The 71,760-nt window shown below is 42.8% G+C and overlaps 3 protein-coding genes and 1 pseudogene across 6 annotated transcripts; 1 reads left to right on the top strand and 3 right to left on the bottom strand.

Annotated features, from left to right (window-relative positions):
- Positions 1–243: 243 nt before the first annotated feature.
- Positions 244–4,821, bottom strand: LOC109895713 (GTP-binding protein Rheb-like). The gene is made up of 8 exons (XM_020489640.2): positions 4,392–4,821; positions 3,818–3,889; positions 3,313–3,380; positions 3,004–3,086; positions 2,624–2,680; positions 2,471–2,518; positions 2,164–2,245; positions 244–2,058 (listed from the first exon to the last, which is right to left on the bottom strand). Exons 1-8 carry the CDS (start codon positions 4,441–4,443, stop codon positions 1,966–1,968), a joined length of 555 nt encoding a protein of 184 aa, XP_020345229.1. The 5' UTR covers positions 4,444–4,821; the 3' UTR covers positions 244–1,965.
- An 837-nt stretch (positions 4,822–5,658) lies between these two features.
- On the bottom strand, positions 5,659–30,711 carry LOC109895705 (limb region 1 homolog-like protein). Its single transcript, XM_020489627.2, has 16 exons — positions 30,288–30,711; positions 24,362–24,446; positions 13,283–13,316; positions 12,971–13,110; positions 12,267–12,370; positions 11,516–11,639; positions 11,196–11,264; positions 11,023–11,087; positions 10,153–10,225; positions 9,911–9,994; positions 8,369–8,445; positions 8,206–8,283; positions 7,762–7,926; positions 7,607–7,673; positions 7,308–7,469; positions 5,659–7,202 (listed from the first exon to the last, which is right to left on the bottom strand). The coding sequence occupies exons 1-16, from the start codon at positions 30,351–30,353 to the stop codon at positions 7,117–7,119; spliced, it is 1,479 nt and encodes a 492-aa protein (XP_020345216.1). The 5' UTR covers positions 30,354–30,711; the 3' UTR covers positions 5,659–7,116.
- A 12,663-nt stretch (positions 30,712–43,374) lies between these two features.
- Positions 43,375–68,165, top strand: LOC109895687 (zinc finger protein Eos). Of its 4 annotated transcripts, none has more exons than XM_020489597.2 (8): positions 43,375–43,480; positions 59,346–59,397; positions 60,802–60,906; positions 61,090–61,356; positions 61,545–61,712; positions 61,851–62,000; positions 62,084–62,215; positions 62,405–68,165. In XM_020489597.2, the coding sequence occupies exons 2-8, from the start codon at positions 59,361–59,363 to the stop codon at positions 63,274–63,276; spliced, it is 1,731 nt and encodes a 576-aa protein (XP_020345186.1). In that variant the 5' UTR covers positions 43,375–43,480; positions 59,346–59,360; the 3' UTR covers positions 63,277–68,165. The 4 variants fall into 4 exon arrangements, with proteins under 4 accessions (XP_020345186.1, XP_031678227.1, XP_020345180.1 ...); XM_020489591.2 differs by having other exon boundaries at positions 43,385–43,480; positions 60,799–60,906; XM_031822367.1 differs by lacking the exon at positions 61,545–61,712.
- Positions 68,166–70,208: 2,043 nt separating this feature from the next.
- Positions 70,209–71,429, bottom strand: LOC109873728 (40S ribosomal protein S26-like; annotated as a pseudogene).
- Between the last annotated feature and the right edge of the window lie 331 nt (positions 71,430–71,760).

Here is a 71,760-nt window from a genome sequence, read left to right on the forward strand (position 1 = left end):
AATTTCCCCATAAGCTTTGACCAACAAGCCATGGTGGAGTTAGTGCCTACAAAAAGACGCCATTACTATTGCGCTTTATGATAGTTTAGGTTTAGTACAGGGACAATTACATAATTGTTAGTGTCATAATTAGTCTTTGCTCGATTTTGTCAAACAAATAATTACTAATTTCCTGAGAGACTTGTGGAATTCTTATTCTTAGTTATTGAGCATCTACAGCACAACTAATCAATAAAAAAATACTTTTAATGGAGTAAAGAATTTATTTATATATACAAAACTGTTTACAGCAAGATTTCTCAGTTAACATTGACCGTGGGGATATTGGTTGCACAACACCACCTGGTTTTTGCCCATTGGATCAAGGCAACAGAAAAAAAACTAGAGCACCTTGAGTCAGGTAGGGAAGCAGGTGGGTTGAATAAAGGGGGTATTAAAGGGTAAGGTAAGGCACAAGACACAGCATCACCAGCTTCTCTTTGACCATCAATCACCTATCAATCAATCAACCTACTACTTACTCAAAGAGAAGCACTCTATCCCCAAAAAACATCAAAATAACAAATAATAGATACTAGGGGGTGGATAAATGAAAGTAATGTCAGTAACAACCATTGGCTTCTAATTGATCTTCTGTTTGTAAGGCTAAAGTGGACACGCAAATCAGGTTATGGTGAGCACTGTGTGACCACTGCTATTCCCTGACTCAATAATAAATGTATAAGTCATAATGGGTCATACAGCATCCTTATTGAGCTTGAGCAAGCCTACATCACTTCTGGAATCAAAACCCCAAAACTAAACCAGCAGATCCTGTGGTCCCCATGAACTGGTTTGCAGTCCACAGTGGTAAGGAATTATCAGTGAATGCAACAACTGCAAGTCCATAATATTCTTAATTATAGTATAATTATATGCAGACATTTTATTACATATGCTGCTGAATAAACAAACTTGTATTATCTCAGGATATAACCAACAACACTATCGAACCTGTGTATAGGATTCTAGTTCTCTGGGATCAAAAGGCCACAACTTTTAAATATAACTGATCCCTTCCACTCTTCTAATCTGAAACTTCATTCAAGGGTGCCTCATCTACTGGATAATTACAGCTCAATTATTAAAGTCAGATGACAGATACATCACAGAGAGGAAGGGAGCGAGGACCAATCTGCCAACCAGAAGTGCTGAAGAACATCAAAATGTATTCTCGAAAATAAAAATGGTTGTTTTCTAAAAGACATGATTTACAGTTCAAGGATGAAGTGTAACCTGAAGTTGACTTGCTGAAAGTTTTACAGTGAAACAATGTTAGCCAAGACCAATGCAAGAGGAAATGTATTTCCGGAACACACGTATTGTGTGAAAGAAAACTCATTCCAAGATACTGTAACTAAGACATTAATCAGTTGTATATCATAGCAACTTTCCAATGTCGCTACAACAGCAATGTGAACTGTGGCTCTCTGCCATGGCCGGTGTATTCATTGAAGTATACAGATGACCTGAGAAAAGGAGTCGAGGTGTACAAGGTGAAGCTAGCCAGTGAGAGTCAGGGACACTGGCCAGTCACTGCTCCATCTGTTGATGCATGGCTAGCTAGTTGATTGCAATTATCAGATTATCAGGGAGAAGTTTTTTGTGTGTAAAGTTTGAGTTTGTGGCTCATACATTACATTTGGCATTTTCATATGTTTTGTTTTTCATGGGGTTTGGTTTAAGCCAACCAAACTTGACAGAGTTCAGTAAAACTGACAGTGAAACCCTTGTGTGACACCTCTCAGAGTTCTCCTTTGTCAGTCTTGAGTGTGATTGGCTGCCTTTGCAAAACACTATTGAATTATAAATGGCCACATTGCGACTGCAGCTCCTTGGTGCTGGGGAGGTCATGATTGGCAGGCTGGTGGTGATGTGTCTCCTGGTTTCGGCCAATGAGCTTACTGCTGTCCTGGTTAGACCCTCTTACATCACAGCACACTTCTTATCTTCTGAGGCAACGTTCCCATCCGCCCTTTCCATCTCCAGAATGATCCGCTTGAATAACTCTACAGCGGTCTGCAATGCAGAGATGAAAACAAATCAATAAATACCTTAATTATTTTGAATAAACACACAATTTTGGTGAGTAGCTCTGTCTACAGAAAATATATATTTGTCTACCTCGTTCTCCTTGGCAGAAGACTCCATGAACGCTGCTCCCCATGAGTCGGCCAGCTTCTTCCCTTCTTCTGGCTTGATCACCCTGAGGGGAAAAAGGACACACTGAGCATGATGTAATGAAATCACATACAGTATCTTCAGGGGGCACTTATGTACCTCTATAGTCACAAGGTCCAAGGCCTTGGCTGGATAACAAAGGTGAAACAATATATCAGATAGTGTCATGGTTCAACACATACTGTACCAGCCATGCATGTGAGTGGGAGCACCATTGCTCTCCACCTTCATTCAGCTCAAGTAAGTTTACCTTTCCATGTGGAGATCTTTTTTGTTCCCAACAAGAACAGTTGGCACCCTAAAAGAAAACATCCATTGATATTTCTTACATGAAAAACAAAAAAGTTAAGACACAAAATCATCAAAAGCAGCATTAAACCTTTCATAATTTTGGTTAACTTACTGTATTTTCCCAACCATATCTAGAAGCTTGTCGTGAAGAACCTGAACAACTTCAAAACTGCAAAAAGTGAAAGACAAAAAGAGACAGGTTACTAGGGTCCATGTGTGCATTGATGCACAGACAACCATTTATACACACAGTAGTCACAAGGGCAAAGATGTTCCCCCCTACTACTGTTATGATGTATATTGTGCTATTTCTATTGTTGTTTTTTTGATGACCATTTTCATTATTTTATTTCACTTCATCCTGCATGTCGGAGCTTGGACCATAAGATTTTCACTGTACCCTGCAATCACACCTGCAACCCTGTACAAGTGACTATTGAACACAATCTCTGATGGATAAACCCAGAATGAAATGTACCTGTGACTACTCACCTTTTCATGGAAGTCACTGCGTAGACCAAGACATAACCATGGATGTCCATTGAATGAGACTGAGGGAAAATAGAGTACTCGTCCTGTAGTGATAAGGGGAGAAATCGGTTAGATTGAAAACAAAAAACAACAGACAAGTGCTTCTGAAATAAATATCGATCATTGTTTTTTGTCAATATCCCAACAATTCTACATTTCATCTGCGCAAACTGCCACTGATCACTGGAACCCAGCAGGTATATAGTGTTTTTATTTCAGAAACTGAGGTAAATAAAATGAGTAATGTAGTACAATGTAAAGCATACATACCTGACCCGCAGTATCGACCAACTGAAGATTGAAGTCTTGACCGTTGACAGACACCATTTTGTTGAAGGCTGGAAACAGATGAAGAGACAAGTGGTCAAGCCCAAGCCACGGGTGTATTCATTAGTCAGATTCTGTTGCGAAATGTTTTGTAACAGAAGCCGTTTATCCTAAACGTACAACGTTCCGCAACGAAAACAAGTTTCTATTGGACAAATTGTGGTAGGTCCCTAGGGTAAACAATAAAAGGTTTCAGTTGCTAAATGTTTAGCAAGGGAATCTGACTATTGAATAGTCCTACATCACAGGCAACATACAGGAGAAAATGGTAATTGCTGGATATAACATGGTCATGAAATGAGAATACATTCTGGATACAACCACCTATAACTTATTTTCATCCATGCATATTATTTGATCCTCAACGGCACCTTACAATGGGTGCAATTAGATAAACAAAACTGATCCAATACATTTATATCAAATAAATAAATAAATAAATACTTACTGTTTTCAATGGTAGGGTCATATGAATCTACAAACTGTCCTTCCACGAACTGTATTGTGAGAGAAGACTTTCCTGTAGAAGTAAAGAAATAATGTATTAAATAATGTATTGTTGTGGTGGCCGATGAGCAACAATTTCCAAAATCATAGAAAATGACCATTTGTTAAGTAAGAAACTGAAAGTTATCGAACTCTGAACAACTGTTATAAATTGTAATTGCCTAACGTTAGCTGTGACAGGAGATATTTCACAATGCAAATAACTAACTGTAAGTAGAGTGTGAGGTAGACGCGAGACAGTGCCACATCGAGGAACTAGTTACTTGGCTGCCGTTGTGGCAAAGTTAGCACACAACTTTGGCATGGTGAATAGAAATAATGATATCAACGACAACGTTTCGTAATTGTCGACAACTTCTATACAAACATGTACACAATTAAGTTACACAACTATGGTATTGTGTTTTGGTATTAACTAGCTAACATTTGCTAGCTTAGCTAGCAATAGCGTAGCTATGCAAACAAAAACAAAAGCTGGCTAACGCGTTAGTTAGCTAGCTTCTTATATGACTCACCTACAGATCTGTACCCAATCACAGCAATCTTCCTGTATTTTGGTTGAGGCATTGTGTTAAAATGGTTACTTCAATAGATAGCCAATGTTTAAATGTATGGCAGTTTTAATAACGAAACAAAAACTTTATCGCCACATTCGTATCACGTCACGTGACAACAACAAACTTTACAGTGCCGCTAGAGCTAACACTCCGCAGGGGCCTCGAGTTGCAACTTCAGAACTGAAGCTGGTTGAACACGTATTTCGACTGATAATTGCAATATATCGGTTATCGGTAGTTATTTTTGTTGATAATTAGTTTGAAATTATCTAAAGATTCGTTTTTAGAATGTAAAACAGGAAACTAAAACAGCTTATTCACAGCGGTTACGCTTTGCGAGTCACACTGTCGGAAACTGGACAAGCACACCGTCGTAAAAAGACACACGTCAGAGCTTGACATGAGGGTGCCATTGGGTTTCCACTCGTTACAACAGCCACAAAGTAAAGATCTCGTCATTCATGAAAACAAAAAATGTGCATTTTGGTCCTAATTTAAGGTTAGGGAAGGCATATACTTAGCAGTGTTGTTAAGCGTAGGGTTAGGTTTAAAGTCATATTTTAAGAAGAGAAATTGTAGAAATAGGCGGGGTTTATGACTTTGTGGCTGTGGTAGCTAGGGACGACAGTGGTATTGAGGTATAAGGAGGGTGCCCCATTTTGTACAGCAGATGTCACTCTGAACCTGAATTAGTTATCTACAAATGTGAGAGACAGACACAAGCTAGGCCTTTTTAACACATATTGCAAAACACGTTAATCTGAGCATTTTATAATAAAAACAATGACAATACAAGATTATCATATACATACCTTTACAGAAACGTGCTTTAAAAAAAATCTGTTTTAAATAGGCCTATGTGAATGGTGGGCCCTGTTATATTTTTGGAAAGTGATCACTCCAAAATTTGTCTGTTAGACCACTTTAGGCAGCTATGAAATGTTTATGTTATGGCGTAAGTGCACTCAACCTCTTTGTGTAGATCCAGCAACACCTCAATGACGAAATTGAAGAAGGTAAAAATGATGACAGACTTATCTTTACCATACCATGTGGTACTAAGACACATAACAGATGGTGTGGGACATGGATTTGTCTCGACATAAAGATTAGCCAATTTGAGGCTCTAAAAACATCAGGCAATCTTCAAGATTGGAGTGAAACTGGGTTTCCAAATCAATATATTCTCTTAGTATGCTATGCAAAAAAAATAGAAACAATGGTATAAGAAATAGACTGAAAATATTTATTCCAGTAAAGAGTCCTTACAAAAACTATTTTCATATACTTTTAACCAGAGTTCAAATGTATAGCTAGCTAACAATCATACATCATAGTAAAGCATACAGTTTTACAAGACATACAGACAATTTAACATGTAGTAGCCTACTGTTCTGGCATTTTAATGACAATACATTTGGACAATTCAGGAGAGGTTTTACCCCTGTGAGACGAACACATGAACATTCACTTGATGTCAAAATAAATCTATTGACACAAACTCATAATTAAAAAACAAAAACGTGATTTAAAAAAATGAAAGGAACTTGAGATATTGGAGAAAAATCTCCATGCATTAATGCAACATTGCACAAAAAAATGAATGTACACCGACGGACACAAACACACACACAGGCACTCTTTTACTCAAACACAGGCACATAAACACACACACACACTGTAAACACATCACAGTTTAACTTGGTCTTAACTTCCAGGCCATTGTAAATTTCCTTTAGCGCCATGGTGCTAAGCATTGTATGTTGCTGTTCTCGTCACAAAAGGCAGCTGTCCAACTTTTTCAGTCCAACAATAAACTGTCCCTATTACACAAGGTTGTGATACAAATGTGTAAATGAGAATGAAATACTAAAAAGGAGTATAGTAGAATTGGCCATATGCATAGGAGTTACTGTACCCGTCCCTTACTTTCATTACTGTTAACCGATTTACTGTACTCTTTGACACCATGCAGACATCTTCTTCTTTCCAAAACATTCCATTAAAGGACAACAGAAAGAAGTGATATGATGTTCACAAGATGACACAGCAGAATAAATCATTTGAATAATAAATAAGGTCATAAGTGCTAGAGAGGAAAAGCCAGATCTAAAGAAGTACATAGAGCTGAAGTTCTTGTGGAGTTCCTTCCAGTCAAAGAGTCAGGGATCCAGATGTTTTGAGATTGGCAGACATTTCAGCAGAAGTCACTTTGGATGTCTTTGAAGTGTTCATATATTGGGAATGACCTTGGGACTCGAAGATGACCATCTCCATACTCTACGCATAGAAACCTAAATTCTTGCTCCCTTTCTGTTCATTTTGTTTTCTTCACCATTGTCTCCCTCTTCTTTTTTAATTTTATTTCTCACTTACTCCGTTATAGACCTGACAGAAAAGGAGACAAATTACATTGGTCCCCTTTGGCGCAGTACCTGTACCTATTCTCTGTATGTATGATCATGTCTGAGGTCCAAGTCCATTCCTGATCAGACGATAAGTTTAATCTAACCAAGTTTCCTCCTCTTCTCATATCAGTAGTGACAGGATCACCAGTCGTCCATCAGCAAACAGGTCAATCTCTTCTCTCTTTCAATGAGAGTTTACATCAGCTCAATATTTGGGGACACGGATTTTTGGTAAACTCACTTTGGTTAGCCAAGGTCATTGGCTTGTTCAAGTGTCACTGAATCTTTGAGAGTCCATTAGCCAATAGGAGCCTGAGTGGGATGGTGGAGCGGGACACAGTCGATGGCAGTTTATGCAGCCCTGTGACGAGATAGAGGACCAGATTAGGGAATCAGCCGATCACAACGTGTGTGAGCATGTGTACATGCATTCAGGATTGTGTATCTGTGTGTGACCCCAACATACCGAATGCTCTGATGAGTTCCCTCTGTACAGTCCATGTGAGAGTGTTGATCAGACAGGCAGAGGTCAGCCCGGCAAACAGTATGTTATACAGGAAGACGATGTGGAAGTTTCCCAGCCAGTTAAACCGACCAAAGTCTCCCAGCAGATCAAACCGGGTGATCCCTGAATCATCAAGACCAAAGGACCAAACCATTCAATGGTTAATGTTTAGAAAAAGCATCCATTTGTTTGGTATTTTATATGTATGCCAGTCTGTCATACAAGAGCACCCGACACCAAGTCCTCCTCTGCAGACTTACCCAAAGTCCTAGAAAATACAGGCAGAGCTGAGCTGAGCACCAATAGAGAAACACAGTTCCCAATAATCTGAGAAAAGAGAGGAAGAAAGTTGCGTTATTATGAGAATGCCCCACGGAAGAGAGAGCGAGCAGTGTGTGTGTGTGTGTGTGTGTACCTGTGTCAGTGTGGTGTCCTGTGCGCGGGGGCGTAGTCCAGTGAACAGTGGGGAGCTGTAGAAACCCACTACTGAGGAGATCATGAGATACAGGATGAGGATCACCTGCACTGCAGCCCCTAACGAACCAAACATGGAGAACGAGGCAGCGCCCAGGAGAGGGTCCTTCAAGAGGAGGAGAGAAAGAAAGTTAATACTATTTACATCCTGTGATAATACAATTAAAATGTCAATAGTACACACATTATATAAACTCTGTTCTGTTTAATTATATAAACTCTGTTTCATAGTGTATACAGGTCTACTATAGCTCTACTATGCTATACAGTGTCCCTTAAAAAGTTACAAGGCAAGAACTAGTAGCAACAACATATCTTCGTTTGAATTAAATTAGATATTTGCTGAATTATTAGTTATTGCTTGTAAAGGAAAGCATCCCCTCACCTCCATCCCTCGAGGCATAGCTGTATCGTCAAACAGCAACTCCACCACATGGTAACACACAATAAGCACACACACCACCTGGGAAAGAGAACAACACTCACATCAAAATACACAACATTTTGAATGAGGAGGCGAGATGAGTGGTGAGTCTGCCTCTCCTCACCGTTACAGCCAGCAGCAACAGCATGGCCAATGGGTATCCTAGGTTACGCTGCCATGGTGACGCTCTCTTCCGTATCTCTGAAGGCAAAAACAGAAATCCAGAGTTAGTGTCTGAGAATCCCAGTCTTTTTATCGTTTGGAGTTTTTCCTGACCAGGTGACAAACTCCAGGCCCTAATTATAGCCAGTCTTCCTGGCCAGGCCTCGTAGCATAGGACATGTTCTGTGTTTCTAGGAAAGTCAATGACCTCTTACTAGAGGTCGACCGATTAAATCGGAATGGCCGATTAATTAGGGCCGATTTCAAGTTGTTTTCATAACAATCGGTAATTGGCATTTTTGGACTCCGATTATGGCCGATTATATTGTAATCCACGAGGAGACTGCGTGGCAGGCTGACCACCTGTTATGCGAGTGCAGCTGCTAGCTAGCATTAAACTTATCTTATAAAAAACAATCCATTTTAACATAATCACTAGTTAACTACACATGGTTGATGATATTACTAGTTTAACTAGCTTGTCCTGCGTTGCATATAATCAATGCGGTGCCTGAAATTGTGTCACTTCTCTTGCGTTCAGTGTAAGCAGAATCAGGGTATATGCAGCAGTTTGGGTTGCCTGACTCGTTGCGAACTGTGTGAAGACCATTTCTTCCTAACAAAGACCATAATTCATTTGCCAGAATTTTACATAATTATGACATAACATTGAAGGTTGTGCAATGTAACAGCAATATTTAGACTTAGGGTTGCCACCCGTTCAATAAAATATGGAACGGTTCCGTATTTCACTGAAAGAATAAACTTTTTGTTTTCAAAATTATAGTTTCCGGATATGACCATATTAATGACCTAAGGCTCATATTTCTGTGTGTTATTATATTATAATTAAGTCTATGATTTGATAGAGCAGTCTGACTGAGCGGTGGTAGGCAGCAGCAGGCTCGTAAGCATTTATTCAAACCGAACTTTCCTCCGTTTGCCAGCAACTTTTCGCTATGCTTGAAGCACAGCGCTGTTTATGACTTCAAGCCTATCAACTCCCGAGATTAGGCTGGCAATACTACGGTGCCTATAAGAACATCCAATAGTCAAAGGTCTGTGAAATACAAATGTTATAGAGAGAAACTGTCCTATAATAACTACAACCTAAAACTTCTTAACTGGGAATATTCAAGACTCTTATTAAAAGGAACCACAAGCTTTCATATGTTCGGAGCAAGGAACTTAAACGTTAGCTTTTTTACATGGCTCATATTGCACTTTTACTTTCTTCTCCAACACTGGGTTTTTGCATTATTTAAACCAAATTGAACATGTTTCATTATATATTTGAGACTAAATAGATTTTATTTATGAACAATATTAAGTTAAAATAAAAGTGTTCATTGTGCATTCAGTATTGTTGTAATTGTCATTATTACAAATATATATAAAAACAAATATTTAAAAACATCCGATTAATGGGTATCTGCTTTTTTTGGTCCTCCAATAATCGGTATCGGAATTGAAAAATCATAATCGGTCGACCTCTAGTTCTTACCCAGAGCAATCCGCCGGGCCTGAATGTTGAGGAACCGGTTCCTCAGAACCTCTGCATTCACATTAATCCATAACGAGGTCCCACCTACAGAGGAAAGAAAGAGTTGTAGTTTTGTGATAAGCTTCTATTCATTCCCTTTAAAGATAAATAACATCACTTTAATTATGCATGAAAGGGACAAATTATGGCATAAAATTGGCATATGTTATATCATATACAGTACATTATGTCATGAGACTTACTAGTGAGGTTCCTGGATAGAGAGGCCTCTTCAAACTCAGCACAACTCATTGTCTCATCAAGGTCCTCCAGCAACTGATGATGGAAGACATTGACTTAGACCAGCACATACAGTACATACCAACACCACACACATACAGTACATACCAACACCACACACATACAATGGGGTACACCTATACACAAAGCGATATACAGCTCTGGAAAGAATTGAACTGCAAAATTAGCAGTTTCTTTTACCAAAACTTGCTTCCTTCTGCTCTGACAATGTTCCCCAACTCTGAGGATTGGTTTTTCCAGCAGGACAATGTTCCATGCCACACAGCCAGGTAAATCAAGGTGTGTTTGTAGGACCACCAGGTCAAGACCCTGTCATGACCAGCCCAATCTCCAGACCTGAACCCCGTTGAAAACCTCTGGAATATGATTAAGACTGATGGAGAGCATGCCAAGACGCATGAAATCTGTGATTGAAAATCAGGGTTATTCCATCAAATATTAATTTCTGAACTCTTCCTAAGTTAAAACATTAGTATTGTGTTGTTTAAAAATGAATATGAAGTTATTATCTTTGCATTATTCGAGGTCTGACAACACTGCATTGTTTTTGTTATTTTGACTAGTTGTCATTTCCTGCAAATAAATGCTCTAAATGACAATATTTTTATTTGGAATTTGGGAGAAATGCTGTAAGAAGTTTATAGAATAAAACAAAACTAAATAATTTTACACAAACACATACCTATAAATAGTAAAACCAGAGAAAGTGATCATTTTGCAGTGGTCTCTTAATCTTTTCCAGAGCTGTACAGACAGCACATAAACTAAAGGACAAAAACACACCAACATGAGTCTTACACAGGCACACTCACCCTGGGTTTGACCAGTAGCCTTCCTGTGACGCTGAACATGCGTGATAGTCCTAGAGGAGTGCATACTGTGGTAGACACAGGGGATACAATCATATAATATAGAAATACACTGTCATCCTCATATTTATGAAATGCCCCCGGCCCGGCGCTGGGTAAACATGTACTGTACTTACACAACAGCAGCAGGACTCCGAACAAGGATATGCAGGAGTACAGATAAGGCAGGTAATACTCCCACAGATCTGAGAGACAAATGATTTAACACATTACAGATACATTTAGGAATTAAACTTACGTTTCACATTTGCAGTTAACAATGGCAACAGACTAAATATGAGAAGAGGTGGCAGGTAAAAGATAAAAAGCACATAAAACAGTTAAGGATGTGAAAGTGAGAGAAAAGGGGGAGAGATCGAGAGAGAGAGAGAGAGAGAGAGAGAGAGAGAGAGAGAGAGAGAGAGAGAGGGGAGGATGAGAAGAGGGGTTGTTTTACCATAAAGACTTTGTCTGGCCATGTTGTCATCAAGGATGGCTGATGCCACCCACACCATCCCCAACACGAGCAGGGTCAGGAGGAAGAGGACTACTGCTGTCTCATACAGACGGGCCATCACACCCTGTGTACAGAGGGTATACAAACGTTATACCACATGTTATATACACTGAGTGTACAAAAACACTAGGAACACCTAATATTGAGTTGGACCCCCTTTTCCCTAAAAACAGCCTCAATTCGTCAGGGCATGGACTCTACAAGGTGTCGAAAGCGTTCCACAGGGATCCTGGCCCATGTTGATTCCAATGTTTCCCTACAGTTGTGTTAAGTTGGCTGGATGTCCTTTGAGTGGTAGACCATTCTTCATACACACAGCAAACTGTTGAGTGTGAAAAACCCAGCAGCGTTGCAGTTCTTGACACACTCAAACCAGTGCACCTGGCACCTACTGCCTATTCATGTGTCAATTGACTCGAGGTTTAAAAATCCTTCTTGAATCTGTCTCCTCCCCTTCATCTACACTGATTGAACTGGATTTAACAATATCAATAAGGGATTTTAGCTTTCACCTGGATTCACCTAGTCAGTCTGTGTCATGGAAAGAGCACGGTGTACATATACATGATGCTCTTTCATTAGCCTGGTCCAAGTCTGTTTGTGCTTCAGCCAACTCATCATGTCATCACAACACTCAGTGGATTTGGCTCGAGCACATCTGCTACCAGTCTGCTGTCACTGAAGCAGGTACCTTTTTGGATCCAGCGAAGCCCTCAGACTCAGTGAAGAAGTAGGCAAAGGGCAGGAGGAAGACCAGGGATAGGTTGGAGAAGAGGAAGACTATATTCCACAGTCCTGCATTGAGAGATGGAGACAGACAGTGTTACAGACAGTGAGAGGTCACTCTCTACATGCTATACACTCTTAGAGCCTTTTTTTCTATCAAGAATCTAAAAGGGTTCTTCGGCTATCCCCATAGGAGAACCCTTTGAAGAAACAGTTTTTGTTCCAACTAGAACCCTTTCCACATAGAGTCCTACATGGAACCCAAAAGGGTTCTACCTGGAACCAAAAAGGGTTCTCCTATGGGGACAGCCAAATAACCCTTATGGAACCTATTGTTCTAAGAGTGAGGTCTCTAGTGGAGTTTCATAAACGTTTGTTTTAAAAGTTCAAGGCTCTGAGGAGCTCGTATCTGTAGTCTTATCACCACTGAGTAAAGGTAATAGCTACACTGCAAAATCTCTGAACAAATGAAATGGAAAAGCAAATATGTGAAGCATATGCACTGAACCAACTACCTGCTGAGAAGATCTTTCATTAGCAAATGACTTTAAACTGTCATTCATCCTTCGCACAAACAAAATGTCTGTATGCATTAGGTGTGTCAGTCAGGTGTGTGTGTGTGTGTGTGTGTGTGTGTATGTTAATGTAGCTGCTTGTGTGTGTGTTTACCGTGTATAAGGGATCCGTTAAGCCACTGCATGTAGTAGCTCTGTGGGAAGGAGAGCAGGACCTCGTTGGACAAGATGGAGAGTGGTAGGAGTAGAACAGCGCCCACAGAGACAGAGAGAGTGAACGTACAGAGCCACAGCCTAGAGAAAGACAGAGAGAAAAATTGATTTTTTTTACCAAAGAAGCAGCAGTCCCACATGATACATAGAAATATCAAATATGTAGGTAGGTTCAGTATATTGGTTTTCTGACATTCTGTGGCAGAATAGATGATTGGTGGTAATAAAGCCTCTATTGTTCAAAGTTACTCACGCAATTTTGTTGACTGTTGCATCTTCACTGTTATCTACAATTTAAAGAACACAACGCAAATTGTTAGTATGGCTTACAGAAGAGGAAAAAGTGTGTGGGGTTGAGGGGATAGACAGGCTGGGCAAGAAGCTGAGAACCTGATCAAAGACAAGACCTCCTTCCCCTAAATTCCTGAAGGGCGACAAGCACACATTGCTCAATTCTCACCAGTGGTGTAGTGGAGGGTATACGCAGGTATACCTTTTTAGGCCCAGCAATGTACACAGGGCAGTAGGCCTACGCGTGACTGTTCCAAAATGCAATTTGTGTGAAAACACTGTTCCAAAATGCACATGCAAGCGGTTTCATGGACAGAGATGTAAAGATCTGTTAGAAAGAGGGGGGCTTGAAAGATGCAACAACTATCATGGGTTGCTAATAAGATTAGGATAATGCCTTTGGCTGCTAGACAATGAAAGAACTTTGAAAGAAAACCAATAGAACAGGAGAAGTCTTCATAAGAATAATTGCCTCCACATGTATATGGTGGGATTTTGGCCATAGGCTATTTTCAAGCAAGGTAAGACACGCCTCATAACATGAAGCAGAATGTCCAGGTTTCAAACAAATTAAGGAACAGGAAAATATAGTGATGCGAAAGACAGGCATAACTGTCTTCTAGTAGATGGAAAGCCTTTCCCAAAAACCTGCTCTATTAAATGTTACCTACAAAGTAGCACCTGTCAGAATGATATCATGATGATTATTTTAATCAAGCAATCTAGTGCCATTTCTTATGCATGTGCTACAGAAACACAGCTTATAAAACAATAGTGCTAGGTGCCTGCACACTTGAATTAAAGGTCAACTACTCTAAAAAAACTACATTTCTTAGATTTTTCCCAGACCTCAAGTGGTTTAAGTAAGCATTGTTAGACTTAGAACATACTTCTTTTTTTTTTTTTACAGAAATCAACAAAATTGTGTGACTGAGAACGAATACCAGATTTTTTTTTTAGGGGGGGGGGGGGGGGGGGGGGATCTGAAACCGGTGAATTACTGACTCAGTTGATCCGTTTCAATAGTAGGCCTACTATTAGCCTACTTGTCACGCCTTGGTCTTAGTATTTTGTGTTTTCTTTAATTATTTGTTCAGGCCAGGGTGTGACATGGGTTATTGTGTTGTCGTATTGTTTTTTTTTGTAGGCATTGGGATTGTGGTTGATTAGGGGTTCGTCGAGTGTAGGCTTGGCTGCCTGAGGCGGTTCTCGATCAGGGTCAGGTGCTTCTCGTTGCCTCTGATTGGGAACCGTATTTAGGTAGCCTGAGTTCGCTTTGTATTTCGTGGGTGATTGTTCCTGTCTCTGTGTTTGTTTGCACCAGATAGGCTCAGTCACTTTGGATTTTCTTTTTTCATTGTTTTGGAAGAGAAGAGAACGAGCGCCATTCTCCTTGCGGAGATGGTGCTAAATACATCAACACGGTCGGTCCCTGGGATTGGGCTGGCCAACACGATTCGGTTTGCTTGGAAGGAAAAGGAGTTGGAGCCTTTAGGACAGGAAACTTTTAGAAGGATAATATTGATGGGGATTCTAAAGCTGACGGTGAAGGACGTGTTTTGTTTCCAAGGCAACTCGTTGGAGGGAGCATACGACGTGGCACTATATACAGAGGAGAAACACGATGATATCCTGAGAAGGGCAAGAGCAGTGGGAGGCGAGAGGCCGATGAGCCACTATGAAATAACAAGCCTGGCGAAGAATAACTTTAGGGTTGTAACTGTCAACATTTACAACCCATACGTTAAGGATGAAGAGGTGAGGGCCTTTCTGGGGAGATACATGGATAACGTCTCCTCAGCAAGGCACCTCAAAGACTCCCTTGGGTTTTGGAATGGGAGGAGAGGCTTCCAGGCCCTCCTCAGAGAGGACCCAAAGGGACATGGTGGCTACCTCCATCCTCCTGCTATGTTCTCCCTAGGGGCTGACAGGGGGACGTTGTTTTATGCACGTCAGCCCCCGTTTTGCAGGCGCTGTATGGCCTATATTCGCCTCGTGCAGCACAAGAAAATGCAGATTTTGTGGATCTGAGGAACACGAGGCGAAGGATTGTGACAAGCCTAAGGCGTGCCACGGGTGTGGCTCGTCAGCACACCTGTGGCGGGGGTGCCCGGCTCGTCAGAGGTCATATGCGTCTGCGGCTGGGGGGGGAGCAGGAGCGGGGGATGGGGGAAGAAGAGGGGAAGGAAGCAAGCCTCATGACCAGAGTACAGGTCCAGAGGGGAAGGCCGCAAGGAAGGAGGAGGAGCAAGAAGCGGCGGATGGAAGAGAGAAGGAAACGGAAGGCACGGGAGTAGGAGAACCAGGAAAAGCGGCGGAAGAAGGCAACCGAGTGGAGGAGCATGAGAGAGAAGAAAGCGAGGGAGGAGTGTTGGAGAAGGAGACGGTGGAAGAGCAAGTGGACTGGGGGGAAAGTGCCCTGGTGGAAGAGATGAGGGGTATGGTGGAGGAGCTGGTGGGGGGGGGGGTGGTATCTCTCCACTGCCGCCATCACCAAAGAAGAGAATGAAGAGGAGGGTGCGATTGGCCGACAGTGAGAGGGAGGGGATGGCCAAGAGAGTGATGGGGGTGGGAGAAACCTCTGTGTTGCTGCTGGTTTCCCCAGGCCCTCAACTTCTGTTGGGTGGGGACACACCTAACAAGACTCAGGACTGGGTACAGGAGGAGGTGGGGAGTTTGTTTGGGGACTCAGCCTCCCCGATTTTTTTCCAATCCAGCTGCAGCACTGGGGAGGGGGAGGATTGTGGGGGTAGACCCAGGGTGCAGGGCACCCCGGAGCCAAACACTATTCCTGCATCCTGGGTTGGTGAGATGGAGGAAGTGGGGGGGGATGTCGGGAGTACGGATGGTGTTTTCACCGGTAGATATGGAGCAGGGGAGCATCGGGTGAGTCTCCTGTTTTTTTTTGTTTTTTTCTGTCTGGGTTTAGAATTTGAGTGTATTACATGTTTTTATTTGATTCTTTCATGGGGTCTAATTTTACTTTTGTTACTTTAAATGTAAGGGGTTTAAGGGATTTTGTTAAGAGGAGGGCGGTTTTTAGTTATTTGGAGGGTGTGGGGTTTGATTTTTGTTTTTTACAGGAGGTTCACCTGAGGGATGGAGGGGATGTTAGTAGGTTTAAGAGGGAGTGGGACAAGGGGGAGTCGGTTTGGGGTATTGGGGAGGTGCACTCATCGGGGGTAGGGATTTTGTGTGGGCACAGGGAGGTAAAAGTGGAGGATTCTTTTGTGGTAATGCAGGGGAGGGTTATAGGGGTGGATGTCACGATAAGGGATTGTAAATTTAGATTAGTGGTGGTGTATGGGCCACAGGTGGTGGCAGACAGGAGGGAGATGGTGGACTGTCTGACGCCCCTGTGTGTCACAAATAGGAAATTAGTGATAGGGGGGATTTTAATACAGATTTAGGAATAGGGGGGGATAGCAGTGCAGGCGCCATTACCAGGCTAATGGCTTGCCATGGTCTGGTTGATGGTGGTCTGCACACTACTCCGAAAATGGCCGGTCCTACATGGCGCAACTCCAGGGGGGGTTGAGCGGAGGCTCGACTATATTTTTGTACCCAGGTCTTTGGGTAAGTTGTCTGGGCGGCTGTTGCCTGTTTTCTTTTCGGATCACGACGGGGTGCTCCTGCAGGTGGGGTCGCCAGTCTGCCTCTTTGGTAGGGGGTACTGGAAGTTAGATCGGGATGTGCTGCAAGAGCAGGCTTTTGTTGACGGGTTTTATGATTTCTTTTGGAGGCTTGAAGGCCTCCGGTCCATGTGCGAGGGGGTGTTAGAGTGGTGGGAATTAGTTAAGGTGAGGATTAGGGCTTTTATAATAGGGTATTGCAAGAGGAAAAAAAGGGAGGAGAGGAGGGAGGTGGATCGTATCCAAAGGTTAATTGAACTCGAGTATGAGGCAGGCAACCTCGGCGGGTCGTTTGACTGGGAGAGATCCGCTACCCTAAAGGCGCAGCTCAGGGAGTTGCAGGAGCGGAAGGCTCGAGCTTTCCTGGAGCGTGCGCATAGTGGCTTTCTAGAACACAATGAGACTTGTTCCGCTATGTTCTTTAAGTCGGTTAGGGCCAGACAGAGTAGGAAGGTAATGCATGGCATTAGGGAAGAAAATGGTAGTATAGTTAGAGAACCAGAGGATATGGTCAGGGTGACAACTGATCATTTCCAAGGTTTATTTAAGGAAAGGGAAATAGATGTAGAGCAGGGAAATGTGTTTTTAGAACACTTGTCCAGGCGGTTGCCGGAGGACATTAGAGAAGTGATGGAGGCCCAGATTTCACTAGAAGAGGTTGAGAGCGCTCTTAGGAGGAGGGGAAAAGGGAAGGTGCCTGGGATGGATGGGCTGCCGGCTGAGTTTTATCTCAAGTTTTGGGGTATACTTGGACCAGTGGTCCTCGAAGTCTTGAAGGCCATCCTTGAGACGGGGGTCCCGGGGGGATCAATGGCTGTTGGTGTGCTGTCACTTTTATATAAGAAGGGGGAAGTAACAGACCTTGGCAACTGGCGGCCATTGACCATGCTGTGCGTAGATTACAAGCTACTTGCAAAGGTTTTAGCAGACCGGTTGCGCACAGCCCTTCCCTACGTCGTTCAAGAGGATCAGACGTGCGGGGTAGAGGGCCGCTCTATTAGATGGAACCTACAGTTAATCAGGGACTCCATCGCTTGGGTTGAAGATAGAGGACTGCCTTTAATGGTAGCAGCGCTAGATCAGGCGAAAGCCTTTGATCGCGTGAATAGATCCTTTTTATTCAGTGTTAGGGCAATTAGGATTTGGGGAGAATGTCATAGGATGGATTCGTACATTATATGTCGGAGCGGGGTGCCGAGTTAGTGTAAATAGTCACTTGGGTGACGTTTTTGACCTCTCGTCTGGGGTCAGGCAGGGGTGCCCACTCTCGGCTCTCCTCTTCGTTCTGTACATGGAGCCTCTGGGGGCTGCCATTAGGGCAGACACAGGGGTGGAAGGCTTGTTGATCCCTGGAAGTGGTGGGCTGCGTGTTAAGATGACGCAGCACGCCGACGACACTTCCTTGCTGCTGTGCAAGGACTCGTGCCTGACAAGGTCCCTTGCCATCTTTGGGGATTTCACCCGAGCGTCGGGAGCGGTTCTGAACCATGCAAAGTCTTCCGTCAAGTTTTTCGGTAGATGGCGCGGTAGAACGGATGTGCCCGGGGGGTTCTCTCTGTGAGGGGGCCCTGAGGATTCTCGGGGTCCATTTTGAGACCTCCGGCTCATCGACACTGAACTGGAACATGCGTATCGCAGTGGTACAGAGGAAGCTAGCAATGTGGAAGGCTAGGTATTTGTCTTTTATGGGCAAAGTCCTGGTCCTAAAGGTGGATGTGTTGCCGTCTCTTTTGTATTTGGCGTACATCTACCCATTGCCGGCTTGTCTGAGGAGGCCTCTGAGGCTTGTGTTTCAGTTCATGTGGAGTGGCAGGTGCGAGTGGGTCGCCAGGGCACGCATGATCTGTCCCATCAGGGAGGGAGGTAGGGGGGTACCACATTTCCCCCTCAAGCTGGACACAATTTTTGTTTCTTTCTTGTTAACGGAGCTTGCTCATCCAGTGATACACCCATCCGGTTACCTCCTGCGGGTGTTCTTCTCGTATCAGGCGAGAAGCGTAATGGTGTGGTCTAACACGGGTCCTCGGGCAGAACAGCTGCCGTGGCATTTTGGTCATGCGGCCAAGTGGCTGCGTGCGCACCCTGAGGTTGAAGTTTCCCGAGTAGGTTTAGATCACAGGCACCTGTACGAGGAGGCCAGAAAGGCAGGGAGTCCGGTGCCTGTAGTGGGCATCTCGGAAGTGGTCTGGGAGGGAGTGCAGGCGCGGGGTCTGGACAACAGGCTCAAGGACCTGAATTGGTTGAGCCTCCATAGGTGCTTGCCGGTACGTTCCATCATGTACCGGTATAGTTTGGTGCAATCCCCCACCTGTCCAAGATCCTCTTGTGGCAGGGAGGAGACTGTGCGCCATGTCTTTTGGGACTGTGCCTTTGCCGGAGTAGTATGGTCTAGGGCACGGGTGTTGTTAGGTTTGGTAAGGGGGGATTTTGTATTGACGTGGGCCAGGTTAGAGAGAGGTGTAGGGAGAGCGAGAGGGACGGATAGGGACAGGTTTCTGCTCTGGCTTCTCATGAGTCTCTTTAAACGGGGGCTGTGGGAAGCCAGGCAGAACATGGTGAAGACAGGGAGAGATTGGGGGGTGGAAGGGATAGTGAGGAGGGTGGAAGGAGATTTGAGGGGGAGGATGAAGAGGGAGGAGAGGAAGTGGGGGCAGCATGCTGCTCGGGAGAGGTGGAAGGGGGGTTTAGGGCTGGGTGTCATTTAGATTTGTAAGGCGATAGATTAGGGACGGAGAGATAGGGAAAGGTATTTTGTAGGGTGACGGGAGGGAAGATGCTCCCCTGAGGTTTTGTTTGGGGTTTATGTTTAGTTAAATTAAAATACCATTATTTGAGTATGTATGAAAATTATGAGTTGTAAAGAATGAATGGTATTGAAGATAAATTATTTTTTATTAAAAAAAAGAATTGGCTGTAATAAGTTTCACGTTCCGTTTGTTGTTTTTGTATTTATTCGTTATTTCATGTACCGTCACTTTTTTCATTAAAAACATGAGTAACCACCACGCTGCATTTCGGTCCGACTCTCTTTCAACGAACGAAGAACGCCGTTACACTACTGCACAGTACAGCTTGGGTTGGTCTGACTGTAAAAGACCAATATGGGATTCATCATTTCAAAGAGTATGTCACTGTTTCTCATAGAAGTTTTCACACGGTGTGTTTCCTTCAGGCCGTTTGGAAAAATGTTGGCAAAATACCCACTTCTCCAGGCACCACTACGCCACTGATTCTAACAAACACCTGCAGGCTAAAACTGTTCTAGTAGTAACAATTATAAACGACAAACATGTTTGCACATGTGTGGAAGAGTGTGTGTGATCAAGCAAAACAAATTATTGTGTAGGCCTACGTACAGTGTGTGTCTGTGTGTATGGCTGAGTTTGTGTTTATGCTGCAGGCTACAAACCAGGACCGGTAATAATAGATTCTTTCTGAAAGCAGGAAATTAAATTGCCCAAAAGCAAAACACTAATCCTTATCAAAGTACAGTAATACATTGTTTGAAGATCTCTGGGCCCCATATGTGTATGGCCCTGATCCGTGACGGATCAAGGAATTGATCAGATCGGCCAGCTTTTTCCAACAACTGAACAAATCAGTGCACAAATTAGTACGCATGTGCAAGTGTTGGGAAAGGGGTGGGGGTGGTATTGAACAATTTGCTAACCCGACCCCTTACGATTAAGAATTTTGTCATAAAAACGGAATTATCATATTTGGCACAGGCTTCGAAGTTGAGGCTTATTCCGTACCCCATTGTTTTGTACCAGCAAATTAAGACTGGATAGACAGCCTAAGTACAGAGTCCTTTGTTGGTTAAAGTAAAACCCATGGAGCTCTCCGTTTCCCCCTTACTTCTCTCTCTCTGGCGTCCTACATGGTTTACACACTACACAAAAGACATTACTAGAATGGAACCATAGCCAGAAACATCTGGTTTGTGAAACCTATATTGGCTGTCCAAGGGGTGCCGCAAACCGTATATTCCTGACTAGGTGGGCGCTGGTTCTGTGTGTGTGTCCAAGTGTGTTGTGTGGGGGTTGTTGTGCACTGTGTATGCCCTACGGAGCGTATTATTATCCCAGGGGAACATTCCTTGCGCCCCTCGCCCAGTCTAACAGGACAGAGGATCCGGGAGACCAAGGGAGGTTGCATAACAGGCTCTGGCTGTAATTTGTACCAGAGTGTATTTTGGAAAGCATCCTGTCCACCATACCAACGCTTGGTGTAAATTCCTAATGGAAACATGCACTCACAAGTGAGGTGGGGGCGGCTGCAGTGAAAAACACCCTAGCTCATGCCTGCACACATAAATTAGTTATGGCTCCTTCATAGTAAACAACAACTTGTTTATATAGACATACAAAATCTATACACAGCAGTGTGAAGCAAGGGCAAACATATTCTGATATATGCATTTTCAGTGCCTTTGGAAAGTATTCAGACCCCTTGACTTTTTCCACATTTTGTTACATTACAGCCTTATTCTAAAATGGATGAAATACATTTTAAAATCCTCTGCAATCTACACACAATACCCCATAATGGCAAAACAAAAACAAGTTAGACATGTTTGCAAATGTATTAAATGTAAAAAAACAGAAAGAGCTTATTTACATACAGTGGGGCAAAAAAATTATTTAGTCAGCCACCAATTGTGCAAGTTCTCCCACTTTAAAAGATGAGAGAGGCCTGTAATTTTCATCATAGGTACACTTCAACTATGACAGACAAAATGAGAAAAGAAAATCCAGAAAATCACATTGTAGGATTTTAATGAATTTATTTACAAATTATTATTTACAAACAAGCAAGATTTCTAGCTCTCACAGACCTGTAACTTCTTCTTTAAGAGGCTCCTCTGTCCTCCACTCGTTATCCGTATTAATGGCACCTGTTTGAACTTGTTATCAGTATAAAAAACACCTGTCCACAACCTCAAACAGTCACACTCCAAACTCCACTATGGCCAAGACCAAAGAGCTGTCAAAGGACACCAGAAACAAAATTGTAGACCTGCACCAGACTGGGAAGACTGAATCTGCAATAGGTAAGCAGCTTGGTTTGAAGAAATCAACTGTGGGAGCAATTATTAGGAAATGGAAGACATACAAGACCACTGAAAATCTTCCTCGAATCTGGGGCTCCACGCAAGATCTCACCCCGTGGGGTCAAAATGATCACAACAACGGTGAGCAAAAATCCCAGAACCACACGGGGGGGACCTAGGGAATGACCTGCAGAGAGCTGGGACCAAAGTAACAAAGCCTACCATCAGTAACACACTATGCCGCCAGGGACTCAAATCCTGCAGTGCCAGACGTGTCCCCCTGCTTAAGCCAGTACATGTCCAGGCCTGTCTGAAGTTTGCTAGAGAGCATTTGGATGATCCAGAAGAAGATTGGGAGAATTTCATCTGACGATATGACACCAAAATATAACTTTTTGGTTAAAACTCAACTCATCGTGTTTGGAGGACAAAGAATGCTGAGTTGCATCCAAAGAACACCATACCTACTGTGAAGCACGGGGGTGGAAACATCATGCTTTGGGGCTGTTTTTCTGCAAAGGGACCAGGACGACTGATCCGTGTAAAGGAAAGAATGAATGGAGCCATGTATCGTGATATTTTGAGTGAAAACCTCCTTCCATCAGCAAGGGCATTGAAGATGAAACGTGGCTGGGTCTTTCAGCATGACAATGATCGCAAACACACCGCCCGGGCAACGAAGGAGTGGCTTCGTAAGAACTTTTGTTATTGACCAAATACTTATTTTCCACCATAATTTGCAGATAAAAGCATAAAAAAATCCTACTGTGATTTTCTGGATTTATTTTCTCATTTTGTCTGTCATAGTTGAAGTGTACCTATGATGAAAATTACAGGCCCCTCTCATCTTTTAAAGTGAGAGAACTTGCAATTGGTGGCTGACTAAATACTTTTTTGCCCCACTGTAGGTATTCAGACCCTTTTCTTTGAGACTCGAAGTTGTGCTCAGGTGTATCCTGTTTCCATTGATCATCCTTGAGTCCACCGGTGGTAAATTCAATAGATTGGACATAATTTGGAAAGGCACACACCTGTCTATATAAAGTCCCACAGTTGACAGTGCATGTCGGAGCAAAAACCAAGCCATGAGGTTGAAGGAAGTGTCCGTAGAACGCTGAGACAGGACAGACACAGATCTGGGGAAGGGGACAGAAACATTTCTGCAGCGTTGAAGGTCCCCAAGAATACAGTGGCCTCCAATCTGAAATGGATGAGGTTTGGAACCACCAACACTCTTCTTAGAGCTGGCCGCTTGAGCAATCGGGGGAGAAGGGCCTTGGTCAGGGAGGTGACCGAGAACCCAATGGTCACTCTGAGTTCTAGAGTTTCTCTGTGGAGATGGGAGAAACTTCCAGAAGGACAACCCTCTCTGCAGCACTCCACCAATCAGGCCTTTATCTTAGAGTGGCCAGACGGAAGTCACTCCTCAGTAAAAGGCACATGACAGCCAGCTTGGAGTTTGCCAAACGTTACCTAAAGACTCTCAGATCATGAGAAACAAGATTCTCTTGTCTGATAAAACCAAGATTGAACTTTTTGGCCTAAATACCAAGCATCACGTCTGGAGAAAACCTGGTACCATCCCTATGGTGAAGCATTGTGGTGGCAGCATCATGCTGCTGTGGGGTTGTTTTTCCGCGACAGGGACTGGAAGACTAGTCAGGATTGAGGGAAAGATGAACAGAGCAAAGTAAAGAGAGATCCTTGATGAAAAACTACTCCAGAGAGCTCAGGACCTCAGACTGGGGTGACGGTTCCCCTTCCAACAGGACAACGAACCTAAGCACACAGCCAAGACAACGCAGGAGTGGCTTCGAGACAAGTCTCTCAATGTCCTTGAGTGGCCGAGCCAGAGCCCGGACTTGAACCAGAACAAACATTTCTGGAGAGACCTGAAAATAGCTGTGCAGCAACGCTCCCTATACAACCTGACAGAGCTTGAGAGGATCTGCAGAAAAGAATGGGAGAAACTCCCCAAATACAAGTGTACCAAGCTTGTAGCGTCATACTCATTAAGACTCACAATGGGGTATTGTGTCTAGATTGAAGTGGGAAAAAACTATTTAATCCATTTAAGAATAAGGATGTAAAGTAACAAAATGTGGAAAAAGTCAAGGGGTCTGAATACTTACCGAAGGCACTGTATACATATATACGGCCATCCTGGCTGTAATACAACACCTACTTGTACAGGACCAAAGGAGGACATTGGGAGGCATACAGAACTATCAAGAGTCCAATCAATTACTTTTAGAGTTAAATCAGTAGTGTTGAGCCGCAGAAACCCAGCAGACCTTGCAGTCCACTGTGACCTGGCCTCCACTCCACTCCACTGACCTCTCAGATTCACACATACCTATGGTAAACTCAGCATTCTTCTTGTAGTGGGTGATGACCAGATAGGAGACAATGTAGAGACATATGAAAAGCAGGACACAGATCTGTGGAGATAAAAACACTGAGATCAACGTTTAGGATCAGACTTCCTATGATTAATCCATGCTAATTGTGGGAATAAGTCAATCTTTTATTATTCGGTCATTGTAGCAACGGGTCATCAAAATTGATTCAAGTTTTAAAAACAATTCTAATAGATGCAAAATGGTAAAAATGTGTAGAATTGCACGAAATGATTGTTCTCTCTGCTGTCAAGAGGGAGGCCCGCTAAAATGTTTTGCTCGCAATGTGGGGGAGGGGGTATGGATGTGGGTACGCAGATCCGCAAGCAACTGCGCCCCCCCATATGAGTTCAGATTTTGTTGTGGGCCCCAACCCCATCCAAGTTGGCCATCCCTAGTCTAGGCCTCCCTGCACTCATTAATTCATGTTGAATAATTCAACAAGAGTGTCAATAGCAGGATACACTCAGATTAGAAATCAACATCCTTGGCTATAGATTACACCTATCTATACATGCTTTACATTGTTTGCGAAATCAGACATAATATCACTAGAATCCAACTGTTCATTTTCAGGAGATGCTTTCATTTCAGCGCATCTAATTGGTTAACATTTCAACTGTATCAAATTATTAATTTTTTCAATTCCACAAAAAAAAAAATGTACACCAATCAAAATAAAGTTCTCTTTCCTCTCTTTCTTATGATGCAAGTGTCAAGATGTTTTGTTGGGGATTTAACACTTTTGTGTTCTTATAGATGCAATGGAAAGACAATGTATTCCATTGAGTCCATTATGGCCAATACTGGGTTGTGTTTGACAGGTCATTACAAATTTATCCGCGGTCGTAACGTTAACAGGAAAAAAACAACAGGCACACGCAAATGCATGAAAAAGTCACAGGATTAAAATAAAAGCAATCAGTCCAGTGAGATTTAAGTGACAAGTGGATTTTGCCCCCCTCACACAGGAAATAGATGGCTGAAAAAGACATATGGGCAGGGACATGCACGTTGCTAGTTGTTTGTTTTCTCATCTCTATTTGCATTTATAAAGCAAGAATTCACTCTATGGAGAAAATACACACAACGCTGCTGTCGACCCCGAGTGTTGCTGTATAACATAGGTGAGCAGGTTCGCACAGGGCAAACAAACACCAGACAAAGTCTTCAAGTCCTCTGTCACACTAATGGAGATCATTTACAGGCTTTTCAACCTCCAGCTGGTTCATCAAGACATCACCCCAATGATCTTAGAGATGACTGAGCCCAGGAACACACAGGAGAGTCAATCATCTCCCTCTCGGTTACCTGCACTGTGTTTATTTTTGCTATGGTTGCCTGATTAACACCATGCATGCCCTCTGTCAAAGCTGGGCGTCTTTAAACTTTCAAAGAGAAAACAAGGATAAGACTGAACATGCACATTGTAGGGAGTGGAAAGTCAATTTTCTCATCCACGTCAAACTGTATATCTTGCTGTTTGTTTGAAGACTTCTGAACAAAAGCCAATAGACGCATGCTATGAACCCGTTTAGCCACAACTCAGAAGAGTGATTTATTGTTGCATGTGTGGCGAGATGAATGCAGATCATCACTTGTGGTTCTACCTTCAAAACAATAGTTTACCCTCAAGCCTGCATTCCAGGAGGCACATCCTAATGTATGTGAATCAATCACTGATCAGTAGAATCAAGTTGAACTCTGCATTCTCTCCCTTTACAACAAAATTAAGTTCTTGTTTATTATCGGAAAATGGAAGATCCCCAGGTTAGTGATACTGTATTGTCTGTAGGTAGCCTAACTGTATTACAGATGCTGAATTACATAATTGGAGTGGATTTCCAGTTACCAAATGAAGTTTTTGGCAATCTGTGACTGTGATTGAGCACCTGGTTTTATAAACAGGGTCATCGGGGTTAGTTATGTAGTAGATAGATGAGAGGGGGTCAGATGATCAGGATTACCAGATTAAGCAACGAGAGAGTGGAGAGGAGACCGGCTGGGATTACAAAAAAAGCCAACATAACAAACTAAATACTCACATACCCACCGATCCCCTATAAAACAGAAATGACCAGACATTTTCTAAAATGGAGGACACTATTCTTCCAATTTAGGGAACTAGGAATGGCAGCAGTTCTGTGCCAGTTTCAAAGCAACATATCCCCACCCTGGTCTGAATAAAGATGATGCAATCAGGTTAACGAATAACAGAGAGAGAAAAACATAATATCATAAATATGACATAAGGAGATATCTGCGGGATCAGAGGTAGCTAAGTAAATGTTCTGTTCCAGAATATTCCGGTAGTCTAACAAAATACTCCAATATAACATGTTGTGAAGGTAAATAAAAACAGAGCAACATCCTATAACTGTAAATGTTAGCAATGTGAGCACTCCTATCTGAATGTGATCCTTGTTACAGGGAGAGAATCTGTGTCTGTGATGATGCCCCTAATGTATACTTGGACATGATGTGCCTGCTGACTTGTATAATCATGTACATTTGATAAGCTTGACCCACAAATGGCAGCCACCACAGACTTACCTAGTGAGTGGATGAACGACAAGGCAGAATTGGATACCCCACCTCATAGCCTACCCAGTGACACCAACAGCCAATGAACTAGGGCAGAGCTCAGTAGTTGTAACAGATCATGTTTAGCATTAAGAACTACCATACCTCACACATCCAATATACTCTTAGTTTCTAAACCATTTTCACTGAATGTTTGTCTCTTTATTAAGTGTGGATTGACGTCATGTCCTTGCCAGTCTTTTTTGATGATGTCACTGCAATTATACCAGAGTTGAGTTGCAGGCTTAGCTGTATACAAGTAAAAGCTTTGTTAGAGCAATGTACTACAATATAAATACGCAACTGCAGAAATTGCCTAATAACAACTATTCATTTCCCATTCCCAAACTGAAAGACGATGCTACAGAGTGACACGGTGCTCCAAATAGCCAACTGAGACATTCAGATGGTTAAAGTACATTATGTGTGACTTGCTCTGTAATAAAGCAAGCCATCTAAAACCAGTCCTTGGCCAGTACTAAGATACAGGTTGAAGAATAATAAACTGGGCTGGACTGAAACAACCTGGGCATTCAGACAGCTCAAAGAGAATGGAGCCCATGCTGGGAAGTTTGAGGATTTTGGGAGACAGGGGTTTTAAATCCACAGACCACAAAGCTGAACTTTGGGCCTCTTTACACTACAATACTTTGACGATGGATACTAGTTCCAGGAAAGATTATATTGTAGTGTAAAAAGACAGATCTAGATTCAAATCTGCCTTTTAGAGATGTCTCCCACACTACCTCTGGGTATTATAGTGTAAAGACAATGGCTTTCCCACACCACCTGTCCCTGCAATAATTACCTTAATATCAGTAGACAGCATTCTTGCTCTGTTAGCTAAATTGAAAATGAAAAGGATTATAAATTATCCACACATTTGTGAATCGTTGCATTAATCAAATGTGCAACATTATGTAGAATATAGTTTAGATGAGAAGCTCCGGTAGAGTTTGATTTGCTATCCTTAGGCCGTCATTGCAAATACGAATTTGTTCTTAACTTACTTGCCTAGTTAAATAAAATACATTTGAAAACATTTTGATTGTCTAAATACTATGGTATTTACGGTATGGTAATAGCTGCACTCACACATGAAGCTGGAATGTGGCTTTGGCCACACCACATCCAAGGCTAAAGTAAGGTGTAAACAGAAAAGTTGCACATCTGATGTTGAAGAGAGCTAGATCTTACTACACACATTTTACTGATGTAAATCCACCCTTTGATAGAGAGATGTGGGAGAGAGGGCAAACATAGCCCATGTCACAATGCTAACCAGCTTATACCCAACAGCCCCAACAGCTAATGCCCAGCTCGCTAATGCCCCAAACAAAAGCCCCACTGTATCAGAGCAAACTGCCAATAAATGACAGACAGAGAATACGGAGCACCATTGAGGTTTCACAGCATATACAAGCAGCATATACTGTATATAGATGCACGTTAAGTTGAGCCTCCAATCCCAACAAACACAGCCATCATGTTCGGTCACGGCAAGACTGTCCTTTGTGAAGGACAAAACACCACAGGCCTGTTATATTTGTTATCCTCCTGAAGGGACAGATAGACAGAGCCCCACTGAGGGCACCTTCACCTGCTCTAGTCCAGAGGACAACAGTGTTCCCTGTCTCAGTTCTGACGCACACTCCCTATCTGTCTGACTGTCCCCACCTGTCTGTCATTCTGTCTGGTATTTCTCTTTATTTCTGACTTTCACATCAGAATATTTCCTCCCCTCTCAGTCGGTCTCTATCCTCCTCTCTGCAGTTGTGTAAACACTTTCAGGTTAGGCTAAGCTGCCAGCCCACTAGACAAACTCAAGTCCTGTGTGCTGAAGGATTTCTCCAGTATTTCCTATTAGTCAGTGAGCTGGACACTGGTGTCATAAAGACAGAACAAAAGATAACTGTCTCAGGCATGTTGTTAAAAGTTTGGATGTAAAAGTAAAACATCATACAAATATTTTGCTTGTTAGTGCTTTACACAACAAGTATTTGCTGAATATTTCTGTGAGAAAAGGCACACCTCTGTGATGAAAGGTTGTGCTACTAATGCATGGCTCTGTCATTGAGACCATGTTGTGTCCATTCAGCCCTACTGGAAAATAGAAGTGGAGGAATGGTATTATTGATAACTATGCATGCCACGGTACCTGTTAAGACTGAACAGCCTTTCGAAGGACAGATGTAGGTCATGAAAAATTTTACTAGCACTACCACTACTTGATTAAAAGGCTGCACACTCTGTCCAGCCTAAGGCACGTAGGACACACGTGCATGTGGATAGAAACACAATTGCCCACATAAACACAAAGATAAACGCTATTAGCAGCCTATAATGCACTCACAGGAATGGGCGTTAGAAAATAGAGAGAGAGTCTGGAATGACTTAATGTCATCTGTATCAGTGAATCAGACGGGCAGAAGAGAGACAGAGATCTACTGTGCTAAGCAGGGTCATAGGTCACTTCCCTGTGCTGCTGTGGTGATAGAGCCATCCTGCCAGGATTACATGAGCACATACAGCACAACATTTAATGCGTTTCAAATGTAACAAATACTGGTCCAACGACATTTTACACTACATAAAAATGGCAACAGGTTTGACATCCCATAACATAATGTGCTTTGAGCACATACCTGTGCAGCAATAACCAATCTTTACCACAAATACCCAGGTTCTCATTGTGACTCGGTTTTTAGAGCTGAATATTAGGTTCACTTAAAGTTAGGCTACATTGTACACTTCATTGATGCTGAGATGTTGATGTTTCAACATCTGGATCTACCAGTACACAGACAATGGTGTTAATAATTATAGTAAATGTAATTTATTTAATCAAGAATGCAATAACTATCCTGCATCAGGCCTACTTGGTGAACTACCTAATTATTGTCTGATGTTTGTTGTTACATTGTAGACAGGTGTAAGATTAAAGTGCATGCTGCTGCACAATATTCTTAAGTAGTCTACAGTAGGGGCATATTTTGGGGTTGAATAGCAGCAACATGATCTCACATTTCTCTTTATCAAAAACACAGGAGGGACGCTGAAGGTATACAGTAGTAATGGTAGGGAAAAAAAGGGTAATTGAGAAATATGATACAGATACACAAATTCTAACAGCAAGTTCCTGGAATAGCCTACAGCCAGACATATTCAGCAAATTGTAAATGTTATGAGATACAATTGCATTTGCAGCTGGCTGATGATCACGGCAGTGCAGCGAGAGCACTCCAATCAACAGGCAAGCTCTCAATTTCACCGCAGTCGACGAGAACAGACTGTACTTACTATGGTCTCTCTGACTCGGTCGTGGAAAAGCTGTTCCCGGACCGACACGTCTTCTGGAGCTTCCATGCTCTGACAACCATATCGCGGATTGTTCGCCCTTTATGTGGCTCAAATGTACATGTTGTCTGGTCCTTGTTGCTGCCTCATCAGACCAGAACCGCAGCGCAGCTTGTCCTCGTTCCTAGGCTGCCTCATGCAAATGAGTCGTGTCGCTGCCTCTCTGCTCTTGTGAACAGATTGTCCCTCTGCGCCACAATGGGCGTGCAGTTGTCGCGGTGCAGTGTCCAAAAATGATCTGCTACCAAGGACTGTATATCGTATACCCACATAAAAAAATACTGCAGTTTACTATAGAGGTCTACAGTACTTACAATAGAATGCTATAGAATACTATACTACACACTGTAGTATCCCTCTATCATGTGTAGTACTTACTATAGAATGGTGTATTATACTGTAGAATCCTATAGTAAATTATACAGTATTATCTGAAAAAAAACACTGTAGTAAATACTACAGTAAAGTCCGCAAAAACACAACACTTTTTTAACTAGAGTAAAAACTACAGTATTAAATTTGCATGTACCCTGCCCATTCCCCTCCCCCATATCGCAAATTTGTGCCAGCCATAAGTGAAAAAGTTACATACCAAGTATATAGCATATATTGTGTTCCCTGCATGTTACAGAAAATAGAAAGAACTGAACTGCCCGTTTAGGCCTACTTATTTGTATTATTTTCACCTTTATTTAACCAGGTAGAAGTTCTCATTTACAACTGCGACCTGGCCATGATAAAGCAAAGCGGTGTGAGGAGGTAATTACCATTTAGCAAATTAACATTGGAGTGATAGATGTGCAGATGATAATGTGCAAGTTTTTTAAACGTTTTTTTTTACCTTTATTTAACCAGGCAAGTCAGTTAAGACATTCTTATTTTCAATGATGGCCTGGGAACAGTGGGTTAACTGCCTGTTCAGGGGCAGAACGACAGATTTGTACCTTGTCAGCTTGGGGGTTTGAACTCACAACCTTCCAGTTACTAGTCCAACGCTCTAACCACTAGGCTACGCTGCCGCCCCAGAAATACTGGTTTACAAAAGAGCAGATAAGTAAATAAAAACAATATGGGGAGGAGGTAGGTAGATTGGATGGGCTATTTACAGATGAGCTATGTACAGCTGCAGCGATCGGTTAGCTGCTCAGATGGCTGATGTTTAAAGTTAGTGAGGGAATATAAGTCTCCAGCTTCAGCGATTTATGCAATTTGTTCCAGTCATTGGCAGCCGAGAACTGGAAGGAAAGGCAACCTAATAGGTGTTGTTTTGTGATGACCATTGAGATATACCTGCTGGTGTTGTTATTGTGACCAGTGAGCTGAGATAAGGTGGAGCTTTACCTAGCAAAGACTTTTATAGATGACCTGGAGCCAGTGGGTCTGGCGACGAATATGTAGCAAGGGCCAGCCGACTAGAGCATACAGGTCGCAGTGGTGGATAATACAGTGGGGAGAACAAGTATTTGATACACTGCCGATTTTGCAGGTTTTCCTGCTTACAAAGCATGTAGAGGTCTGTAATTTTTATTATAGGTACACTTCAACTGTGAGAGACGGAATCTAAAAACAAAAATCCAGAAAATCACATTGTATGATTTTTAAGTAATTCATTTGCATTTTATTGCATGACATAAGTATTTGATACATCATTTAGTTTTACTAGCATTTAAGAGCAGTTGGAGGCCACAGAAAGAGTGTTGTATGGCATTGAAGCTCGTTTGGATGTTTGTTAACAGTGTCCAAAGAAGGGCCAGATGTATACAGAATGGTGTCGTCGCGTAGAGGTGGATCAGGGAATCACCCGCAGCAAGAGCGACTTCGTTGATATATACAGAGAAAAGATTCGGCCTGAGAATTGAAGCCTGTGGTACCCCCATAGACACTGCGAGAGGTCCAGGCAACAGTCCCTCTAATTTGATACACTGAACTCTGTCTGAAAAGTAGTTGGTGAACCAGGCGACGCAGTCATTTGAGAAACCAAGGCTGATGAGTCTGCCGATAAGAAAACGGTGATTGACAGAGTCGAAAGCCTTGGCCAGGTCGATAAAGATGGCTGCACAGTACAATATTTTATCGATGGCGGTTATGATATCGTTTAGTACCTTGAGTGTGGCTGAGGTGCACCCGTGACCAGCTCGGAAACCGGATTGCACAGCGGAGAAGGTACGGTGGGATTCGAAATGGTCAGTGATCTGTTAATTAACTTGGCTTTCGAAGACTTAAGAAAGGCAGGGCGGATATAGGTCTATAACAGGTTGGGTCTAGAGTGTAACCTCCTTTGAAGAGGGGGATGACCGTGGCAGCTTTCCAATCTTTAGGGATCTCGAACGATATGAAAGAGAGGTTGAACAGATTAGTAATAGGGGTTGCAACAATGGTGGCGGATAATTTTTAGAAAGAGAGGGTCCAGATTGTCTAGCCTGTCGTCGGAAGGAGTGGACCAAAGCGCAGCGTGAAAAGTGTTCATCATTTTTTTATTTATCAAAAAACACTCGAACAAAGTAACAAAACGAAAGCGTACAATTATGTCAGGCAACAGAGACAAAACAGAAAATAACTACCCACAAAACACAGGTGGGAAAAAGGCTAAGTATGATTCCCAATCAGAGACAACGATAGACAGCTGCCTCTGATTGGGAACCACACTCGGCCAAAAACAAAGAAATAGGAAACATAGAATGCCCACCCTAATCACACCCTGACCTAACCAAATAGAGAAATAAAACGTCTCTCTAAGGTCTGGGCGTGACAAAGCCCAGTTGATTTGTACGGGTCCAGGTTTTGCAGCTCTTTCAGAACATCTGCTATCTGGATTTGGGTGAAGGAGAAGCTGGGGAGGCTTGGGCAAGTAGCTGCAGGGGGTTCAGAGCTGTTGGCCGGGGTGGTGTAGCCAGGAGGAAAGCATGGCCAGCCGTAGAAAAATGCTTCTTGAAATTCTCTATTATCGTGGATTTATCGGTGATGACAGTGTTACCTAGCAGTGCAGTGGGCAGCTGGGAGGAGGTGCTCTTGTTCTCCATGGACTTTACAGTGTCCCAAAACTTTTTGGAGTTAGAGCTACAGGATGCAAATTTCTGTACTCACCGGTTATGGAAAATGTGTTATTTTTGTAATTCTCCAGTAGGTTTCCTGACGGAGAAAGCCTCCACTTCTTTGTAAAAAATAATAAGAGTCATGTCTGCAAAAACACTATAGTAATACTACATTATAAACTGGGTGGTTCGAGTCCTGAATGCTGATTGGCTGACAGCCATGGTATATCAGACCATATATCACGGGTATGACAAAACATTTATTTTTACTGCTCTAATTGCGTTGCGTCGTGCCTAAGAACCGCCCTTAGCAGTGATATATTGGCCATATACCACACCCCCTCGTGCCTTATTGCTTAATTAAGTATACTACAGTCAGCAAAAACACTACATTAATTACCATAGTATATACTATCAGTCAAATGTGTATTTATAAAGTCCTTTTTACATCAGCAGTTGTCACAAAGTGTGTATGCAGAACCCATCCTAAAACCCCAAAGGGCAAGCAATGCAGATGAAGAGGCACGGTTTTCTTTTACTACAGTATTTATACTATAGTTAACTGTAAATGGTAAGAGTATACTACACTAAATAAATACTATAGTGAAAACAACAGTACAGTCTGTAAAATCTATAGTATTTATAACCCGTGTCGACCCGTCATTCAGGGCAGGTGGGGCATTGATTTGCTTGAATTGCAATGTTATTTTGGTATTTATACATGTCACATATAATTTTGCAAACCATGTAAAAATAAATTATTGAGTTAATCAAGCGGCACACATGGTCTCATTTTTGCTTTCTTGAGTAAGGCAGCTCCAAAAGGCAGGTGTTTCAGACTAGCTCAGTGGTTTCTGTGGTGGTGGGGCAGCCAACGGAAAATACGACGTGTAGGGGTTGGGAATGTTTTCTAGTTGCGCCGTGATTTGCTCAGTGTTCTGTCACTCACGGGGACACTATGTCACCGCAAAATCTACAGGTAGAGCTAGAAAATTCAAGCCCCTTGGGTACTGCCATAGAGTTACATTAGAAGTGCCCATCCAAGAAGGCTCAAGGTCACTGACCACTTCAGTGAGTTCAAGACAACTGGGAACTCTGAAAAAAAAACTAGCTCCCACTGGAAAAATACGGTCATCCAACTCAGAATTCCAAGTCGGGAACTCGGGCCTCTGTCTTGAGCTCCGACCTGAAGATCACTGACATCATCATGATTCGACCTTGTTTTTTTCATAGTTCCCAGTTGTCTTGAAACCGCCATAAATACAGAGAATACTAGACTTTTATGACAACATTTGCCCACAAGGATCGCTGCACCACCTTCCTGTTCAAGTGAGCACAGCACAATAAGGTGAGTCCAAAAATGTATTGTATGCTGCTGCATAAATTATGTAATATGCCTGGGAGATATGTATATTGTAGCTAAGAAATTAATACCAAGTGTATGTTGTGTAGTAAGCTGTTAGTAGCCCATGTGCCTCACCCTAATAATTTGGTCCCTTTCCCCTCATAGCTTAGCCTACTGTTGTGACTTGGTGGTCTGTTTTAAAGAAATGGCATCATTGAATAATGTAAGAGCTTTCATTGTCTGCTTATATGCTCCCTATATTTATCCTAAGGTTCTGACTTGGTGTACAGAGAGAACTGTAAGAACGGCCCATGTTCTGAATTCTGTTGCTGAACATTTTAAAAGTACTGAACATATAGTTAGTTATATTGACTACGTCTGTCCAAGCTTGCTCATTAATGTCTTAATTGAAATTGCGGATTGCCTCTTATCTGCTCGTAGTCCCCTTATGCCATTGTTTGTACATAGTAATTGTCAGTAGAAACCACATTTGTATTAAGCAAGTCAGCCATGTCCGCTATGTTTTTGTAAAAGGCACTAAATGAGGCTGAAAGCTGTTTCGCTGCCAGACAAGGCTCCGCTGATAGCCAGGTGTAGCAGTGGTAAAGATTCACTCCAAGGTGCTGAGAAGAAAGCTCTGTTGTTGGGACAGCTTTATATAGGCCCCCCCCTTTATATATGTGGGCACCGTTGTCACCATCATAGGGCAATTAATGTTTTGTTTAGTGTTGTGTTGTGTAGTAGCTTTGCTAGCATGCATCTAAAAAAGAGTTTTCCCCACCAAAATTGACATGCTAAAGTCGTCACTGTTTATAACATAGTATACTGAAGTATTTTTTAATGTGGGTATATACTGGCTGGTACAGAATCAGTTTGGGGTGTAGCTTATGATTGACATTTCAGTTTTTGTTCGAAATTGTTTCTTTGATGAAGACTATTCAAGCAACCTTCACATGATGAACAACCCGATAATTTTCCTAATATCTTACCAGATAAACTCAGCAAAAAAAGAAACATCGCTTTATCAGGACCCTGTCTTTCAAAGATAATTCATAAAAATCCAAATAACTTCGCAGATCTTCATTGTAAAGGGGTTAAACACTGTTTCCCATGCTTGTTCAATGAACCATAAATAATTAATGACCATGCACCTGTGGAACGGTCGTTAAGACGCTAACAGCTTACAGATGGTAGGCAATTAAGGTCACAGTTATGAAAACTTAGGACACTAAAGAGGCCTTTCTACTGACTCTGAAAAACACCAAAAGAACGATGCCCAGGGTCCCTGCTCATCTGCGTGAACGTGCCTTAGGCATACTGCAAGGAGGCATGAGGACTGCCGATGTGGCCAGGGCAATAAATTCCAACGTCGTACTGTGAGACTCCTAAGACAGCGCTACAGGGAGACAGGACGGACAGCTGATTGTCCTCGTAGTGGCAGACCACATGTAACAACACCTGCACAGGATCGGTACATCCGAACATCACACCTGCGGAACAGGTACAGGATGGCAACAACAACTGCCCGAGTTATACCAGGAACACACAATACCTCCATCAGTGCTCGGACTGTCCGCAATAGGCTGAGAGAGGCTGGACTGAGGGCTTGTAGGCCAGTTGTAAGGAACGTCCTCACCAGACATCACCGGCAACAACGTCGCCTATGGGCACAAACCCACCGTCGCTGGACCAGACAGGACTGGCAGAAAGTGCTCTTCTCTGATGAGTCGCGGGTTTGTCTCACCAGGGGTGATGGTCGGATTCACACTTGTCGTAGAAGGAATGAGCATTACACCGAGGCATGTACTCTGGAGCGGGAGTGATTTGGAGGTGGAGGGTCCGTCATGGTCTGGGGCGGTGTGTCACAGCATCATCGGACTGAGCTTATTGTCATTGCAGGCAACCTCAACGCTGTACATTACAAGGAAGACATCCTCCTCCCTCATGTGGTACCATTCCTGCAGGCTCATCTTGACATCTTCTAGCATGACAATGCCACCAGCCATACTGCTCATTCCAGTCCAGATTTAATCCTAGTAAAAATTCCCTGTTTTCGGTCAGTTAGGATCACCACTTTATTTTAAGAATGGGAAATGTCAGAATAATAGTAGTGACAATGATTTATTTCAGCTTTTATTTCTTTCATCACATTCCCTGTGGGTCAGAAGTTTACATACACTCAATTAGTATTTGGTAGCATTGCCTTTAAATTGTTTAACTTGGGTCAAACATTTCAGGTAGCCTTCCACAAGCTTCCCACAATAAGTTGGATGAATTTTGACCCATTCCTCTGACAGAGCTGGTGCCTTCAGCCAGCCAAACTAGTAGTCTGGCTGATGTGTGGTGGATCTGTGGACCCAAAAGAGTGCTGAGACCCATTCTTAGAGGAGACTGGCAAGGTACGTGTGCTGTGACCAGTTTGATAATTACACTGACCATTGTTGATGTTACTGCTGAGCAGCTGTTGGGTTCTGTATCCAGGGGACCTGAAAACATTCCATCCCATGGGAGACATAGACGTAGTGCTCCATGGACAGAGGATGTAGTTGACATACACACTAATCTGTTGGGGCTGCCTGTAGGGGTTCCTCATGAATTTCAGGCATTGGATAGGAACGATGGACTCTGGCACTTACTACCTATTATGGGTCCAGCCATAGTGGATGCTAGACAGACTGCATGGATTAATTACATCTACTATAATCAACAGCGTTTTGTGAATTACTCCCATGATATACCCACTGGTATGTCTGAACAGCTTGAGGCCACATCTAGGGTTGCCAGACAGAATAGACTTGCTTTAGATATGCTTCTTGCCAGTCAGGGGGGTGTCTGCAAGATGTTCGGTGAACAATGTTGCACGTATATTCCTAATAACACCAGTCCAGATGGTAGTATATCTAAGGCCCTTAGTGGGCTTGATGCACTATCTGCTGAGATGAGGACCATGGCGGGGGTGGAGGAGTCTGGACTGTTCTCTTGGTTGGGAGCCTGGTTTGGTAAGTACACTGGTATTGTGGTTACTGGATTTCTGACCCTAATTCTTGTATTTTTATTATGATGATGTGTTGTGCTGCTTGCATCATACCGTGTTTTAAGAAGTCTGTTACAGATGTGGTGAAGGCTTCAGGCATGATGCCTTTGCTTGATGCTCCAGTTGGAGATGCTGAAACTGAATCATTCTTTCAAGGGAGGATGGGACTGACTGAGGATGACCCATGGTATGCTGTGGGTGAGGTAGTAGAATAAATATTACACCACCACAGTTCCTTGTTTTACATTTTTGTTTTATGATAAGTTTTCTTTCCAGTATGTTTGTTCTCCCTGTTGTGAAGGTTTGGAGTCCCTGGGTGGCATGGTGCCCACCTGGTACAGGATAGGAGTAGCTGAGAGGACCAGATGGTTTATAATAATGCTTTGCTCTGCTTTACTCTGTTTTCCATTACCAAAGTTTTATCCTATATCTTACATGTCAATAAACAATAAAGTTTTATCCTGTTTTTGATAAGTGACACCCTTATGGGTGTCAAAAGTGGGAGACAAAAGCATATATCACTTGTTGATTTTAATTTCTTCTATTTTTCTTGGTTGATTTTTCTTTTCTGTTTTTCTGTAAAAAAAATATAATTTTAAGTTAATAAACTTTTTTATTATTTTCATGAAATGCTATTAACATATTACTATGTTGGGACCGCTGAAATAAAGGATAATGAGTGACACCCTAGGGGGTGTCAGAAGGGGGACTTAAATTTAACACCATTTTCTTTTATTCTGTTTTTAAATTAACTGTGTCCTAGGTGTCTGGTAGCCAATCTAGTACATAGTGGGATCGAATGGAGGACATGAAGGTATTTTAAACTCTGTAACTGTTACATGATTCATTGCTGAATTTTTATTCACACCCTTGGGGAAAAAGTGAAAAGGGGGGATTGTGGGATTCTGTGTTTTACATTATAGCCATTACTATATATATATATATATATATATATATATATATATATATATATATATGATTAAATATTATCTGATGTTGGCTGTGTGAAGTATCTGCATTTGTGCACTTGAGCATCATCATGAGATTAAACAACTGCTTGCTACATCTACTTGCCTGTTTGTGTGTGTGACAAGAACTGAGTAACATGGTGTGACCTGCATGTTGCAAAATTGTAGATAACAGCCCAGCAGATGCTTTGACCTTGTGTTTGTATGTAACAATATTGAGCACATGGTGTGACTTGCTGTATCTTACAAAGTTGTGGTCAATTAGGTATAGGGAGGGGTGGTCATCACGAGGTTTAACTGAGATGGAAAAATACTGAACAACACAATAGCAGGAACTGAGCAACTGTTATAACTAGGCTGCGATACCAGAACGGTAAGAATCTATACATCGACGGAGGGAGGACTCCAAGAAGCACCAAGAGGCGGGGACCCGCCTGAGTGCCTGCGATAGGCTGAGCAAGTCTAAACCACGCTCAGCCTCTACTGTGATAGGCCAACAGATGGGTTGGAACAATGTCTATCACAGTATAAGAACAACTGTTTACGTACATCCAGTCAGTTCCCTGTTCTGCCCTGCGTGGTATTAGTGAGCCCAAATATACGAAAGTTGCATTTGCCATTTATTGCTTAGCTAATAAAAAATACAAAGTATACAATCGGTGACTCATTGTTATATTTATCCTGATACCAGATTCGAATTTACGCAACTCTAACAGTATTCCATAGTAACATCTGACAAAAATATCTAAAGACACTGAAGCAGCAAACTTTGTGGAAATTAATATTTGTGTCATTCTTAAAACTTTTGGCCACGACTGTACATGTAGATATGGTTAAAGTGACTGCATATATGATGAACAGAGAGTAGCAGTAGCATAAAAGAGGGGTTGGTGGGTGATGGGAGGCGGGAGGCGGGACACAATGCAGATAGCCTGGTTAGCCAATGTGCGGGAGCACTGGTTGGTCGGCCCAATTGGGGTAGTATTACATGAATGTCTAGTTAAAGTGACTATGCATATATGATAAACAGAGGGCAGCATCAGCGTAAAAGAGGGGTTGGGTGGGCTCACAATGCAAATAGTCCGGGTAGCCAGTTGATTACATGTTCAGGAGTCTTATGGCTTGGGGGTAAAAACTGTTGAGAAGCCTTTTTGTCCTAGACTTGGTACTCCGGTACCGCTTGCCATGTGGTAGTAGAGAGAACAGTCTATGACTGGGGTGGCTGGGGTCTTTGACAATTTTTAGGGCTTTCCTCTGACACTGCTTGGTATAGAGGTCCTGGATGGCAGGCAGCTTAGCTCCAGTGATGTACTGGGCCGTACGCACTATCCTCTGTAGTGCCTTGCGGTCAGAGGCCGAGCAATTGCCGTACCAGGCAGTGATGCAACCAGTCAGGTTGCATCTCGATGTTGCAGCTGTAGAACCTATTGAGGATCTCAGGACCCATGCAAAAACCTTTTAGTTTCCTGATGTGTTGCTACCTACCCTCACCACCTGGGGGTGGCCCGTCAGGAAGTCCAGGATCCAGTTGCAGAGGGAGGTGTTTAGTCCCAGGATTCTTAGCTTAGTGATGAGCTTTAAGGGTACTATGGTGTTTTCACGCTGAGCTGTAGTCAAATCAAATCAAATGTATTTATATAGCCCTTCTTACATCAGCTGATATCTCAAAGTGCTATACAGAAACCCTGCCTAAATCCCCAAACAGCAAGCAATGCAGGTGTAGAAGCACGGTGGCTAGGAAAAACTCCCTAGAAAGGCCAAAACCTAGGAAGAAACCTAGAGAGAAACCAGGCTATGAGGGGTGGCCAGTCCTCTTCTGGCTGTGCCGGGATGAATAGCTTTCTCAATGAATCAATGAATAGCATTCTCACATAAGTGTTGCTTTTGTCCAGGTGGGAAAGGGCAGTGTGGAGTGCAATAGAGATTTCATCATCTGTGGAGAGAAAGATCAAGTAGTAGAATCTCTACTTGATTACTACCTTTTGAACACTACAAAACTCAATCTTACCAACAATGGCCTGTTGAGGGCCTCCTTGGCAACAAGTTAAAAATGTAAGTTGAATGGGGAAGTATACTAATATGAAAATACTATACATTTGCACACAAACACATACTTATTAGCTAACATGATGAAAACAGAGGCTACATAGCTAAAGTTACATTTCAATAGGGCTAGCAAGCTGCTAAGCTAAACACAATACATCTCTATGACAATGGCTAAGACCGTTTTGGCTAGCAATGTTTTTTGATTTAGTAAAACGTTATAAACAGCTAAACAATGACATGTAAGTATTCATAAAACATAAAGGAAAGTTAAACCTACAGATGGTGTCAGCCTAAGGGGTATAAAAGACAGGATGGAAGGATGGAATATTTTATATAACACTAGCTAGCTAACAACAAGCAACTTTTCTTCAACTCTTCTTCTGCGGTCACGGGCACAGGATGTGCAGCCACAAGCTGCAAAACTCTACTGCTCACTACTGAAAAGTCAGTGCAGTTGGCCTGTAGTGTTTTGGCTACTTATTTACTACCAACATCAAGTAGTAGAATCTCTACCTGATTACTACTGGAAGCACTACTGTTTTCCTACTGAACACTACTAAACTCTACTTGAGTAGTGCATCTTGAGTAGTGCATACATTATACATTTACTACACAATTACTACAATTCCTAGATTTTGTATAGTAATTCAGTAGTACTTTATCATGAGGGATGTGAATTGGGTGGCTGTCCTTGATGTTCTTCTTGGCCTTCTATGACACCGGGTGCTGTAGATGTCATGGAGGGCAGGCAGTGTGCCCCTGGAGAGCCCTGTGTTTGCGGGTAGTGCAGTTGCCGTGCCAGGTGGTGATACAGCCCGACAGACGTTTCTCGATGGTGCATCTGTAGAAGTTTGTGAGGGTCTTGGGGGCCAAGCTGAATTTCTTCAGCTTCCTGAGGTTGAAGAGGTGCTCTTGCGCCTTCTTCACCATAGTGTCAGTGTGGAGGGACCATTTCAGGTCCTCAGTGAGGAACTTGAAACATTTGACCCTCTCCACTGCAGCCCTGTAGATGTGTATGAGGGCATGCTCTCTCTGCTGTGTCCTATAGCTACTCTTTTACTGACAGGCACTGTTCTGGGGATAGATCACTGTCATCCTGATATCTCACAGCACACATAGCCTAACCCATACACATCAGTCTACACATCGCTCTCTCTCAGTCTCTCTCGCTTTTGCTGAAGACATAACAGTCTGACTAAAAAAGATGGGGAGTGAATTGATGTAGTTCCATTGACAAAGGGGCAGATAAGGGGGGTGGGTAAGTTGTTGTATGTACTAGGCCTACTGCACATTTCCTGAAATGCACCTTGATCACACCCTGTCCCCCTATTTGACTGTGGGTGTCGATAAACAAGATGCATCAAGAAACACCAGAATGACACATGTTCCAACTGACTTATGCAGTTAAATCAAAGCTAGCCTATTCTGATATTTCACAGGCTCCACATGGGTTTACCTGGATGTGCCTTGCAATCACTCTTTCTCTTGTGAAGGACACACACACAAACACACACACTATACAGCAGCAGTGCCACCATCTGGCAGTTTTCTATACTGTATCTGTAACATTGCTACATAACACTGCCAATTTTCTAGTTTTGGGAATACAAATAATGATGTGTTTGCTGGTGTTTCACCCAGGTCAGTACAACTGGTTAATTCATGTCAATCTGCATTATTAAACATTTCCTGTGATTGTTCCCTATTGTCTTTTGCAGTCTTATGATTGAGATTGTATCATTCAATCAATGCTCCTGGCTTCCGTGTGGCACAGCGGTCTAAGGCACTGCATCTCAGTGCTATACATTTCACTACAGACCCTGGTTTGATTCCAGGCTGTATCACAACCGGCCGTGTTTGGGAATCTCATAGGGCAGCACACAATTGGCCCAGGGTTGTTCGAGTTTGGCTGGTGTAGGCCGTCATTGTAAATAAGAATGTGTTCTTAACTGTCTTGCCTAAATAAAACAATTGTTACTACACTTCTTCCCAACCACTGAATATTCATCAACCCTCCACACAGAAATTATACTGCTAGTGGGCTGTAGCCTATATAAAATTCTCTCTTGGACGAGTACAGGGCTAGCCTATCCCTACAGAAAGTTTTGTGGAAAAAAAATACTGGTGAAAAGGACATTGGCAAGAGGGTGGAACTAATTAGTGCAAGAAAGAAAGTTTTTCCTGGTGATAAACCTTTTCATCTAAATGAAAAAGGTGGACTATGTATGTGACAATACATGCAGCCTAATGTGCAACAAGTGGGTAATTTGAGAGAGATGAAGGTAGCTGAGCATTCAAGCTCGACACACTCGCCATTCTATTGATGAGAATCCATGGGAGTTGTGAGCGGGTCTTTATCCCGGTATTTGACGGACCGGAAATTGTTTAGAACGCGGTGTAAATGCTGCCGAGTGCCGGGGTTCCACTAGATAGCAGAGCCACAAAGTCAGAATGTCTATATGTAAGAATTAATGAAAACAAAAATTGGCTTTTTGGTCTTAATTTAGGCTAGGCATAATGTTTGCAATGTAGTTAAGGTTAAGTTTAAAATCATATTTTAATAAGATAAATTGTAGAAATAGGCGGGGTTTACGACTTTGTGGCTGTGGTAACTAGTGACGACCCGAGTGCCGGGGGATGCTCTCGTCGCAAGAGAAAACAAGCAGAGCAGCAGAAACATAAAATCCCAGAATCGAGGCCTATCGTGACAGGTAAAGAAGATTTGCAAAAATGTTTGTGTAGTTGCTGTTTCTATAGAGGTTGGAGTTTGTTGAAGTACTTTTAATGTAAAGTTGGTAGCTGACGATGCCATCAACCAGAGATGCTAGCCAACTGATTAACGTTAGCTGTCTAGCCTAGCGCATTTTTCTGGGCGGTGGGTACCATAGCAACCGCTTAAGAAACAGGCATTATTCATGTAACTAGCAGCCAGACATGCTAACCAAGACGTGGCATTGAGATTAAACACTTGCATCTACAATATTTGCAACCGATATGATTTAGAAAAGCATCGTTAGTAGTAATATATTATGTTCCTTACTATTTTGTTGATGTTATCCAACTGTCACTGTCTGCCTTGGGTAGCTAACGCTACTTAAAAGCAATTGGCTAATAGTTAGCTTGTCAGTTGCCAGGCTGGTCAGACAGCTATCTCAAAGATAGAAGAAGGGTTAGTTATCAGTATTTGTGGCTAACTTTAGTATAGCTAGCTAGCTAGTGGCTGACTTGCTGAGCTTAGTTAGCTAGCATGTGCAAACAAGCTAACTAAGTAGCTAGCCATCCGACTAACGTCAAAGATAACTACTGTAGCTAGCTAACACGTTAATTTGTGCTAACCAAAGATTATCTGCGCCAACGTACGGTTAGTGCAGGTTACAACCCACACATTTTTTTTGGAGGGGGGGGGGTGATTAAAACAACCCATTATGTTACCAAACTTTGCATCTGAAAAGTGTCAAATCTGACATTCTGTTATCATGGAATTGCCCTAGAGCCAATGTAGCTAGCTGGTTATATGCTCACACTTTTGGTGGGGGTTGTAACCTGTACTACATTAACACAGATAATCTTTGGTTAGCTAGCTAGCTATATCTTTGACTTTAGTCAGATGGCTAGCTAGTTAGCATCATTGTGTTACTGTGGCCACAGACAGTATAGGCTTCGTTCATGGTCTTGAAGGACTTGACAGCGAAGTGTTAAATAAAAGGCCATTGCCCCTCTCACTCCATTTCATTGGTGATTCTCACGAAACTTCCACTTGACAAAAAATCCTCTTGGAATAGTAATATTAGGATCTGTATTTCTTTTTCATAATTATGTTTATTGATCAGATATTATGCATTTTATCACAATCTCCAGAACTAACGTTATGCAAAAATGCTCATTACTTTACTGCAACAGTTTAAGTTAAACTAGTAAGAAAATAAATTTCTAATATTTCTTTACACACTTCACCTAATGCAAAGGCCTCAATTAAACAACACTGAAAACAAGTATATTTAAAATTAAATTACAATTCATTTGTCATTTCTCATTACCGCAACCTTTTCTGAATGTTTATTTTTTTCTTCATTACTTGTGTATACATGTTTGTTTTATATCAGATTAAGCCAACATTATTAAAGTATGTTTTATTTTTCATATTATTTCCCCAAAATTGGTGCATTACAGTAATGATAAGAATGTTTCGGTATTGATAGTTTGCCATTGGACTCTATTAGAGATTCATTAACTCAAAACAACATCAAACTGTGTCGTTTGAAAATCTCAAACGAGTTGTATAATACAAAAATCACTGATCTTAATGCAACTGACTAGCATAAATATAAGTACTGTAATTATGGGCAAGTACAGTATTTTCAAAAGTAAACTTAAGCATAAAGTGACTTCTTTTGAAAAAGTAAATTTTCCCAGGTCTTCACAGATAATATTGCTGTATTAGGATGTGGATATGTGTGGTTCTAAGGTATTATAGATGGGATCCTGTGGGCAAATGGCATAACATGATATGCCTATAAAGTATCTAAATATACTGTTTTGGGATATCAAACAATATAGGTACGGTGGCTTGCGAAAGTATTTACCCCCTTGGCATTTTTCCTATTTTGTTGCTTTACAACTTGGATTTAAAATAGATTTTTTGGGAGTTTGTATCATTTGATTTACACATCATGCCTATCACTTTCAAAATATTTTTCCTTGTGAAACAAACAGGAAATAAGGCAAAAAAACTGAACTTCAGCGTGCATAACTATTCTCCCCCCCCCCAAAAAAGTCAATACTTTGTAGAGTCACCTTTTGCAGCAATTACAGCTGCAAGTATCTTGGGGTATGTCTCTATAAGCTTGGCACATCTAGCCACTGGGATTTGTTTTATCCCATTCTTCAAGGCAAAACTGCTCCAGCTCCTTCAAGTTGGATGGGTTCTGCTGGTCACACAGATTCTCAATTGGATTGAGGTCTGGGCATTGACTAGGCTATTCCAAGACATTTAAATGTTTCCTCTTAAACCACTCGAGTGTTGCTTTAGCAGTATGCTTAGGGTCATTGTCGGGGCGGCAGGGTAGCCTAGTGGTTAGAGCGTTGGACTAGTAACTGGAAGGTTGCAAGTTCAAACCCCCGAGCTGACAAGGTACAAATCTGTCATTCTACCCCTGAACAGGCAGTTAACCCACTGTTCCTAGGCCGTCATTGAAAATAAGAATTTGTTATTAACTGATCTTGCCTAGTTAAATAAAGGTAAAATAAAAATAAATAAAAAATTGTCCTGCTGGAAGGTGAACCTCCGTACCAGTCTCAAATCTGGAAGACTGAAACCGGTTTCCCTCAAGAATTTCCCTGTATTTAGTGCCATCCATCATTCCACTTGACAAAAAATCCAGTTTCTCAGTCCCTGCTCATGAAAAACATCCCCACAACATGATGCTGCCACCATCATTCTTCACTGGGATGGTGTTCTCGGAGTGATGAGGGATGTTGGGTTTGCGCCAGACATAGCATTTTCCTTGATGGCCAAAAAGCCCAATTTTAGTCTCATCTGACCAGAGTACCTTCTTCCATATGTTTGGGGAGTCTCCCACATGCCTTTTGATGAACACCAAATGCGTTAGCTTATTTTATTTCTTTAAGCAATGGCTTTTTTCTGGACACTCTTCCATAAAGCCCAGCTCTGTGGAGTGTGCAGCTTAAAGTGGTCCTATGGACAGATACTCCAATCTCTGCTGTGGCGCTTTGCAGCTCCTTCAGGGTTATCTTTGGTCTCTATGCCCTCCTTGCCTGGACTGTGAGTTTTGGTGGGTGGCCCTCTCTTGGCAGGGTTGTTGTGGTGCCATAATCCTTCCATCTTTGAATAATGGATTTAATGGTGCTCTGTTGGATGTTCAAAGTTAGATTTTTTTGTTTAACCAAACCCTGATCTGTACTTCTCCACAACTGTGTCCCTGACCTGTTTAGAGAGCTCCTTGGTCTTCATGGTACCTCTTGCTTGGTGGTGCCCCTTGCTTTGTGGTGTTGCAGACTCTGGGGCCTTTCAGAACAGGTGTGTGTGTGTATATATATACAGTTGAAGTCGGAAGTTTACATACACCTTAGCCAAGTACATTTAAACTTAGTTTTTCACAATTCCTGACATTTAATCCCAGTAAAAATTCCCTGTCTTAGGGCCGTTACGATCACCACTTTATTTTAAGAATGTGAAATGTCAGAATAATTTATTTCAGCTTTAATTTTATCACATTCCCAGAGTGTCTGAAGTTTACATACACTCAATTAGTATTTGGTAGCATTGCCTTTAAATTGTTTATCTTGGGTCAAACATTTAGGGTAGTCTTCCACAAGCTTCCCACAATAAGTTGGGTTAATTTTGTCCCATTTCTCCTGACAGAGCTGGTGTAACTGAGTCAGGTTTGTAGGCCTCCTTGCTCGCACACACTTTCAGTTCTGCCCATTACATTTCTATAGGACTGAGGTCAGGGCTTTGTGATGGCCACTCCAATACCTTGACTTTTTTTCCCTTAAGCCATTTTTCCACAACTTTGGAAGTATGCTTGGGGTCATTGTCCATTTGGAAGACTCATTTGTGACCAAGCTTTAACTTCCAGACTGATGTCTTGATGTTGCTTCTATGTATCCACATTTTCCTACCTCATGATGCCATCTATTTTGTGAAGTGCACCAGTCCCTCCCGCAGTTAAGCACCCCCAGAACATGATGCTGCCACCCCAGTGCTTCACGGTTGGGATGGTGTTCTTCAGCTTGCAAGCCTTCCCCTTTTTCCTCCAAACGTAACGATGGTCATTATGGCCAAAAATTATCAGACCAGAGGATATTTCTCCAAAAAGTACAATCTTTGTCCCCATGTGCATTTGCAAACCGTAGTCTGGCTTTCTTTTATGGCGGTTTTGGAGCAGTTGCTCCTTCCTTGCTGAGCGGCCTTTCAGGTTGTGTTGATATAGGACTCGTTTTACTGTGGACATAGATACTTTTGTACCGGTTTCCTCCAGCATTTTCACAAGGTCCTTTGCTGCTGTTCTGGGATTGATTTGCACTTTTCGCACCAAAGTACCTTAATCTCTAGGAGACAGAATGTGTCTCCTTCCTGAGCGGTGTGACGGCTGCGTGGTCCCATGTTTATACTTGCGTACTATTGTTTGTACAGATGAACACGGTACCTTCAGGCGTTTGGAAATTGCTCCCCAGGATGAACCAGACTTGTGGAGATCTACAAAAAGAATTCAGGGGTCTTGGCTGATTTCTTTTGATTTTCCCATGATGTCAAGCAAAGAGGCACAGAGTTTGAAGGTAGGCCTTGACATGCATCAACAGGTACACCTCCAATTGACTCAAATGATGGCAATTAGCCTATCAGAAGCTTCTAAAGCCATAACATTGTTTTCTGGAATTTTCCAAGCTTTTTAAAGGCACAGTCAACTTAACTTCTTGGTGACAGGGGGGCAGTATTGAGTAGCTTGGATGAATAAGGTGCCCAGAGTAAACTGCCTGCTACTCTGTCCCAGATGCTAATATATGCATATTATTAGTAGTATTGTATAGAAAACAATCTGAAGTTTCTAAAACTGTTTGAATGATGTCTGTGAGTAGAACAGAATTCATATGGCAGGCAAAAACCTGAGAAAAATCCAACCGGGAAGTGGGAAATCTGAGGTTTGTAGTTTAACTCTGCCATTCCAATATACAGTGCAAATGGGGTCATATTGCACATCCTAAGGCTTCCACTAGATGTCAACAGTCTTTAGAACGTTGTTTCAGGCTTCTACTGTGAAGGGGGGCTGAATAAGAGGGGATTGAGCCAGGTGTCTGGCAGAGTGCCACAGGCTCGTCACGAGAGAGTTAGCTCTCTTTCCATTGCTTTTCTACAGATATAGGAATTCTCCGGTTGGAATATTATTGAAGATTTATGATAAAAACATCCTAAAGATTGATTCTATACTTAGTTTGACAAGTTTCTACGGGCTGTAACGGAACTTTTTGAACTTTTCTTCCGACGTTCGGCTGGACCTGCACGAGCTTTTGGATTTGTTTACCCAACGCCCCAACAAAAGAAGCTATTTGGACAAAAATGATGAGCTTTATCGAACAAATCAAACATTTATTGTGGAACTGGGATTCCTGGGAGTGCATTCTGATGAGGATCATCAAAGGTAAGTGAATATTTATAATGCTATTTCTGACTAATGTTGACTACACAATATGGAGGATATCTTTTTGGCTGCTTTGTTGTTTGAACGCTGTACTCGGATTATTGCGTGGTTTGCTTTTTCTGTAAAGTTTCAAAAAAAATCAGACAGCGTTTTTTAAAAGTTGTTTTTATTTCACCTTTATTTAACCAGGTAGGCTAGTTGAGAACAAGTTCTCATTTACAACTGCGACCTGGCCAAGATAAAGCATAGCAGTGTGAAGAGACAACAACAGAGTTACACATGGAGTAAACAATAAACAAGTCAATAACACAGTAGAAAAAGAGTCTATATACATTGTGTACAAGAGGCATTGAGGAGGTAGGCGAATAATTACAATTTAGCAGGTTAACACTGGAGTGATAAATGATCAGATGGTCATGTGCAGGTAGAGCTACTGGTGTGCAAAAAGAGCAGAAAAGTAAATAAATAAAAACAGTATAGGGATGAGGTAGGTAAAATGGGTGGGCTATTTACCGATGGACTATGTACAGCTGCAGCGATCGGTTAGCTGCTCAGATAGCAGATGTTTAAAGTTGGTGAGGGAGATAAGTCTCCAACTTCAGCGATTTTTGCAATTTGTTCCAGTCACAGGCAGCAGAGAACTGGAACGAAAGGCGGCCAAATGAGGTGTTGGCTTTAGGGATGATCAGTGAGATACACCTGCTGGAGCGCGTGCTACGGGTGGGTGTTGCCATCGTGACCAGTGAACTGAGATAAGGTGGAGCTTTACCTAGCATGGACTTGTAGATGACCTGGCGCCAGTGGATCTGGCGTCGAATATGTAGCGAGGACCAGCCGACTAGAGCATACAGGTCGCAGTGGTGGGTGGTATAAGGTGCTTTAGTAACAAAACGGATGGCACTGTGATAGACTGCATCCAGTTTGCCGAGTAGAGTATTGGAAGCTATTTTGTAGATGACATCGCCGAAGTCGAGGATCGGTAGGATAGTCAGTTTTACGAGGGTAAGTTTGGCGGCGTGAGTGATGTTTGATATGAGTCTGGAAGGAGAGTTTACAGTCTAGCCAGACACCTAGGTACTTATAGATGTCCACATATTCTAGGTCGGAACCATCCAGGGTGGTGATGCTAGTCGGGCGTGCGTGTCCAGGCAGCGAACAGTTGAAAAGCATGCATTTGGTTTTACTAGCGTTTTAAGAGCAGTTGGAGGCCACGGAAGGAGTGTTGTATGGCATTGAAGCTTGTTTGGAGGTTAGATAGCACAGTGTCCAAGGAAGGGCCAGACGTATACAGAATGGTGTCGTCTGCGTAGAGGTGGATCAGGGAATCACCCACAGCAAGAGCAACATCATTGATATATACAGAGATGAAGACGGCTGCACAGTACTGTCTTTTATCGATGGCGGTTATGATATCGTTTAGTACCTTGAGCGTGGCTGAGGTGCACCTGTGACCGGCGCGGAAACCAGATTGCACAGCGGAGAAGGTACGGTGGGATTCGAGATGGTCAGTAATCTGTTTGTTGACTAGGCTTTCGAAGACCTTAGATAGGCAGGGCAGGATTGATATAGGTCTGTAACAGTTTGGGTCCAGGGTGTCTCCCCCTTTGAAGAGGGAGATGACTGCAGCAGCTTTCCAATCCTTGGGGATCTCAGACGATATGAAAGAGGGGTTGAACAGGCTGGTAATAGGGGTTGCGACAATGGTGGCGGATAGTTTCAGAAATAGAGGGTCCAGATTGTCAAGACCAGCTGATTTGTACGGGTCCAGGTTTTGCAGCTCTTTCAGAACATCTGCTATCTGGATTTGGGTAAAGGATAAGCTGGGGAGAGTAGCTGTTGGCCGAGATTGGAGTAGCCAGGAGGAAGGCATGGCCAGCCGTTGAGAAATGCTTGTTCAAGTTTTCGATTATCATGGATTTATCAGTGGTGACCGTGTTACCTAGCCTCAGTGCAGTGGGCAGCTGGGAGGAGGTGCTCTTGTTCTCCATGGACTTTACAGTGTCCCAGAACTTTTTGGAGTTAGAGCTACAGGATGCAAATTTCTGCTTGAAAAAGCTGGCCTTTGCTTTTCTGACTGACTGCGTGTATTGGTTCCTGACTTCCCTGAACAGTTGCATATCGCGGGGACTATTCGATGTTATTGCAGTCCGCCACGGGATGTTTTTGTGCCGGTCGAGGGCAGTCAGGTCTGGAGTGAACCAAGGGCTATATCTGTTCATAGTTCTGCATTTTTTTGAACGCAGCATGCTTATCTAAGATGGTGAGGAAGTTACTTTTAAAGAATGACCAGGCATCCTCAACTGACGGGATGAGGTCAATATCCTTCCAGGATACCCGGGCCAGGTCGATTAGAAAGGCCTGCTCACAGAAGTGTTTTAGGGAGCGTTTGACAGTGATGAGGGGTGGTCGTTTGACTGCGGGCCCATAGCGGATACAGGCAATGAGGCAGTGATCGCTGAGATCCTGATTGAAGACAGCGGAGGTGTATTTGGAGGGCCAGTTGGTCAGGATAACGTCTATGAGGGTGCCCTTGTTTACAGATTTAGGGTTGTACCTGGTGGGTTCCTTGATGATTTGTGTGAGATTGAGGGCATCTACTGCCAGGGTCTCAAGCATATCCCAGTTTAGGTCACCTAACAGAACAAACTCTGAAGCTAGATGGGGGGCGATCAATTCACAAATGGTGTCCAGGGCACAGCTGGGAGCTGAGGGGGGTCGGTAGCAAGCAGCAACAGTGAGACTTATTTCTGGAGAGTAACTTTTTTTAAATTAGTAGTTCGAACTGTTTGGGTATCGACCTGGAAAGTATGACATTACTTTGCAGGCTATGTCTGCAGTAGAACTGCCAAAGGGGGCGGAGTTGCAGTCTATCTTGGCGGAAAATTTTATAGTTTGGTATGGAAATCTCAGAATTTTTTGGTGGCCTTCCTTAAGCCAGGATTCAGACACGGCAAGGACATCAGGGTTGGCAGAGTGTGCTAAAGCAGTGAGTAAAACAAACTTAGGGAGGAGGCTTCTGATGTTGACATGCATGAAACCAAGGCTTTTTCGGTCACAGAAGTCAACAAATGAGGGCGCCTGTGGACATGCAGGGCCTGGGTTTACCTCCACATCACCCGTGGAACAAAGGAGGAGTAGTATGAGGGTGCGGCTAAGTGGTCGCCTAGAGCATTGCATTAAGGAGAAGTATATCTCTAATTCCATGTATAACACTTGTATTTTCATCAACATTTATGAGTATTTCTGTAAATTAATATGGCTGCAAAATCACAGCATGTTTTAGAACTACTGAACGTAGTAACGCGCCAATGTACAATTAGTTTCTTTGATGTAAATATGCACTTTATCGAACAAAACATACATGTATTGTGTAACATTAAGTCCTATGAGTGTCATCTGATGATCATCAAAGGTTAGTGATTCATTTTATCTCTATTTGTGCTTTTTGTGACTCCTCTCTTTGGCTGGAAAAATGGCTTGGTGGTGACCTAACAATCGTTTGTGGTGCTTTCGGTGTAAAGCATTTTTGAAATCACACTGGCTGGATTAACGAGAATTTTATATTTAACATGGTGTGAAATACTTGTATGCTTGAGGAATTTTAATTATGAGATTTGTTGTTTTGAATTTGTCGCCCTGCACTTTCACTGGCTGTTGGCGAGGTGGGACGCTACCGTCCCAGAGAGGTTAAACGGAACCCAAACCGGCTGCGTGCGTGCGTGCGCCATTGTGCATACATTTATTTTGTCCCCCTACACCAACGTGATCATGACACGCAGGTTAAAATATCAAAACAAACTCTGAATCAATGACATTAATTTGGAGACAGGTCAAAAAGCATTAAACATGTATGGCAATTTAGCTAGTTAGCTTGCACTTGCTAGCTACTTTGTCCTATTTAGCTAGCTTGCTGTTGCTAGCTAATTTGTCCTGGGATATAAACATTGAGTTGTTATTTTACCTGAAATGCACAAGGTCCTCTACTCTACTCTGACAATTAATCCACACACAAATCGGTCAACCGAATCGTTTCTAGTCATCTCTCCTCTTTCCAGGCCTTTTCATCTTTGAACTTGTATGGTGATTGGCATCTACACTTTCATAGTATTACCACGACAACTGGCAAAACAGTTCATCTTTCAATCACCCACCAATGAGACGGCACGTGGGTACCTGCTTCTATAAATCAATGAGGAGATGGGAGAGACAGGACTTGCAGCGCGATCTGTGTCAGAAATAGGAACGACTTCTATTTTAGCACTTGACAACGCAGACGCTCGTTGGCACAATAATTGAATAATATATATGCCAACATTTATTTTGCAACTCTTGTGTCGGTGTGGTCAGCCTATTAGTGTATGTAAATTTCTGACCGACTGGAATTGTGATACAGTGAAATCTGTCTGTAAACAATAGTTGGAAAAATGACTTGTCATGCACAAAGTAGATGTCCTAACCAACTTGCCAAAACTATACTTTGTTAAAACCTCTTAAAGATCGGGTCTTTTTTTTCAACGTTTTGTTAAAAATCGCGCAAAATTTCAATGTCCTGCTACTCATGCCAGGAATATAGTACATGCATATGATTAGTATGTGTGGATAGAAAACACTCTGAAGTTTCTAAAACTAGTTCAATCATGTCTGTGACAATAACAGAACGTGTGTAGCAGGCAAAAGCCCAAGGAAAACTGTTCACCAAAAAAATAAGAAATATCCTTCCTCCAGTTGCCTGTATTGTCTATGGCAAGGGAAAATAGATAGCGACCAGTTTACAATGCCTACAGCTTCCACACGATGTCGCCAGTCTTGGCAATTGGGTTGAAGTTGATCCTTGGTGAAATGAGAAATAGGCACTTCCTGTCATCGAGTACACAGGAGGAAGTTTTGAAAGAGAGAATATGGACCATGATTTCAAGACTTGCTGCTATTGAATACAGATCGCCCCAATTTGATCGATTTTATTAACGTTTACTAATACCTAAAGTTGGTTTACAAAAGTAGTTTGAAGTGTTTTGTCAAAGTTTATAGGCAACTTTTTTTATTTAAATAAATGACATTGCGTTTTGGAAAGCTGCTTTTTCCTGGATCAGACGGGCTTCATAAATGGACATTTTGGGTATACATGGACGGATTTAATCGAAAAAAAGACCCAATTGTGATGTTTATGGGGACATATAGGAGTGCCAACAAAGAAGCTCGTCAAAGATAATGAATGTTTTATATTTTATTTCTGCGTTTTGTGTAGCGCCGGCTACGCTAATTATTTTGTTTATGTTCCCTTCAGGTATTTCGGGGGGTTGCATGCTATCAGATAATAGCTTCTCATGCTTTCGCCGAAAAGCATTTTAAAAATCGGACATGTTGGCTAGATTCACAACGAGTGTAGCTTTAATTGAGTACCCTGCATGTGTGTTTTAATGAAAGTGAGTTTTAGCGAGTACTATTAGCATTTGGCGTTGTGCATTTGCATTTCCTGTTGGCCAAGTGAGACGCAGGCGTCTCACTTAGCCTTAAGAGGTTTTAACAAATTTGTGGAGTGTTTGAAAAACTAGTTTAATTAAATATATATGAGATCATGTGACACTTAGATTGCACACAGGTGGACTTTATTTAACTTATTATCTGACTTTTGAAGGTAATTGGTTGCACCAGATCTGAGGGGCTTCATAGCAAAGGGGGTAAAAACATATGCACGCACCACTTTACTGTTCTTTTATTTATTTTTTGAAACAAGTATGTATATTTTTTTCATTTCACTTCACCAATTTGGACTATTTTGTGTATGTCCATGACATGAAATCCAAATAAAAATCTATTTAAATTACAGGTTGTAATGCAGCAAAATAGGAAAAATGCTAAGGGGGATGAATACTTTTGCAAGGCACTGTATGTGCTAAAACAGGTACACATCAAAATGGTGGATATCCTCCTTTTTAAGTGGTGGGGTTGCTCTTTGCTGAAACAAACTCCAGATCGTGGCTTTATGTAAATTAAATGTGGTTTATACCATAGAACTCCATATAACTCCTACTTAATCAAATAACTAATGTTTTACAAAAAAATCTTAATAGGTGTAAGCAGTGGTCCTAGTAAGTAATTAAAGTTAGTAGCACACCCATTGACTGTACATTAGAATGAGCTTATTATCAATACCGAAATGAAGGGTCTCCTGACCAAAACAGACCTAAAAATGTTTTGGTAATGAGAGCGAGCCCCTTAGCTCAGCCTGCAAGTAATAGGAGACAGCCATTATAAGTCAGCAAATAATTGACCACATAAGAGGTCGACCGATTATGATTGTTCAACACCGATACTGATTTATTGGAGGACCAAAAATGCCGATACCTATTAATCGGACGTTTTTTTTGTTTTTTACATTTGTGTAATAATTACAATTACAACAATACTGAATGAACACTTATTTTAACTTAATATAAAATAAATTTAGCCTCAAGTAAATAATGAAACATGTTCAATTTTGTTTAAATAATGCAAAAACAGTGTTGGAGAAGAAAGTAAAAGTGCAATATGTGCTATGTAAGAAAGCTAACGTTTCAGTTCCTTGCTCAGAACATGAGAACATATGAAAGCTGGTGGTTCCTTTTAACGAGTCTTCAATATTCCCAGGTAAGAAGTTTTAGGTTGTAGTTATTATAGGACTATTTCCCTCTATACCATTTGTATTTCATTAATCTTTGACTATTAGATGTTCTTATAGGCACTTTATTGCCAGTGTAACAGTATAGCTTCCGTCTCGCTCCTCCCTGGGCTCGAACCAGCAACACAACGACAACAGCCACCATCAAAGCAACGTTACCCATGCAGAGCAAGGGGAACAACTACTAGAAGGCTCAGAGCGAGTGACGTTTGAAACGCTATTAGCGCGCGCTAACAAGCTAGCCATTTCACTTTGGTTACACCAGCCTCATTTCGGGAGTTGATAGGCTTGAAGTCATAAACAGCGCAATGCTTGACGCACAACAAAGAGCTGTTGGCAAAACGCACGATAGTGCTGTTTGAATGACTGTTTACGCGCCTGCTTCTGCCTACCACCGCTCAGTCAGATACTTAGATACTCGTATGCTTGCATGCTCAGGCAGATTATATGCAACGCAGGACACGCTAGATAATATCTAGTAATATCATCAACCATGTGTAGTTAACTAGTGATTATGATTGATTGTTTTTATAAGATAAGTTTAATGCTAGCTAGCAACTTACCTTGGCTTACTGCATTCGCGTAACAGGCAGTCTCCTTGTGGAGTGCAACAAGAGAGAGGCAGGTCGTTATTGCCGTTGGACTAGTTTAACTGTAAGGTTGCAAGATTGAATCCCCCGAGCTGACAAGGTGAAAATCTGTCGTTCTGCCCTTGAACGAGGCAGTTAACCCCACCGTTCCTAGGCCGTCATTGAAAATAAGAATGTGTTCTTAACTGACTTGCCTAGTTAAATAAAGGTATTTAAAAAATGGCAAATCGGCGCCCAAAAATACAGATTTCCGATTGTTATGTAAACTTGAAATCGGCCCTAATTAATCGACCATACCGATTTTTAATCGGTCTACCTCTAGACCACATCACTGAAGCCCATTCATGCCTCCATTTAGGTAATTAATGGAACTCTGTTTTTCCCAATTTGAGCTTTTTTAGCCATTTCGGTAATGAGAAGGTCATGTGTAGTAAAGGCGTTTGAGAATAAGATCCTCATTCTGAAGGCATATAAATTAAGAAATTAAATGAACTTGTGCTCATCTAAGGATATCCACGATGCATCATGGGTGAATAAAACTTTACTTAAATTATTGGAGTTTTGGGCCTCCCGGGTGGCGCAGTGGTAAAGGGCGCTGTACTGCAGCGGCAGCTGTGCCACCAGAGACTCTGGGTTCGTGCCCAGGCTCTGTCGTAACCGGCTGCGACCAGTGGGTCCAGGGGGAGACACCCTGGACCCAAACTGTTACAGACCTATATCCATCCTATATCCATCCTGCCCTGCCTATCTAAGGTCTTAGAAAGCCAAGTCAACAAACAGGTCACTGACCATCTCGAATCCCACCGTACCTTCTTCGCTGTGCAATCTGGTTTCCGAGCCGGTCACGGGTGCACCTCAGCCACACTCAAGGTACTAAACGATATCATAACCGCCATCGATAAAAGACAGTACTGTGCAGCCGTCTTCATCGACCTTGCCAAGGCTTTCGACTCTGTCAATCACCATATTCTTATCGGCAGACTCAGTAGCCTCGGTTTTTCGGATGACTGCCTTGCCTGGTTCACCAATTACTTTGCAGACAGAGTTCAGTGTGTCAAATCGGAGGGCATGCTGTCCGGTCCTCTGGCAGTCTCTATGGGGGTGCCACAGGGTTCAATTCTCGGGCCGACTCTTTTCTCTGTATATATCAATGATGTTGCTCTTGCTGCGGGCGATCCACCTCTACGCAGACGACACCATTCTATATACTTCCGGCCCGTCCTTGGACACTGTGCTATCTAACCTCCAAACGAGCTTCAATGCCATACAACACTCCTTCCGTGGCCTCCAACTGCTCTTAAACGCTAGTAAAACCAAATGCATGCTTTTCAACCGATCGCTGCCTGCACCCGCATGCCCGACTAGCATCACCACCCTGGATGGTTCCGACCTTGAATATGTGGACATCTATAAGTACCTAGGTGTCTGGCTAGACTGTAAACTCTCCTTCCACACTCATATCAGACATCTCCAATCGAAAATCAAATCAAGAGTCTGCTTTCTATTCCGCAACAAAGCCTCCTTCACTCATGCCGCCAAACTTACCCTAGTAAAACTGACTATCCTACCGATCCTCGACTTCGGCGATGTCATCTACAAAATTGCTTCCAACACTCTACTCGGCAAACTGGATGCAGTTTATCACAGTGCCATCCGTTTTGTCACTAAAGCACCTTATACCACCCACCACTGCGGCTTGTATGCTCTAGTCGGCTGGCCCTCGCTACATATTCGTCGCCAGACCCACTGGCTCCAGGTCATCTACAAGTCCATGCTAGGTAAAGCTCCGCCTTATCTCAGTTCACTGGTCACGATGGCAACACCCATCCGTAGCACGCGCTCCAGCAGGTGTATCTCACTGATCATCCCTAAAGCCAACACCTCATTTGGCCGCCTTTCGTTCCAGTACTCTGCTGCCTGTGACTGGAACGAATTGCAAAAATCGCTGAAGTTGGAGACTTTTATCTCCCTCACCAACTTCAAACATCTGCTATCTGAGCAGCTAACTGATCGCTGCAGCTGTACATAGTCTATTGGTAAATAGCCCACCCATTTTCACCTACCTCATCCCCATACTGTATTTATTTACTTTTCTGCTCTTTTGCACACCAGTATCTCTACCTGTACATGACCATCTGATCATTTATCACTCTAGTGTTAATCTGCAAAATTGTAATTATTCGCCTACCTCCTCATGCCTTTTTGCACACAATGTATATAGACTCCCCTTTTTCTTTTCTTTTCTACTGTGTTATTGACTTGTTAATTGTTTACTCCATGTGTAACTCTGTGTTGTCTGTTTACACTGCTATGCTTTATCTTGGCCAGGTCGCAGTTGCAAATGAGAACTTGTTCTCAACTAGCCTACCTGGTTAAATAAAGGTGAAATAAAAAAATAAACCAGCGACTCCTGTGGCGGGCCAGGCGCAGTGCGCGCTAACCAAGGTTGCCAGGTGCACGGTGTTTCCTCCGACACGTGCGCTGTGTTAAGAAGCAGTGCGGCTTGGTTGGGTTGTGTATCGGAGGACGCATGACTTTCAACCTTCGTCTCTCCCGAGCCCGTACGGGAGTTGTAGCGATGAGACAAGATTGCAGCTACCAAAAAACAATTGGATACCACGAAATTGGGGAGAAAAAGGGGTAAAAAAATTAAATACAATTATTGGGAGTTTTTACAGCAACTTCAAAAAGTGATACGGTTAATAAGAAACACGTCCACAAACTATATTTATTACATAAAAACAGTCATGTAAACTGATACTAGTTTACAATTTTTATGATTTATGGACAAACTGTGTTTTATTCAAATAAGTTAGAAAAACCTAGTAAAATTGGATAAAATGACCTAATCTAGATGCATTTCGGTAATGAGAATTTGGGGTGAAAATGTAAAAAACTCAGGCGGAAATGTAAAATATATTTTTAAACAAGCCACTGTGCCATAAACTAGGCATCTTAGTCTTCAGAATGATAGTTGCAGATGCATCATGGGTTTTCTAACTCAATTTGCTACCCGTCTGCTGAAATTGCTGGACTTTGCTCAATGAGGTTCAGTTGCACTCATGAATTTTAAGCTACTATGCATTTCCTGGAACTGTGTCGTTGTGTTTACAGAGTGAAGAACTGTGATTTTTAGAGGTTCTCCTCTACCTGTTTGTTTTTCCGTCAGTTAACTGGTGTTAGAATGGATGACGACTGCAATGGCCGTCCCTACATGTCAGGTAAGTGTATGGAGGGCAGGGCATGGACAGTCCTTTGTAAACTCAGCAAAAAAAAGAAACGTCGCTTTTTCAGGACCCTGTCTTTCGAAGATAATTTGTAAATATCCAAATAACTTCACAGATCTTCATTGTAAAGGAGTTAACCAAGGTTTCCCATGCTTTTTCAATGAACCATAAACAATGAATGAACATGCACCTGTGGAATGGTCGTTAAGACACTAACAGCTTACAGACGGTTGGCAATTAAGGTCACAGTTATGAGGGACGGGACGGACAGCTGATCGTCCTTGTAGTGGCAGACCAAGTAGAACAACACCTGCACAGGATCGGTACATCCGAACATCACACCTGTGGGACAAATACAGGATGGCAACAACTGCCCAAGTTACACCAGGAACACACAACCCCTCCATCAGTGCTCAGACTGTCCACAATAGGCTGAGAGAGGCTGGACTGAGGGCTTGTAGGCCTGTTGTAAGGCAGGAACTCACCAGACATCACCGGCAACTACGTCGCCCAAGGGCACAAACCCACCGTTGCTGGACCAGACAGGACTGGCAAAAAGTGCTCTTCTCTGACGAGTCGCGGTTTTGTCTCACCAGGGGTGATGGTCGGATTCACGTTTATTGTCGAAGGAATGAGCGTTACACAGAGGCCGGTACACTGGAGCGAGATCGAGGTGGAGGGTCCATCATGGTCTGGGGCGGTGTGTCACAGTATCATCGCACTGTGCTTGTTGTCATTGCAGGCATCTCAATGCTGTGCATTACAGGGAAGACATCCTCCTCCCTCATGTGGTACCCTTCCTGCAGGCTCATCCTGACATGACCCTCCAGCATGACAATGCCACCAGCCATACTGCTCGTTCTGTGCGTGATTTCCTGCAAGACCGGAATGTTAGTGTTCTGCCATGGCCAGCGACAAGCCCAGATCTCAATCCCATTGAGCACGTCTGGGACCTGTTGGATCGGAGGGTAAGGACTAGGGCCATACCCCCCCAGAAATGTCTGGGAACTTGCAGGTGCCTTGGTGGAAGAGTGGGGTAACATCTCACAGCAAGAACTGGCACATCTGGTGCAGTCCATGAGGAGGAGATGCACTGCAGTACTTAGTATCTGGTGTGGCCACCAGCTGCATTGACACTTACTTTTGATCCCCCCCCCCCTTTGTTCAGGGACACATTATTCCATTTCTGTTAGTAACATGTCTGTGGAACATGTTTGGTTTGTCTGTTGTTGAATCTTATGTTCATACAAATATTTACAAATAAATGCAGTTGACAGTGAGGACGTTTCTTTTTTTGCTGAGTTTATTAGCGGACTTGCTGACCTTATGGTTGACATTATCGAGATGGCTGACTGAACTGTCAGTAGGCCTACATAATTTTGTGTGTGTGGACAGCAGGCAGTGGAGACTCTTCGATGGAGAGGGAGTTTTCAGGGGCCCTTGGAGGCCCCACAGTGAGCACCCCCAACAGCCAGCACACTTCTCCCAGCCGCTCTCTTAGTGGTAAGTTCCAATTTGTCAATTCCTTTGTCTTTGTAGTACAAGTACTGAACTTTATTATTCCCAAGGGAGAGTATGGTAGTTGGTTTTATGGCTCAGATGTTTTTGTTTTACTTTAGCAAGCACATCCGTGTTTCTGCTCACATCATATGTCCCTCTCCTGGTCTAAACCCTGTCTCTCTCCAGCCAACTCCATCAAAGTGGAGCTGTACAGTGATGAGGAGCCGGGCCGCGGCACGGGGCCAGAGGATGAGAGAGGGGACAGGGTGGAGGAGGGGGGTTCTGAGCAGGGAGGAGAGGCCGGAGGAGGGGGCTACAGGGAGCTGGCCAGTCCAGAGCCCATGTCGCCAGGAGGTGCCATCCGGCTGCCCAACGGAAAACTCAAGTGTGACATCTGTGGGATGATCTGCATCGGGCCCAACGTCCTCATGGTGCACAAACGCAGCCACACAGGTGACTGATCAATTGATTGAGTGATTGATTGATTAGTCCTTTATACAAAAAGATGAGGTTAGTTTGTTGCGCAGATCTGCCCCGAAACCAGGTTGACATTGTAATTTGGGCACGTGACTGGGAGTGAAACTGATTTCAAACTGGTTTGTACGGAGTCGGGTGTGTAAACTGGTATGTGCCTCCTCCAGGTGAGCGGCCATTCCAGTGTAATCAGTGTGGGGCCTCTTTCACCCAGAAGGGGAACCTGCTGCGTCACATTAAGCTGCACTCGGGGGAGAAGCCTTTTAAATGTCCCTTCTGCAGCTACGCATGCCGCAGACGGGACGCTCTTACAGGCCACCTCCGCACTCACTCGGGTGAGAGGGATATACATACTGTACACACACACAATTGGGTGAGGAAAAGAGGGTCTGAGTTGAGCATGTCAGTTCCTGAGCGAAAGACACAGACCTAGAGTTCTGTATGTATTAAAGGTATGTTGACTTTGTCCCCAGTATCGTCTCCCACAGTGGGGAAGCCCTATAAGTGTAGTTACTGTGGCCGCAGCTACAAGCAGCAGAGCACCCTGGAAGAGCACCGTGAACGCTGCCACAGCTACCTGCAGAGCCTGGAGACACAGCAGCCAGCCAGCGCTCACACTCAAGGTAGTGGAGAAATAACACGTACACACATACTCACACACTGCAAGTTACTGCTTCTATCTATGGTGTGATCATATCTTTTATAGAAGAGGAGCTGAGGGACCTGGAGTTCATGCCTGACAACCTGCTGCAACCTTCCTCAGACAAGATGGCGTTCATCGATCGGCTAGCCCACAGCATCACCAAACGCAAGAGATCCACACCACAGAAATTTGTAGGTAAGCAGTTATTTGGAATTTGTTTATGGGGAGGTGAGCAAAGACACCGCTCAAACACAGGTAACACAAAGGGTACAAGATCATTCATGACATCAGGTGTCAGTTTAAAAATAATGAAGACCTGCACATCACTAGTTCCTCCCTATGAGTTGTGGTACCGTGTGATTTCCATGCCTATCTGCCCTGCAGGACAGAAGCACATGCGCCTCAGTCTGGCCGACACGCCTTACGAGCTCAGAACCGCCTTCGACAAAGACGGGGTTACGCACCACGGTGGTCTTGAGCAGCCACACTACACTAGCCTGGGAGGAGGGTACCTGGGGGGACAGGGAGTTGGAAGTGGTGGTGGATCTGAAGGCCTCCGACCCCTACGCTTGCCTCTCCCTCACCCCTCCTGCCTGTCGGAGCTCCGGCCGGTCATCAGTTCGGCTCACACCCCCATGGCTACGCTGGGGCCGAGGCTAGAGTGCACTGGGGCCGGGGCTGGCCTAGGGTCCACGGGTGTGGGGGGCAGGGAGGCTGCAGAGGGCCACGAGGACCTGCCCCCTGGACGCAGCCACGGCCCGTCACCTAGCAACGGTTGCCAGGACTCCACGGACACAGAGAGCATGCCGGATGAAGTGTTTAGCAGTGTAGCGCCTGCCCTGCCGCTCCACAACAACCACAATCACCACAACCTCCACCACCCCCACTCCAACCACCACCCTCCCCCTCCACCCCTACTGCACCACAGGGGCATGGACAGCCCAAGCCATGCCAAAGACAGGGATGGAGACAGGGAGGAGGGTGGCCACCCTGCTTTCCCTCCTCCCCCTGCCCTGGCCCCAGGCTCCCCCACCTCAAGGCAGGCGTTTCGGGTGGTGGATGGAGAGGGGCACACAGTGCGCTCTTTCCGCTGTGAGCACTGCCGTGTGCTCTTCCTGGACCACGTTATGTTCACAATCCACATGGGCTGCCACGGCTTCCGCCAGCCCTTTGAGTGCAACATCTGTGGCCACCGCAGCCAGGACCGCTATGAGTTCTCCTCCCACATTGTCCGCGGAGAGCACCTGCCAGACTGAGGCTGGCTGGATGGGCCTCTGTACTTAGGGCTGTTTTTACTCTGAGAGAAGGGCCTGCTTGGGTTTGGTCTGCACTGCATCACAAGAGGGGGTAGAAGGGGAAGGGTAGTAAAAAAAACGGATTTTTGTACACAAGCATTGATACTGATATCACATAAACCTCAACTTCAAATAGGCACACTAGAATGGCTCAATTGCATCACTTAAAAAAAATTAAAAGGGAGAATCCTCACTACTCTGAATACACTTTTCAAAATGTATGAATTCTTGCCAGAAAATGCTAAGATGAAGAGTAAATGCACTTTTCTATCCTCAGAAGTGCCTTTCTCTGGTGTGGTCTGTCTACCTTTCCTCTCTTATCCGGGTAAAAAACCGGGCGCACAAAACAGTGATGCTACTAGCTAGACAATGTGATTTATATCGGACTTTGTTTTCCTCTACTGCACTTTAATCAAGATTTTATCAAAAATTTATAATGCAAGAAAACAAACAAACCGTTGTCAATGTGCACTTCGTTGTGCTTGCAAGCTGTAGTCAGACATCAGTAGTCGTCTTTAGATGCCATTAGGCTTCCTCGGAATTTGTCCGTTTAACAAAGCCCTATTTGAAAAGCACTTTTTAAAAATCCATTCCATTCCCTAACATGCTTAGTCCCTGGTGGTGTGGCAGACAGACAGTGTTGTGTAAGATTGTGTATTTGATGTATAGTAGGTCATGTATTTTAATAACAGTTGCGGTGCAGGCCAGGCCCAGGATCCCAAGTCAAATAGTAAGAAGGATTTGAGGGGTTGGCCTCAAATGAGTGCACTTTCCAATTTCAGTTTGTGTGTGTGTGTTGGTTCTTTTGGAAGTTTAGTAAGTTAAATGAGAGCGAGTTGAAGGCTATTATCGGTGTGAATGTTGTGGGGTGGAATGGGGTACAGTATGTTTGTTTTTGTTTAATTTGATTGCTTTTGTTGCACTGAGATAATTATATTAAACTATTTTATAGAGGTTATTTATGGCCTGCACATTTCTCTGTGCAGTGTGTTGAAAAAAAGAAATATTTTTTTTAATTCATCTCCACAAAAGGAGAGCCACTGCCACTATTTTGGAGTTGACTTCAACAAAGGGTGGAGATTGTTGGCAATTTTAGAAGGTCCCTGATATCCCAATGTGTTGCTTACTATGAAACAAACCAAAACCAATATTATTTATTTAAGTGAGACTTAAAACAATTGTTGTATATTCATTGTATTGTGCCTTTCATGACATTGACCTTGCTGACAATTCTTGCCAATATACATTTTTCCACCCATAAAAATATCATTGACGTTACATGAAATGTCCCAGCTGGCCCTGCTAAATGCCCAAGCTGAATCCAAAATTTCGCTCTACTAATCACACATTTTAATTTGCAGTCACTAATTTCTTAAGTGGCCTAATGTAGATATAAATTGTATAACCTCATCCCAAAAGGAAAGAGACAAAGACATGTTAAAAAAAGAGAATAACTTTTCATATATGAAAGGTTTAGAAATAAATACATGTGCATGAGATTGTTTGTCACCTGCTGCTAAGGCATGAATGTGTGTGTGTGTGAGACCACAGTTGTTGGTGGTTAAGATTGAGAAGGTGATTCTTCAGAAGTGACTTTGAAATGCTTATTTTTGTTCAATGATTTTCTTTCTTTCTCATCGGACTTGTAATTGTTGTTTTTATAGAGAGCACTGACGTTGGTAAACATTTTCCTTGGAATCAGGAAGCATTCAGATCCCTTCAGGCAACTTTGACCAAGGGAACGTGATGAATACACAATTTTTGAATGAAAATAAACAGTTTGGGCAGTTGTGGACCTACTCTTTTACCCAATCTCTTAGTCTTCATATTGAATGAACTTGGAAGCCTGTAGGATTTATAGTTCTTGATTGGGGCCCAGAGTTTCCCATGGTCAAGCAAAACTCCTGGCCCTACTCATGACACAGATTAAGTATGAGAGACAGGAAAATCTGCTGTGGCTGTGGGATTTTTTTTATTTTTAATAAATGTGAAACTCTTTACCTCAAATGATAATTGCCTCTGTCGGGAGTATGGGTTTGGTGATGTTTGAATTTTTCTGTGGTTAATTTGAAAGTTTTTAAGTTTGTTTTGGCAGCCCTGTATCTTCACTTCATTTAATATTTAATGAATCTTACAAAAAAGGAATGTGCTTTGAAGTGGACTGTATACAAGAAAATGCCTCATCCCAATGTCAGAAAAGACACAATCTTCTAAAACAATTACATAGCACTGAAATTGTACTGAATTACAGGGCATAGTTGCACTTAATCAGTTGCATTAAACTTCATCTGTAATGCTGTTCTAAACGTAATGCCTTATGAACGGATATGTAATTACTGTTCAAAGTAGAGAAATTATATATCTAATGTAATCTGAAATGGTTGGATTATTGAATTGACGTGGAAGTTCTGCATTGATCGTTTGATGGCAGTTCCTGGAAGAGCAGGTTTAGGTGTCTCCAGATGTGTTTCTGTGTGTAAATCTTGCTATTGTGCCTTTGCCCCCCGCGCCCCCTCCCTCCCCCTCTTAGGTTTTCACTGTTTGATGTTGGCTACATCAGATTTGAGGACAGAACACTTGGCCATGGGTCTTAAACTCAATAAACGGTAACACAAATTGATGTCATATGCTAGGTTTCCATCAAATTGGTGAAAGATTTTAATGTGAATATTCAAACATCCGCATCAAGAAAATGTGAATTTACCCGCCAGTGGTGCGTTTCCACCAAACTGACTTATTGCAGATATAAATCAGTGCGTGATGACACAGTGCACAATGTACTTTTTCGCTTAAGTTTATGTACCGAATAAAACATCTAATGTTCAATGTGTTTCCATCGCATTTTCAATTCTACTGATCGTTTAATCACAAATGTGCAAATGTGCTCATTCTGGTCTTAGCACTTGCGCCCTAGCCAACACCTTGCAGTTCAGGTAGGTTAGTCTACAAACATGAGATTATTATGATTTAAGAGTTACAATATTTGTGTTTGTCAAGCATCGATCATGTCACCAGAATAAGACCCTCAAGCTCATACCGTGCACTTCCACCACCCTGTGAAGTTCGGAACTTATTTAATCTGTAACCTAAAACTGCATGGTTTCCAGAGTCGTAGTGGGAGGACCACACACCGTGTCATCATGTGACTCCCAAGTTTACTTCCATATGATAGTTAGTTCAATATTTGCGCATAAAGGTGTTTCCACCACCATTTCTCGCATACATTTTACCAACACAAAAAGATCCCACCATGTCAAAAGAACAAATTGTCGCCATTTTATAAAATTGTACTGAAACTTGTTTCCATCACAGCTGTTGTGATTTGTCTTTATACGGTATGACTTTACTCACATAACTGGATGGACACGTGGTTAGATACATTTGGAATGTTTTGTTTGTTAATTATCAGTGTTCGTTCTAGCCATTTCACATCAGTCACCAATCTGACAACTAGCTACACAGTCAGCCCAATCAAAAGACCAAATAGTGAAAAGATCAGAATAGGGCTGCCTGTGTAAATGCAGCCTATGGGAGAATCTTAATTGCAAACTCCCGTTCTCCTCAAAATCCATTGGAGGAGAAGGTCAGAGGGGAGGGACCTCTGGCTTTCTCAGCCAATGGGTTATGAGGAGAGAGAATGCAAGAAGTATGCAACTTGAGGTTCTCCCAGTGACAGAGGGGGGGGGGGGGGGGGGGGGGGTTCGATTTAATTGTGCCTGTGCAGGCATGTTTTGCACCGGCTGAAAGTTGACTACATTCGATTTGGAACCGGGCTGCCTCTCTGGCATGAGCCAAGTGTCCCGACCTGTCCGATTGCAAAGTCGGCTCAAAACAAAAGTTATGTAATTAAGCAGTTAAAGTAACGAGAAGGATTCTGTTTTCACATGCGAAAGGGATTGCTTTTGATAACGCTTTGTCCGCCTTACCAATAAACTAGTTTGACAATTTAGAAGAAAAAAAAAATGTCAAAGAGCTGTACGATGCACCCTGGCCAGCGTAATAACACTCCCTCATTGACTGTCATTCCACAAATCAGGCTGATGGCACAGCACAAAACTCTGTAGCTTGTAGTTGACTCATCTCACAGTTTTAGCTTTAATTTAAAATGTGCCTAGGACTTTACTCAGATCTGTGAATTATGATGCAAAAACATCTGTTCTGTAAACCAAATGGCATGTACAGTTTTTGAACGGAGCTATATTAACTGTATTTATAGCAGATATGTCTGGGCTTTGGTAATAGTGTGAAAAGGCTAATTCAGTGAACCTAACTTGACAAGGGTAATTGGACAGGATGTATCTCATACTTGCCCTGGCTGTGACCAGTACAGTTTCTTTCACATTAAATCCATTTAGGACAGAAGTTCAGCAGAAAATCCCTGAAAAGGTAATCCTGGATTTGATTATTTGGATTACAGTTATGCTTTTAAAACCTGGTGCATGAGGTAACAATGCTGTTTGCAACACTTTCCTTACTCAGCTTTCTCCAAATAGTCTTGAGGATAAATGATTCAAGCTTATTTTGTATTTCTCCTTAACAGCCACCCCAGCTTCAGAGAACATTTTATTACTGACGTGCTCTTGTTTTTGTGGTTGCATTTTGCCCTTGTTTCAATGTGTTATTTTTCAAGGTTTCTCTATTGCACTGTGTTTGTGTTCCCTTTGACTTGACTATCTGCTGTGTCACCTTTTCTCCTCCTGCCCCTGTGAATGGTGTGGATTCGCTTTAACTACTGCAGAGCCTTTTTACATGTACCATAATGTAATTAAGTATGTGTAATCAAGATTAAAACCACTGTAAGTTTTGTACTGTATTGGAGAGTCTATTCCAAATAAATAAACTTTACTTGGCTGGTTGATATTTCCTACATTGCTAAATAAGAGTCAGATATTTATAAAGAGGAGGACCTCTGGGTGGGCCACCCAGAGGTGGTCAAATAATAATAATCACAGGCAGAACAGTTGAACCTGGAGCAGCAGCACGGCCGGGTGGACTAGGGACAGCAAGGAGTCATCATGCCAGGTAATCCTGAGGCATGGTCCTAGGGCCCAGGTCCTCCGAAAGAGAGGATTAGAGAGAGCATACTTAAATTCACACAGGACACCGGATAGGACAGGAGAAGTACTGCAGATATAACAAACTGACCCTAGCCCCGCGACACAAACTACTGCAGCATAAATACTGGAGGCTGAGACAGAAGGGGTCAGGAGACACTGGCCCCATCCGATGATACCCCCGGACAGGGCCAAACAGGAAGGATATAACCCCAACCACTTTGCCAAAGCACAGCCCCCACACCACTAGAAGGATATCTTCAACCACCAACTTACCATCCTGAGAATAGGCCGAGAATAGCCCACAAAGATCTCCGCCAGGGCACAACCCAAGGGGGGGCGCCAACCCAGACAGGAAGATCACATCAGTGACTAAACCCACTCAAGTGACGCACCCCTCCTAGGGATGGTATGAAAGAGCCCTAGTAAGCCAGTGACTCAGCCCCTGTAATAGGGTTAGAGGCAGAGAATCCCAGTGGAAAGAGGGGAACTGGCCAGGCAGAGACAGCAAGGGCGGTTCGTTGCTCCAGAGCCTTTCTGTTCACCTTCACACTCCTGGGCCAGACTACACTCAATCATATGACCCACTGAAGAGATGAGTCTTCAGTAAAGACTTAAAGGTTGAGACCAAGTTTGCGTCTCTCACATGGGTAGGCAGACCATTCCATTAAAATGGAGCTCTATAGGAGAAAGCCCTGCCTCCAGCTGTTTGCTTAGAAATTCTAGAGACAATTAGGAGGCCTGCGTCTTGTGACCGTAGCGTACGTGTAGGTATGTACGGCAGGACCAAATCAGAGAGATAGGTAGCAGCAAGCCCATGTAATGCTTTGTAGGTTAGCAGTAAAACCTTGAAATCAGCCCTTGCCTTGACAGAAAGCCAGTGTAGGGAGGCTAGCCCTGGAGTAATATGATCAAATTTTTGTGTTAAACCAGTTAAACCACTATTCCTAGGCCGTCATTGAACATAAGAATTTGTTCTTAACTGACTTTCCTGTTTAAATAAAGGTAAAATAAAAATATATACAGTACCAGTCAAAAGTTTGGACACACCTACTCAAGGGTTCTTTATTTTTACTTTGTTTTACATTGTAAAATAATAGTGACGACAAACTATGACAAAACACACATGTAACCAAAAAAAGTGTTAAATAAATCCAAATATTTTATATTTGAGATTCTTAAAAGTAGCCACCCTTTGCCTTGATGACAGCTTTGCACACTCTTGGCATTCTCTCAACCAGCTTCATGAGGTAATCACCTGGAATGCATTTCAATTAACAGGTGTGCCTTGTTAATTTCTGGAATTTCTTTCCTTTTGGCTTTTGAGCCAATCAGTTGTGTTGTGACAGGGTAGGGGGGTATACAGAAAATAGCCCTATTTGGTAAAATACCAAGTCCATATTATGGCAAGAACAGCTCAAATAAGCGAAGAGAAACAACAGGCCATCATTACTTAAAGACATGAGTAGGTGTGTCCAAACTTTTGACTGGTACTATGTGTGTGTGTATGTGTGTGTGTATATGAATAATGATGCTCAAATTGAAAATTATTAAACAAAATAATAAGGATTTCTATCAACCTAATCGAGGCGTAAATTACATCTCACATTCCAGTATTTGAAATGTAAACCAGGTTACATGCGATTTATCTTAATGCGACTCCGTGCAGCCAATGGAAAGGTTTGCTTTAAGTATAATTCCAGGAGCCACTTGTGGATTTGACAGCTCTAACGCAGCTTCACCTCGACACCGCCAAAACAACTGCTATGCGGATCTGATTGAATAAAGCCCTAAGGTCACTGAGTAGTTAGGAACTCTCCTCACCTGGTTGTCTAGGTCTTAATTGGACAAAATTCCAGAGCTTGGTGCTTGAGTATTCACACTGGGCCTGAAGGGGTGGTGGTGTGTCGTCCTTCCTAGCCTCTGTGGAGGGGTTCCTGACCACCTTAGAGGGCACAGCTAATACAGTAGTGCAGCTTCACATACTGTAGAGCTTGGGAAAAATGTAGGCTGCACAGAGGAAAGGATGTTTGAGTATGAAGTGTAATAAACCACTGATCTGGTGGATCTAATCAAGCAAAAGACAGATGCTTCAGTGCAGTGTCATTCAATGATGGTCCTGGGGACCTCATGACGAGTTACCCTCAGACCAATCTACTCACAATCAAACACGCTAGCCTCGGAGATGTCCCTGACAGCAGCAGCCTCAACAATGTTCTTGATGACAAACTTTTTGATGGCCTTGTCCTTGGGCATACGGCGAGCACAGTTGCTGCAGCGGATGGGCTGCACATGCCCACAGCCCTTCTTGGCATGACCGCAGTTCCTTCTCAGTCTAAACAAAGGCACAATGGATGTCTTGAAACATGAGCACAGAGGCTCACTGTCAAATTATTCACAAGGGTTTTTCAACTCCAGTCCTGGGGACCCCACTGTGTGTGCAGATTCATTCCAGTCAATTAGGTACTCCAATTTCACTTAAGTGCTGTGTCAGTAATCTCAGTATAGAATACTTTGTTACACACAAACCTAGAGTGCAGAAAAATAACCAACCTGCAATGTACCGACTCTTTCTTGAGAAACCAAAACCAAAAGACAAAACCCATGTTTCAAGCAGCCTCAAGTTCAGCTTACTCAACTTGAGCATTATTCAGCCTACATAAAATGTGTTCATATTTACATTTCCTACCTGAGCGTTTCCTAGCAGTCCAGTGGTCTTTGCCAGAACAAGTAGGTAGCTCGTTAGTTGGTCCAGAGTTGTGCAATAGTTAATTGCATAAACTTAATTAATCAAGTTTTTTTACACTTCAGAACATAAACTGATTGGATGTCAATAGGGGGGAACTGTACATTTAAAACCCACCACCTTATTCCACTACTTTACCCTATCTGAACCTACCCCAGGCCAACAATCTGAGAGGACAGGACACTGCCACTCAACACACCATGTACCTCTTCTAAAGTCAAATCTCATACCCCCAAGTACTTCTCTGCAGCTGCCACCACAACATATATTTGCTGTGATTTAGGTTCCATCTCTGCGGTACAGTTGATAACCATTACTAGGAACGCTAAGAAGCCAACCTTACTGAAACATATATCACTCATTGGCCTATCCCTCTGTTCTGCCACAGATCTACTATTCACGGGGATCCTCTCAGAATCCCTCACCCTTCATCCACCTTCCTCTACTTCCTTCACGTCCTCAGCATGCGACATCCTCTCTGACCCTGGCCACATCAACCTGCTTCTCTCGCACCCGACACCTCCGACCCCCAGCAACAGACCAAACTAACTATATCTCTCCAGCACTTAATATACCTCACTGCTCCAACACCCTCCAAGGACACAGAAAGGACTCATATACATTTGTCTTATCAAATTGATCAAT

This window comes from Oncorhynchus kisutch, linkage group LG1 (assembly GCF_002021735.2).
Source record: "Oncorhynchus kisutch isolate 150728-3 linkage group LG1, Okis_V2, whole genome shotgun sequence".
NCBI classification, from domain to species: Eukaryota; Metazoa; Chordata; class Actinopteri; order Salmoniformes; family Salmonidae; genus Oncorhynchus; species Oncorhynchus kisutch.

Excerpts from the sequence above, each read along its gene's own strand:
- LOC109895687 (XM_020489591.2), top strand. The coding sequence starts at position 59,361 with ATGGATGACGACTGCAATGGCCGTCCCTACATGTCAG. Across the intron at positions 60,907-61,089 it reads TCCCAGCCGCTCTCTTAGTG|CCAACTCCATCAAAGTGGAG; the intron begins GTAAGTTCCAAT and ends GTCTCTCTCCAG. Across the intron at positions 61,357-61,544 it reads GCACAAACGCAGCCACACAG|GTGAGCGGCCATTCCAGTGT; the intron begins GTGACTGATCAA and ends TGCCTCCTCCAG.
- LOC109895713 (XM_020489640.2), bottom strand. The coding sequence starts at position 4,443 with ATGCCTCAACCAAAATACAGGAAGATTGCTGTGATTGGGTACAGATCT. Across the intron at positions 3,890-4,391 it reads GATTGGGTACAGATCTGTAG|GAAAGTCTTCTCTCACAATA; the intron begins GTGAGTCATATA and ends TTACTTCTACAG. Across the intron at positions 3,087-3,312 it reads TGGTCGATACTGCGGGTCAG|GACGAGTACTCTATTTTCCC; the intron begins GTATGTATGCTT and ends TTATCACTACAG.
- LOC109895705 (XM_020489627.2), bottom strand. The coding sequence starts at position 30,353 with ATGGAAGCTCCAGAAGACGTGTCGGTCCGGGAACAGCTTTTCCACGAC. Across the intron at positions 12,371-12,970 it reads TAACGGATCCCTTATACACG|GACTGTGGAATATAGTCTTC; the intron begins GTAAACACACAC and ends CTCTCAATGCAG. Across the intron at positions 10,226-11,022 it reads GGCTACTGGTCAAACCCAGG|TTGCTGGAGGACCTTGATGA; the intron begins GTGAGTGTGCCT and ends TTCCATCATCAG.